Raw genomic sequence first — 72,089 nt, 5'->3', positions numbered from 1 at the left:
ATCTGTGACATTATACCCAGGCCAGAATAGCGGCAGTAACAATTTAGATACCGATCTTGACATTTTTTGGAGGGCCGACTCGCTTAAACAAGGGTCGGCGGGTTAGAGGCGGGTTAAGATTGCGACAAAAGCAATCTGTGACATTATAACCAGGCCAGAATAGCGGCAGTAACAATTTAGATACCGATCTTGACATTTTTTGAAGGGCCGACTCGCTTAAACAAGGGTCGGCGGGTTAGAGGCGGGTTAAGATTGCGACAAAAGCAATCTGTGACATTATACCCAGGCCAGAATAGCGGCAGTAACAATTTAGATACCGATCTTGACATTTTTTGGAGGGCCGACTCGCTTAAACAAGGGTCGGCGGGTTAGAGGCGGGTTAAGATTGCGACAAAAGCAATCTGTGACATTATACCCAGGCCAGAATAGCGGCAGTAACAATTTAGATACCGATCTTGACATTTTTTGGAGGGCCGACTCGCTTAAACAAGGGTCGGCGGGTTAGAGGCGGGTTAAGATTGCGACAAAAGCAATCTGTGACATTATACCCAGGCCAGAATAGCGGCAGTAACAATTTAGATACCGATCTTGACATTTTTTGGAGGGCCGACTCGCTTAAACAAGGGTCGGCGGGTTAGAGGCGGGTTAAGATTGCGACAAAAGCAATCTGTGACATTATACCCAGGCCAGAATAGCGGCAGTAACAATTTAGATACCGATCTTGACATTTTTTGGAGGGCCGACTCGCTTAAACAAGGGTCGGCGGGTTAGAGGCGGGTTAAGATTGCGACAAAAGCAATCTGTGACATTATACCCAGGCCAGAATAGCGGCAGTAACAATTTAGATACCGATCTTGACATTTTTTGGAGGGCCGACTCGCTTAAACAAGGGTCGGCGGGTTAGAGGCGGGTTAAGATTGCGACAAAAGCAATCTGTGACATTATACCCAGGCCAGAATAGCGGCAGTAACAATTTAGATACCGATCTTGACATTTTTTGGAGGGCCGACTCGCTTAAACAAGGGTCGGCGGGTTAGAGGCGGGTTAAGATTGCGACAAAAGCAATCTGTGACATTATACCCAGGCCAGAATAGCGGCAGTAACAATTTAGATACCGATCTTGACATTTCTTGGAGGGCCGACTCGCTTAAACAAGGGTCGGCGGGTTAGAGGCGGGTTAAGATTGCGACAAAAGCAATCTGTGACATTATACCCAGGCCAGAATAGCGGCAATGACAATTTAATCACCAAATTTGACACCGAATATGACATTTTTACAATTCGGACACCAAATTCGACACCGATTATGACATTTACACGATTTAGACAATTTAGACACAAAACTTGACATTTTTTGGAGGGCCGACTCGCTTAAACAAGGGTCGGCGGGTTAGAGGCGGGTTAAGATTGCGACAAAAGCAATCTGTGACATTATACCCAGGCCAGAATAGCGGCAATGACAATTTAAACACCGAATTTGACATTGAATATGACATTTTTACAATTCGGACACCGAATTCGACACCGATTATGACATTTACACGATTTAGACAATTTAGACACAAAACTTGACATTTTTTGGAGGGCCGACTCGCTTAAACAAGGGTCGGCGGGTTAGAGGCGGGTTAAGATTGCGACAAAAGCAATCTGTGACATTATACCCAGGCCAGAATAGCGGCAGTAACAATTTAGATACCGATCTTGACATTTTTTGGAGGGCCGACTCGCTTAAACAAGGGTCGGCGGGTTAGAGGCGGGTTAAGATTGCGACAAAAGCAATCTGTGACATTATACCCAGGCCAGAATAGCGGCAGTAACAATTTAGATACCGATCTTGACATTTTTTGGAGGGCCGACTCGCTTAAACAAGGGTCGGCGGGTTAGAGGCGGGTTAAGATTGCGACAAAAGCAATCTGTGACATTATACCCAGGCCAGAATAGCGGCAGTAACAATTTAGATACCGATCTTGACATTTCTTGGAGGGCCGACTCGCTTAAACAAGGGTCGGCGGGTTAGAAGCGGGTTAAGATTGCGACAAAAGCAATCTGTGACATAATACCCAGGCCAGAATAGCGGCAATGACAATTTAATCACCAAATTTGACACCGAATATGACATTTTTACAATTCGGACACCAAATTCGACACCGATTATGACATTTACACGATTTAGACAATTTAGACACAAATCTTGACATTTTTTGGAGGGCCGACTCGCTTAAACAAGGGTCGGCGGGTTAGAGGCGTGTTAAGATTGCGACAAAAGCAATCTGTGACATTATACCCAGACCAGAATAGCGGCAATGACAATTTAAACACCGAATTTGACATTGAATATGACATTTTTACAATTCGAACACCGAATTCGACACCGATTATGACATTTACACGATTTAGACAATTTAGACACAAAACTTGACATTTTTTGGAGGGCCGACTCGCTTAAACAAGAGTCGGCGGGTTAGAGGCGGGTTAAGATTGCGACAAAAGCAATCTGTGACATTATACCCAGGCCAGAATAGCGGCAGTAACAATTTAGATACCGATCTTGACATTTTTTGGAGGGCCGACTCGCTTAAACAAGGGTCGGCGGGTTAGAGGCGGGTTAAGATTGCGACAAAAGCAATCTGTGACATTATACCCAGGCCAGAATAGCGGCAATGACAATTTAGATACCGATCTTGACATTTTTTGGAGGGCCGACTCGCTTAAACAAGGGTCGGCGGGTTAGAGGCGGGTTAAGATTGCGACAAAAGCAATCTGTGACATTATACCCAGGCCAGAATAGCGGCAGTAACAATTTAGATACCGATCTTGACATTTCTTGGAGGGCCGACTCGCTTAAACAAGGGTCGGCGGGTTAGAGGCGGGTTAAGATTGCGACAAAAGCAATCTGTGACATTATACCCAGGCCAGAATAGCGGCAGTAACAATTTAGATACCGATCTTGACATTTTTTGGAGGGCCGACTCGCTTAAACAAGGGTCGGCGGGTTAGAGGCGGGTTAAGATTGCGACAAAAGCAATCTGTGACATTATACCCAGGCCAGAATAGCGGCAGTAACAATTTAGATACCGATCTTGACATTTTTTGGAGGGCCGACTCGCTTAAACAAGGGTCGGCGGGTTAGAGGCGGGTTAAGATTGCGACAAAAGCAATCTGTGACATTATACCCAGGCCAGAATAGCGGCAGTAACAATTTAGATACCGATCTTGACATTTTTTGGAGGGCCGACTCGCTTAAACAAGGGTCGGCGGGTTAGAGGCGGGTTAAGATTGCGACAAAAGCAATCTGTGACATTATACCCAGGCCAGAATAGCGGCAGTAACAATTTAGATACCGATCTTGACATTTTTTGGAGGGCCGACTCGCTTAAACAAGGGTCGGCGGGTTAGAGGCGGGTTAAGATTGCGACAAAAGCAATCTGTGACATTATACCCAGGCCAGAATAGCGGCAGTAACAATTTAGATACCGATCTTGACATTTTTTGGAGGGCCGACTCGCTTAAACAAGGGTCGGCGGGTTAGAGGCGGGTTAAGATTGCGACAAAAGCAATCTGTGACATTATACCCAGGCCAGAATAGCGGCAGTAACAATTTAGATACCGATCTTGACATTTTTTGGAGGGCCGACTCGCTTAAACAAGGGTCGGCGGGTTAGAGGCGGGTTAAGATTGCGACAAAAGCAATCTGTGACATTATACCCAGGCCAGAATAGCGGCAGTAACAATTTAGATACCGATCTTGACATTTCTTGGAGGGCCGACTCGCTTAAACAAGGGTCGGCGGGTTAGAAGCGGGTTAAGATTGCGACAAAAGCAATCTGTGACATAATACCCAGGCCAGAATAGCGGCAATGACAATTTAATCACCAAATTTGACACCGAATATGACATTTTTACAATTCGGACACCAAATTCGACACCGATTATGACATTTACACGATTTAGACAATTTAGACACAAAACTTGACATTTTTTGGAGGGCCGACTCGCTTAAACAAGGGTCGGCGGGTTAGAGGCGGGTTAAGATTGCGACAAAAGCAATCTGTGACATTATACCCAGGCCAGAATAGCGGCAGTAACAATTTAGATACCGATCTTGACATTTTTTGGAGGGCCGACTCGCTTAAACAAGGGTCGGCGGGTTAGAGGCGGGTTAAGATTGCGACAAAAGCAATCTGTGACATTATACCCAGGCCAGAATAGCGGCAGTAACAATTTAGATACCGATCTTGACATTTTTTGGAGGGCCGACTCGCTTAAACAAGGGTCGGCGGGTTAGAGGCGGGTTAAGATTGCGACAAAAGCAATCTGTGACATTATACCCAGGCCAGAATAGCGGCAGTAACAATTTAGATACCGATCTTGACATTTTTTGGAGGGCCGACTCGCTTAAACAAGGGTCGGCGGGTTAGAGGCGGGTTAAGATTGCGACAAAAGCAATCTGTGACATTATACCCAGGCCAGAATAGCGGCAGTAACAATTTAGATACCGATCTTGACAATTCTTGGAGGGCCGACTCGCTTAAACAAGGGTCGGCGGGTTAGAAGCGGGTTAAGATTGCGACAAAAGCAATCTGTGACATAATACCCAGGCCAGAATAGCGGCAATGACAATTTAATCACCAAATTTGACACCGAATATGACATTTTTACAATTCGGACACCAAATTCGACACCGATTATGACATTTACACGATTTAGACAATTTAGACACAAAACTTGACATTTTTTGGAGGGCCGACTCGCTTAAACAAGGGTCGGCGGGTTAGAGGCGGGTTAAGATTGCGACAAAAGCAATCTGTGACATTATACCCAGACCAGAATAGCGGCAATGACAATTTAAACACCGAATTTGACATTGAATATGACATTTTTACAATTCGAACACCGAATTCGACACCGATTATGACATTTACACGATTTAGACAATTTAGACACAAAACTTGACATTTTTTGGAGGGCCGACTCGCTTAAACAAAAGTCGGCGGGTTAGAGGCGGGTTAAGATTGCGACAAAAGCAATCTGTGACATTATACCCAGGCCAGAATAGCGGCAGTAACAATTTAGATACCGATCTTGACATTTTTTGGAGGGCCGACTCGCTTAAACAAGGGTCGGCGGGTTAGAGGCGGGTTAAGATTGCGACAAAAGCAATCTGTGACATTATACCCAGGCCAGAATAGCGGCAGTAACAATTTAGATACCGATCTTGACATTTTTTGGAGGGCCGACTCGCTTAAACAAGGGTCGGCGGGTTAGAGGCGGGTTAAGATTGCGACAAAAGCAATCTGTGACATTATACCCAGGCCAGAATAGCGGCAGTAACAATTTAGATACCGATCTTGACATTTTTTGGAGGGCCGACTCGCTTAAACAAGGGTCGGCGGGTTAGAGGCGGGTTAAGATTGCGACAAAAGCAATCTGTGACATTATACCCAGGCCAGAATAGCGGCAGTAACAATTTAGATACCGATCTTGACATTTTTTGGAGGGCCGACTCGCTTAAACAAGGGTCGGCGGGTTAGAGGCGGGTTAAGATTGCGACAAAAGCAATCTGTGACATTATACCCAGACCAGAATAGCGGCAATGACAATTTAAACACCGAATTTGACATTGAATATGACATTTTTACAATTCGAACACCGAATTCGACACCGATTATGACATTTACACGATTTAGACAATTTAGACACAAAACTTGACATTTTTTGGAGGGCCGACTCGCTTAAACAAGAGTCGGCGGGTTAGAGGCGGGTTAAGATTGCGACAAAAGCAATCTGTGACATTATACCCAGGCCAGAATAGCGGCAGTAACAATTTAGATACCGATCTTGACATTTTTTGGAGGGCCGACTCGCTTAAACAAGGGTCGGCGGGTTAGAGGCGGGTTAAGATTGCGACAAAAGCAATCTGTGACATTATACCCAGGCCAGAATAGCGGCAGTAACAATTTAGATACCGATCTTGACATTTTTTGGAGGGCCGACTCGCTTAAACAAGGGTCGGCGGGTTAGAGGCGGGTTAAGATTGCGACAAAAGCAATCTGTGACATTATACCCAGGCCAGAATAGCGGCAGTAACAATTTAGATACCGATCTTGACATTTTTTGGAGGGCCGACTCGCTTAAACAAGGGTCGGCGGGTTAGAGGCGGGTTAAGATTGCGACAAAAGCAATCTGTGACATTATACCCAGGCCAGAATAGCGGCAGTAACAATTTAGATACCGATCTTGACATTTTTTGGAGGGCCGACTCGCTTAAACAAGGGTCGGCGGGTTAGAGGCGGGTTAAGATTGCGACAAAAGCAATCTGTGACATTATACCCAGGCCAGAATAGCGGCAGTAACAATTTAGATACCGATCTTGACATTTCTTGGAGGGCCGACTCGCTTAAACAAGGGTCGGCGGGTTAGAGGCGGGTTAAGATTGCGACAAAAGCAATCTGTGACATAATACCCAGGCCAGAATAGCGGCAATGACAATTTAATCACCAAATTTGACACCGAATATGACATTTTTACAATTCGGACACCAAATTCGACACCGATTATGACATTTACACGATTTAGACAATTTAGACACAAAACTTGACATTTTTTGGAGGGCCGACTCGCTTAAACAAGGGTCGGCGGGTTAGAGGCGGGTTAAGATTGCGACAAAAGCAATCTGTGACATTATACCCAGGCCAGAATAGCGGCAATGACAATTTAAACACCGAATTTGACATTGAATATGACATTTTTACAATTCGAACACCGAATTCGACACCGATTATGACATTTACACGATTTAGACAATTTAGACACAAAACTTGACATTTTTTGGAGGGCCGACTCGCTTAAACAAGGGTCGGCGGGTTAGAGGCGGGTTAAGATTGCGACAAAAGCAATCTGTGACATTATACCCAGGCCAGAATAGCGGCAGTAACAATTTAGATACCGATCTTGACATTTTTTGGAGGGCCGACTCGCTTAAACAAGGGTCGGCGGGTTAGAGGCGGGTTAAGATTGCGACAAAAGCAATCTGTGACATTATACCCAGGCCAGAATAGCGGCAGTAACAATTTAGATACCGATCTTGACATTTTTTGGAGGGCCGACTCGCTTAAACAAGGGTCGGCGGGTTAGAGGCGGGTTAAGATTGCGACAAAAGCAATCTGTGACATTATACCCAGGCCAGAATAGCGGCAGTAACAATTTAGATACCGATCTTGACATTTTTTGGAGGGCCGACTCGCTTAAACAAGGGTCGGCGGGTTAGAGGCGGGTTAAGATTGCGACAAAAGCAATCTGTGACATTATACCCAGGCCAGAATAGCGGCAGTAACAATTTAGATACCGATCTTGACATTTTTTGGAGGGCCGACTCGCTTAAACAAGGGTCGGCGGGTTAGAGGCGGGTTAAGATTGCGACAAAAGCAATCTGTGACATTATACCCAGGCCAGAATAGCGGCAGTAACAATTTAGATACCGATCTTGACATTTTTTGGAGGGCCGACTCGCTTAAACAAGGGTCGGCGGGTTAGAGGCGGGTTAAGATTGCGACAAAAGCAATCTGTGACATTATACCCAGGCCAGAATAGCGGCAGTGACAATTTAGATACCGATCTTGACATTTTTTGGAGGGCCGACTCGCTTAAACAAGGGTCGGCGGGTTAGAGGCGGGTTAAGATTGCGACAAAAGCAATCTGTGACATTATACCCAGGCCAGAATAGCGGCAGTAACAATTTAGATACCGATCTTGACATTTTTTGGAGGGCCGACTCGCTTAAACAAGGGTCGGCGGGTTAGAGGCGGGTTAAGATTGCGACAAAAGCAATCTGTGACATTATACCCAGGCCAGAATAGCGGCAGTAACAATTTAGATACCGATCTTGACATTTTTTGGAGGGCCGACTCGCTTAAACAAGGGTCGGCGGGTTAGAGGCGGGTTAAGATTGCGACAAAAGCAATCTGTGACATTATATCCAGGCCAGAATAGCGGCAGTAACAATTTAGATACCGATCTTGACATTTTTTGGAGGGCCGACTCGCTTAAACAAGGGTCGGCGGGTTAGAGGCGGGTTAAGATTGCGACAAAAGCAATCTGTGACATTATACCCAGGCCAGAATAGCGGCAGTAACAATTTAGATACCGATCTTGACATTTTTTGGAGGGCCGACTCGCTTAAACAAGGGTCGGCGGGTTAGAGGCGGGTTAAGATTGCGACAAAAGCAATCTGTGACATTATACCCAGGCCAGAATAGCGGCAGTAACAATTTAGATACCGATCTTGACAATTCTTGGAGGGCCGACTCGCTTAAACAAGGGTCGGCGGGTTAGAGGCGGGTTAAGATTGCGACAAAAGCAATCTGTGACATAATACCCAGGCCAGAATAGCGGCAATGACAATTTAATCACCAAATTTGACACCGAATATGACATTTTTACAATTCGGACACCAAATTCGACACCGATTATGACATTTACACGATTTAGACAATTTAGACACAAAACTTGACATTTTTTGGAGGGCCGACTCGCTTAAACAAGGGTCGGCGGGTTAGAGGCGTGTTAAGATTGCGACAAAAGCAATCTGTGACATTATACCCAGACCAGAATAGCGGCAATGACAATTTAAACACCGAATTTGACATTGAATATGACATTTTTACAATTCGAACACCGAATTCGACACCGATTATGACATTTACACGATTTAGACAATTTAGACACAAAACTTGACATTTTTTGGAGGGCCGACTCGCTTAAACAAGGGTCGGCGGGTTAGAGGCGGGTTAAGATTGCGACAAAAGCAATCTGTGACATTATACCCAGGCCAGAATAGCGGCAGTAACAATTTAGATACCGATCTTGACATTTTTTGGAGGGCCGACTCGCTTAAACAAGGGTCGGCGGGTTAGAGGCGGGTTAAGATTGCGACAAAAGCAATCTGTGACATTATACCCAGGCCAGAATAGCGGCAGTAACAATTTAGATACCGATCTTGACATTTTTTGGAGGGCCGACTCGCTTAAACAAGGGTCGGCGGGTTAGAGGCGGGTTAAGATTGCGACAAAAGCAATCTGTGACATTATACCCAGGCCAGAATAGCGGCAGTAACAATTTAGATACCGATCTTGACATTTTTTGGAGGGCCGACTCGCTTAAACAAGGGTCGGCGGGTTAGAGGCGGGTTAAGATTGCGACAAAAGCAATCTGTGACATTATACCCAGGCCAGAATAGCGGCAGTAACAATTTAGATACCGATCTTGACATTTTTTGGAGGGCCGACTCGCTTAAACAAGGGTCGGCGGGTTAGAGGCGGGTTAAGATTGCGACAAAAGCAATCTGTGACATTATACCCAGGCCAGAATAGCGGCAGTAACAATTTAGATACCGATCTTGACATTTCTTGGAGGGCCGACTCGCTTAAACAAGGGTCGGCGGGTTAGAGGCGGGTTAAGATTGCGACAAAAGCAATCTGTGACATTATACCCAGGCCAGAATAGCGGCAGTAACAATTTAGATACCGATCTTGACATTTCTTGGAGGGCCGACTCGCTTAAACAAGGGTCGGCGGGTTAGAGGCGGGTTAAGATTGCGACAAAAGCAATCTGTGACATAATACCCAGGCCAGAATAGCGGCAATGACAATTTAATCACCAAATTTGACACCGAATATGACATTTTTACAATTCGGACACCAAATTCGACACCGATTATGACATTTACACGATTTAGACAATTTAGACACAAAACTTGACATTTTTTGGAGGGCCGACTCGCTTAAACAAGGGTCGGCGGGTTAGAGGCGGGTTAAGATTGCGACAAAAGCAATCTGTGACATTATACCCAGACCAGAATAGCGGCAATGACAATTTAAACACCGAATTTGACATTGAATATGACATTTTTACAATTCGAACACCGAATTCGACACCGATTATGACATTTACACGATTTAGACAATTTAGACACAAAACTTGACATTTTTTGGAGGGCCGACTCGCTTAAACAAGGGTCGGCGGGTTAGAGGCGGGTTAAGATTGCGACAAAAGCAATCTGTGACATTATACCCAGGCCAGAATAGCGGCAGTAACAATTTAGATACCGATCTTGACATTTTTTGGAGGGCCGACTCGCTTAAACAAGGGTCGGCGGGTTAGAGGCGGGTTAAGATTGCGACAAAAGCAATCTGTGACATTATACCCAGGCCAGAATAGCGGCAGTAACAATTTAGATACCGATCTTGACATTTTTTGGAGGGCCGACTCGCTTAAACAAGGGTCGGCGGGTTAGAGGCGGGTTAAGATTGCGACAAAAGCAATCTGTGACATTATACCCAGGCCAGAATAGCGGCAGTAACAATTTAGATACCGATCTTGACATTTTTTGGAGGGCCGACTCGCTTAAACAAGGGTCGGCGGGTTAGAGGCGGGTTAAGATTGCGACAAAAGCAATCTGTGACATTATACCCAGGCCAGAATAGCGGCAGTAACAATTTAGATACCGATCTTGACATTTTTTGGAGGGCCGACTCGCTTAAACAAGGGTCGGCGGGTTAGAGGCGGGTTAAGATTGCGACAAAAGCAATCTGTGACATTATACCCAGGCCAGAATAGCGGCAGTAACAATTTAGATACCGATCTTGACATTTTTTGGAGGGCCGACTCGCTTAAACAAGGGTCGGCGGGTTAGAGGCGGGTTAAGATTGCGACAAAAGCAATCTGTGACATTATACCCAGGCCAGAATAGCGGCAGTAACAATTTAGATACCGATCTTGACATTTTTTGGAGGGCCGACTCGCTTAAACAAGGGTCGGCGGGTTAGAGGCGGGTTAAGATTGCGACAAAAGCAATCTGTGACATTATACCCAGGCCAGAATAGCGGCAGTAACAATTTAGATACCGATCTTGACATTTTTTGGAGGGCCGACTCGCTTAAACAAGGGTCGGCGGGTTAGAGGCGGGTTAAGATTGCGACAAAAGCAATCTGTGACATTATACCCAGGCCAGAATAGCGGCAGTAACAATTTAGATACCGATCTTGACATTTTTTGGAGGGCCGACTCGCTTAAACAAGGGTCGGCGGGTTAGAGGCGGGTTAAGATTGCGACAAAAGCAATCTGTGACATTATACCCAGGCCAGAATAGCGGCAGTAACAATTTAGATACCGATCTTGACATTTTTTGGAGGGCCGACTCGCTTAAACAAGGGTCGGCGGGTTAGAGGCGGGTTAAGATTGCGACAAAAGCAATCTGTGACATTATACCCAGGCCAGAATAGCGGCAGTAACAATTTAGATACCGATCTTGACATTTTTTGGAGGGCCGACTCGCTTAAACAAGGGTCGGCGGGTTAGAGGCGGGTTAAGATTGCGACAAAAGCAATCTGTGACATTATACCCAGGCCAGAATAGCGGCAGTAACAATTTAGATACCGATCTTGACATTTTTTGGAGGGCCGACTCGCTTAAACAAGGGTCGGCGGGTTAGAGGCGGGTTAAGATTGCGACAAAAGCAATCTGTGACATTATACCCAGGCCAGAATAGCGGCAGTAACAATTTAGATACCGATCTTGACATTTTTTGGAGGGCCGACTCGCTTAAACAAGGGTCGGCGGGTTAGAGGCGGGTTAAGATTGCGACAAAAGCAATCTGTGACATTATACCCAGGCCAGAATAGCGGCAGTAACAATTTAGATACCGATCTTGACATTTTTTGGAGGGCCGACTCGCTTAAACAAGGGTCGGCGGGTTAGAGGCGGGTTAAGATTGCGACAAAAGCAATCTGTGACATTATACCCAGGCCAGAATAGCGGCAGTAACAATTTAGATACCGATCTTGACATTTTTTGGAGGGCCGACTCGCTTAAACAAGGGTCGGCGGGTTAGAGGCGGGTTAAGATTGCGACAAAAGCAATCTGTGACATTATACCCAGGCCAGAATAGCGGCAGTAACAATTTAGATACCGATCTTGACATTTTTTGGAGGGCCGACTCGCTTAAACAAGGGTCGGCGGGTTAGAGGCGGGTTAAGATTGCGACAAAAGCAATCTGTGACATTATACCCAGGCCAGAATAGCGGCAGTAACAATTTAGATACCGATCTTGACATTTTTTGGAGGGCCGACTCGCTTAAACAAGGGTCGGCGGGTTAGAGGCGGGTTAAGATTGCGACAAAAGCAATCTGTGACATTATACCCAGGCCAGAATAGCGGCAGTAACAATTTAGATACCGATCTTGACATTTTTTGGAGGGCCGACTCGCTTAAACAAGGGTCGGCGGGTTAGAGGCGGGTTAAGATTGCGACAAAAGCAATCTGTGACATTATACCCAGGCCAGAATAGCGGCAGTAACAATTTAGATACCGATCTTGACATTTTTTGGAGGGCCGACTCGCTTAAACAAGGGTCGGCGGGTTAGAGGCGGGTTAAGATTGCGACAAAAGCAATCTGTGACATTATACCCAGGCCAGAATAGCGGCAGTAACAATTTAGATACCGATCTTGACATTTCTTGGAGGGCCGACTCGCTTAAACAAGGGTCGGCGGGTTAGAGGCGGGTTAAGATTGCGACAAAAGCAATCTGTGACATTATACCCAGGCCAGAATAGCGGCAGTAACAATTTAGATACCGATCTTGACATTTTTTGGAGGGCCGACTCGCTTAAACAAGGGTCGGCGGGTTAGAGGCGGGTTAAGATTGCGACAAAAGCAATCTGTGACATTATACCCAGGCCAGAATAGCGGCAGTAACAATTTAGATACCGATCTTGACATTTTTTGGAGGGCCGACTCGCTTAAACAAGGGTCGGCGGGTTAGAGGCGGGTTAAGATTGCGACAAAAGCAATCTGTGACATTATACCCAGGCCAGAATAGCGGCAGTAACAATTTAGATACCGATCTTGACATTTTTTGGAGGGCCGACTCGCTTAAACAAGGGTCGGCGGGTTAGAGGCGGGTTAAGATTGCGACAAAAGCAATCTGTGACATTATACCCAGGCCAGAATAGCGGCAGTAACAATTTAGATACCGATCTTGACATTTTTTGGAGGGCCGACTCGCTTAAACAAGGGTCGGCGGGTTAGAGGCGGGTTAAGATTGCGACAAAAGCAATCTGTGACATTATACCCAGGCCAGAATAGCGGCAGTAACAATTTAGATACCGATCTTGACATTTTTTGGAGGGCCGACTCGCTTAAACAAGGGTCGGCGGGTTAGAGGCGGGTTAAGATTGCGACAAAAGCAATCTGTGACATTATACCCAGGCCAGAATAGCGGCAGTAACAATTTAGATACCGATCTTGACATTTTTTGGAGGGCCGACTCGCTTAAACAAGGGTCGGCGGGTTAGAGGCGGGTTAAGATTGCGACAAAAGCAATCTGTGACATTATACCCAGGCCAGAATAGCGGCAGTAACAATTTAGATACCGATCTTGACATTTTTTGGAGGGCCGACTCGCTTAAACAAGGGTCGGCGGGTTAGAGGCGGGTTAAGATTGCGACAAAAGCAATCTGTGACATTATACCCAGGCCAGAATAGCGGCAGTAACAATTTAGATACCGATCTTGACATTTTTTGGAGGGCCGACTCGCTTAAACAAGGGTCGGCGGGTTAGAGGCGGGTTAAGATTGCGACAAAAGCAATCTGTGACATTATACCCAGGCCAGAATAGCGGCAGTAACAATTTAGATACCGATCTTGACATTTTTTGGAGGGCCGACTCGCTTAAACAAGGGTCGGCGGGTTAGAGGCGGGTTAAGATTGCGACAAAAGCAATCTGTGACATTATACCCAGGCCAGAATAGCGGCAGTAACAATTTAGATACCGATCTTGACATTTTTTGGAGGGCCGACTCGCTTAAACAAGGGTCGGCGGGTTAGAGGCGGGTTAAGATTGCGACAAAAGCAATCTGTGACATTATACCCAGGCCAGAATAGCGGCAGTAACAATTTAGATACCGATCTTGACATTTTTTGGAGGGCCGACTCGCTTAAACAAGGGTCGGCGGGTTAGAGGCGGGTTAAGATTGCGACAAAAGCAATCTGTGACATTATACCCAGGCCAGAATAGCGGCAGTAACAATTTAGATACCGATCTTGACATTTTTTGGAGGGCCGACTCGCTTAAACAAGGGTCGGCGGGTTAGAGGCGGGTTAAGATTGCGACAAAAGCAATCTGTGACATTATACCCAGGCCAGAATAGCGGCAGTAACAATTTAGATACCGATCTTGACATTTTTTGGAGGGCCGACTCGCTTAAACAAGGGTCGGCGGGTTAGAGGCGGGTTAAGATTGCGACAAAAGCAATCTGTGACATTATACCCAGGCCAGAATAGCGGCAGTAACAATTTAGATACCGATCTTGACATTTTTTGGAGGGCCGACTCGCTTAAACAAGGGTCGGCGGGTTAGAGGCGGGTTAAGATTGCGACAAAAGCAATCTGTGACATTATACCCAGGCCAGAATAGCGGCAGTAACAATTTAGATACCGATCTTGACATTTCTTGGAGGGCCGACTCGCTTAAACAAGGGTCGGCGGGTTAGAGGCGGGTTAAGATTGCGACAAAAGCAATCTGTGACATTATACCCAGGCCAGAATAGCGGCAGTAACAATTTAGATACCGATCTTGACATTTCTTGGAGGGCCGACTCGCTTAAACAAGGGTCGGCGGGTTAGAGGCGGGTTAAGATTGCGACAAAAGCAATCTGTGACATTATACCCAGGCCAGAATAGCGGCAGTAACAATTTAGATACCGATCTTGACATTTTTTGGAGGGCCGACTCGCTTAAACAAGGGTCGGCGGGTTAGAGGCGGGTTAAGATTGCGACAAAAGCAATCTGTGACATTATACCCAGGCCAGAATAGCGGCAGTAACAATTTAGATACCGATCTTGACATTTTTTGGAGGGCCGACTCGCTTAAACAAGGGTCGGCGGGTTAGAGGCGGGTTAAGATTGCGACAAAAGCAATCTGTGACATTATACCCAGGCCAGAATAGCGGCAGTAACAATTTAGATACCGATCTTGACATTTTTTGGAGGGCCGACTCGCTTAAACAAGGGTCGGCGGGTTAGAGGCGGGTTAAGATTGCGACAAAAGCAATCTGTGACATTATACCCAGGCCAGAATAGCGGCAATGACAATTTAATCACCGAATTTGACACCGAATATGACATTTTCACAATTCGGACACCGAAATTCGACACTGATTATGACATTTACACGATTTAGACAATTTAGACACAAAACTTGACATTTTTTGGAGGGCCGACTCGCTTAAACAAGGGTCGGCGGGTTAGAGGCGGGTTAAGATTGCGACAAAAGCAATCTGTGACATTATACCCAGGCCAGAATAGCGGCAGTAACAATTTAGATACCGATCTTGACATTTTTTGGAGGGCCGACTCGCTTAAACAAGGGTCGGCGGGTTAGAGGCGGGTTAAGATTGCGACAAAAGCAATCTGTGACATTATACCCAGGCCAGAATAGCGGCAGTAACAATTTAGATACCGATCTTGACATTTTTTGGAGGGCCGACTCGCTTAAACAAGGGTCGGCGGGTTAGAGGCGGGTTAAGATTGCGACAAAAGCAATCTGTGACATTATACCCAGGCCAGAATAGCGGCAGTAACAATTTAGATATCGATCTTGACATTTTTTGGAGGGCCGACTCGCTTAAACAAGGGTCGGCGGGTTAGAGGCGGGTTAAGATTGCGACAAAAGCAATCTGTGACATTATACCCAGGCCAGAATAGCGGCAGTAACAATTTAGATACCGATCTTGACATTTTTTGGAGGGCCGACTCGCTTAAACAAGGGTCGGCGGGTTAGAGGCGGGTTAAGATTGCGACAAAAGCAATCTGTGACATTATACCCAGGCCAGAATAGCGGCAGTAACAATTTAGATACCGATCTTGACATTTTTCGGAGGGCCGACTTGCTTAAACAAGGGTCGGCGGGTTAGAGGCGGGTTAAGATTGCGACAAAAGCAATCTGTGACACTTACCTTAAATGGAGCAGTCCATTTTTCTGACAGTTCGTCAGGAGGTTGGTACTCCAACTTTATTTACGACCTTGCTTCGCATCTTGCTTTGCAAGGGTTTAAATACATACATGCGGACGTAGCCGCTATATTATTATCCCGACATTGTTATCTAATTTATAATTTATATGTATTTGGATAATGTTGATGAGTTCGAAAGTTCACTTATGTCAGAATGTTTGTTAAGTTTTTGAGTAGTGACAGTTTGTCTTTTTCTTGTCTAAGCTTCTATGAACTTCTTTAACATTTTGTGCACAATACTCATTTCGGTATTAAGAGGATTCTTATGTCTTATTGTGTTGTTCTATGGTATTTGTGTGTATTTTTTTTTTTTGTTGTGTTTTATCGCTGTTTTTCTGTCCTTTGTTTCGTTGTATTCTATCCTTTCTGATCGTGCTATTCTGTCGTTCGCATTGACATATTCTGTCGCATGTTCCCGATAGTTACTTTGGTGAGGATAGGGGTTTCCCGTCTTTATCGTTGTGTGCTATTATAGTATTCTGTGATTATTCCTCCTAGTTGTTGTGTTATATTTTTTTGCTGACGTTGTATTCTATCATGGAGTTTTATTGGTATTTTCCCTTCGTTGTTAATCTTGTAAATGTGTTTGCAGTTAGTGTTTCATATGAAACCATTTCTTGTTTCAGCGCGTTTTCTCAGAACGCACTGGTTCAGTTCTTACATGTTTTCCATTATATTTCAATCATGTATTCCAATCTGTGACACTATACCTAGGCCGTAGTAGCGGCAGTAACAATTTAGATACCGATCTTGACACTTTTTGGAGGGCCGACTCGCTTAAACAAGGGTCGGCGGGTTAGAGGCGGGTTAAGATTGCGACAAAAGCAATCTGTGACACTAAACACAGGCCAGAATAGCGGCAATGACAATTTAAACATTGAATTTGACACCGAATATGACATTTTTACAATTCAGACACCGAATTTGACATTATTTCGACGGCCGACTCGGTTAAACTCTTAACGAAATGAATTCGTTGTTGTTGTATTTATTGTTTGAATAAAATTATTCACTACGAAAATATCACGAGTATTTGTTCATTTGAATTAATCTGATATGAATCACAGATCAAAAGTGGATTGTTTATGAAACTCATTAGAAGAGATTAATAACATATCTGTAAACTTATAATTTGCAATTTGAATTTATGGTAAAGTTTCAGAAATTTGTTTTTTTTCTCATTTTAAGCTTTTTTCATGATCATCAAGTATAAACTGTATTAATGCTTTACTGTTGTCTTTAGTTTTAAGTTGTTTTTTGAATTTTCAAGAATATAAAATTTGAATTTCAACAACGAACAAATTATTTCAGGTAGCAATATTTAGATGCGATTCTGGACGTGTACTAAATACATTTTTAAATTTTTTTTAGGGATATTAACATTAATAAATTATATTATACGCAAATTTAAAAATGAATTATTTAGGAGATTTGTTTTTGATGAATCAATTAGAATAGCTGACAATTCCTTGAACCGGTATTGGCGATATTCAGTTTCCGTTTTTAATTTCCGTTGAGTTTACGTCATTTTTATTTGGATAATATATAATTATCAGTTGAAAAAAATCTACCAAATACCGATATCTCAAAAATTAATCTCAATTGTATTTTTAGATTTAAAAATTTTTTCTAATACTTTTTGCTTTATTTTGTATTATGAATTATTAAAGTATCAAGCGGGAGATTTTGTCATTCTTTAACTTATATGAATTTTATTACTGAAAGATCATTTGAAAAATTTAAATATATAGTCTAGTCTACCATCTTAAGTTTTAAATAACGAATAATTAGTAATTTTCTTGTTTTTTCTTATATTGTTACAGAATACATTGTTATTGTCCTTCGATTTTTTTAATGTTGAATTATTTCAGCCCTGTGGACACTAAGGAGTTGTTTTTCCGGGTCTTTCGAGGGTTATGCCCACAATGGAGCAGCCGAGTAGTGAGGGATGGGGCCCGACATATCCGAGACAGATTGTCTATGGAAATTTTTGGGGTTCTTTGCCCGCCCGGATTCGCGAGAGAAGTAAGCTGACGCATCTGGCCGATCTTCGTTATTCGATTCTTATAAATTGATAAAAAGAAATTAGATCTTGGATCGATCCGTTACCGACCTGCTTCTATTCTTACCTCGTATATTAACGCTAACTCGAACTCGACCTTCTGGAAGCGATAGGTGTGCGATTAGTCGATCGATGCGATTTAGATACACGATGTATCTAAAGCCTATTTAGAAAACATTTTCATCTTACTATTGTATTAGAGAAATCATTTTTAACTATAAATCGGATTACGACAAAATATAAAAATATTCTAATAAATTATACGAAATATATTAATACGAGCTGTTACCCGCGACTTCGCCCGCTTGGATTTTGCAAGCAAATACCATTTATATTAAGAATTTCAACAACAATAGTATTTGTTATATAACATCTATCGCTGAGAATGATGAGAATTGCTGAGAATCAAACGAACTGTTTTCAATTTTATCAATTTTCTGGAACGTTTACAATCGTTCTATAATCGAACCAATGTGCAATAACAAATTCGAATTTAAAACGGTTCGAACATTTGGTTAAAAAATCGAAATATATAAAAATATTTATAACAACGTCTGAAATGTTATCAATTTAATAAACCTAAGTACTCAGTGAAGACTAAACGTAATTAAAAACAAAAAATCGCCTCTAAAATAGCACAGTAGAAGCCGTTCTTCAGGTTAAGATGATGAATCAATCAGTCAGGACAAGTAATTTTATATATTTAGATATATGCGTCTAACTTCACTCAGACTCTATTAAATCATAAGACAAAAAACACCTTGATGCTGAGAACGTTTAAATTTAATCAAAAACAAACGTTTTCGGCCCACTCCATGAGCCATCGTCAGGCTAACTACATTCGAATACAATTTCGAACAAGCAATTTCAAATTGAAATAAACTACAAAAAAAGAACTCACGCGCTACGCTGGATAACGTAAACTAAAACTAATATAAACAACATAGAAAATAATAAAATAAAATATGTCAATGTTACATGTGTACATTGTAAAAATCTATAGTCTATAGTTCTCTAGGCAATCCTTTTGCCGTATCTAATGTATTCCTGTGACTTTTTTAATTAAAAACTTCCAAGCTGATGGTAAAATCGCCGCATCCTTGTAATTTAAGCATTTTTTGGTTAAGCCGGACTTATAAATTTCACATTTTTCGGTTGTAGCCGCAAGTGTCGGCGAATGTATCGGTGTTAAGATCCTGGCTTCATCCCATTTCACCACGGACCCCTCAGTCTGCGCCATTTTTGCTAACGTTGTTGTGCATTTACCCTTCGCCACGTCATATCTGTGTTCCTTAATCCTTTTACTTAGGCTTCTCGTCGTGACCCCGATGTATTCTTTATCAATCTTTAACTGGTCGTTGCTGTACGGTATCGAGTACACACCTGGTTGTTCACTCGGTCTAATTGCATCTTTGTCGTTCCTTAGTAGCCTATATATCGAGGGAGCTCTTTTGTATACAATAGTGCTGTTCATGCGGCCCGCAATACCTTCCATGACCGATGATAGACGTTTATTATACGTGAATTTCGTGATACCGTTTGTCAGATCCCGTTTTTTCTTGTTTACTTTAGGATTCCTGTAAGCGGCAATCAAACGTTCAACAGTTCTTGGACCAAATCCCAACACCTTAGCCACTTGCCTGATTCTATCCAGCTCTCGCATCGTATCGAGTATGTTAGAGCAATACTGAAACGCTCTTCTAATTAAAGCTCTAAACGCTGAGAGCTTATAAGTAATAGGATCATTCGATGTTGACGGTATATACAGCGGGTCGTGTGTAGGTTTGATATACACCTTCGTATCTATTGACCCGTTCCTAAATGCAATACTAATGTCCAAAAAATGTAATTCGTCGCTACTAACTTGCTCCAAGCTCAGCTTTAGGCCATGATCGTTGGAATTCATGGCACTTAAGAATTGTTGTATTCTTGCGTGGTTCCTCCATATAACCAGCACATCGTCCACGTACCTTTTATACATGATTATGTCCTCCTTGAAGTTGTTAAGTGTGATGCGCTCCATTTTTCTTACAACTAACTCGCACAGCAAACCAGACATTGGGCTGCCCATCGGGACACCTTTCAGCTGTTTATAGACTTTACCCTCGAAAACGAAAAACGATTGAACACATACCAGATTTGCCATCATCTCAAGGTCCTTACGGTATTCTACAGCCGTTGGATGTAAGCTATATAACACTTCCATTAGCGCATCAAAACATGAGGATGGTTTGATCGATGGATACATGCTCTCAAAGTCCATTACTGACCCAACCTCATTATCCATTAAGGCCAACCCTTGCAGCTCCTTTACCACATTCATCGGGTTCTTTGTAACAAACTGGTGATCGCCAATCAAGTCCGATAAATACGAGTGCATACGCTTTTCCAGTTTATACGTGGGGCCTTTACATTTCTCGACCACGGGTCTAATTTCCTTGTTGGTTTTATGCGTCTTTGCGAAACCAAACAACCTGGGTACACCCGGGTTCGTGACGTGCGCTCCTTTCAGGAAAGGGAAGATTGATGCCAAGGGAGATTTCTCCAACCTTTTTACCTTTCCGTCTATTTTTCTTACTATGTCATGTTCAACCCTTTCGCATTCAGTTTTTCTTATGTAATCTTCTAGGGCCTCAACATAACGTTGGTTTTTCATTACTACCAAATGCTTGCTTTTATCAGCCCTGGTGATTATTAAACCATTGTCTGTCAACCATTTCTTCGCTCTTTTAATATCGGTCCACTCCTTACGCTTCCCTGCATATTTCTCACTTCGGAATGCCGCTTTCCATCTAAAATATTCTTTTTCTATCTCATCCATACCCAGGAGCCCCCTTTCAATCTCAGCTATCATGCCTCGCCAGTTTCCATTACTGTCAAGAGCATAATTCGGTCCTTTATCAAGGAGGCGTTCGACATTTCGGGGGATGTGGACCTGGTCCCATAATATGTACGGGGTTGGTTTCACCTTATTCGATTTTTTGAGTGAACAACCAGGTGTGTACTCGATACCGTACAGCAACGACCAGTTAAAGATTGATAAAGAATACATCGGGGTCACGACAAGAAGCCTAAGTAAAAGGATTAAGGAACACAGATATGACGTGGCGAAGGGTAAATGCACAACAACGTTAGCAAAAATGGCGCAGGCTGAGGGTCCGTGGTGAAATGGGATGAAGCCAGGATCTTAACACCGATACATTCGCCGACACTTGCGGCTACAACCGAAAAATGTGAAATTTATAAGTCCGGCTTAACCAAAAAATGCTTAAATTACAAGGATGCGGCGATTTTACCATCAGCTTGGAAGTTTTTAATTAAAAAAGTCACAGGAATACATTAGATACGGCAAAAGGATTGCCTAGAGAACTATAGACTATAGATTTTTACAATGTACACATGTAACATTGACATATTTTATTTTATTATTTTCTATGTTGTTTATATTAGTTTTAGTTTACGTTATCCAGCGTAGCGCGTGAGTTCCTTTTTTTGTAGTTTATTTCAATTTGAAATTGCTTGTTCGAAATTGTATTCGAATGTAGTTAGCCTGACGATGGCTCATGGAGTGGGCCGAAAACGTTTGTTTTTGATTAAATTTAAACGTTCTCAGCATCAAGGTGTTTTTTGTCTTATGATTTAGATAATCATTAATATTTCAGAGTGATATGACATGAATATATCCAGGCCTCATATCATTACAGATCTAGTCGGATCTACATGTAACATTGGAGGATGCAGAAATACTCAAAGAGGATTAAGTTAAAATTTTAAAATATTTGAGTAATAATAAGTAGAGAAAAGAGGGCATCATGGGCCACTTTGCATATTTCTTGGTATGCCCATAAAAACCAGTCTGCGTATTATCCGCCATATTGCGTGGACACTTGGTGTTGTATAGTCAAAATGGGGTTTGTATTGATGAATTCAGCAGTGGCGGCCTTAATGATTGCGAGGCTCCGGGCAGCAGATCTTTGCGAGGCCCCGGGCGGCAGATCTTTGTGAGGCCTTTGTCCTTTTTGCAAAGTATGTGAATTGAAAATAGATATTTTCTGATGATTGACGAGAAATGCAAAAGTTATAAATAAATAAATTTAGAGTGTTAAAATATTACATTAGAAGATTTATAAAAGTTAACAGTCATAAAGACAACAAATTAGTGATGATGATAAACTAAGGTACATACATAAATGCCTTTTTTTTTTAACTCTTTCCGCCCTGTGGGCACTAAGAGGGCCTTTTTTAGTAGGCCCATTATGGGTTCGGCCAGGCCCACAATGGGGCGACCGGGTGGTGAGGGACGGGGCCCGACATATCCGAACGGACCACCCCTCGAAAAATTCCTGGGGATTATTCGACCCGTTCGGATTCGATCCCGGGTCCCCCAGAGCGGTAGGCTGCCACCTTAACCGCTCGGGTCTCCGGCCGTTTACATAAATGCCTTAAAAGATATACGCAGGGATTTAAAAATGATGTTTGCGGCTTATAACTAATAGCTAAGGATAAAATAAAAAGTTTTAAATATCAACTTTTTTTTACTCGAGTTGTTGCGCGAGGCCCCTGCAAGAGCGAGGCCCCGGGCGATTGCCCTGCTCGCCACCCCCTAAGACCGCCACTGGAATTCAGAGTAGCTCTTCGACTATATTTTGTCACGACTGGAGTAACTTTATCGAGGCAATTGATGCGTATGCTGCTTGTCGATCATTAGTAAAAAAGTTGCCAAAATACGTAATTGTATTACCTTATCAAGTGCCTTTATGAAGGTAAGTAAATATCATGATAAACAGCTAGTGTTTTCATGGCAGGAATTTTGTAGAAAGACGGCTTTGGAGTTACTATGAACCACTATGAAACAGATTCGATGGGTCAGTGTCCTATGCCGCCCCATATAAAGAAGTCGTACCTGAGTATAATTTTTATTTCCTCTATCCTCCAGAGGGAAAAATCTTTTAGAACTGTTTCAGGATGAATCAGATAAATTTATCGTAATGTCTCTGAGCGATTGTCAAAAACATCTTTCTTCACAGAAGATGATGAATAATGATTTCATAATGATGACTCGCCAGCTGAGGATGATTATGTTGTTATTATACATTTAACCAAAAAATATATTCTTCGTTATTTTGGGCTAATCCATGGTATAAATAAGGACGGGTACGAGTAACCTTCTTGCATAATATGCAAGAAATGGAAAATTCCTGCAGAAGACTTAATTCTCTTGCTCACGTCATTGCTCCTACAGATATGATTCTGAAACATCCCAAACCAAGCAGCAAGAGTGAAACTACATTAATATCATAACAGCTGCAAGTTTGATAGTAACTTAAATTAGTGTGTACAGGCACGATGAAGTGACGTTTATTTTTTCAACACTAGGCTAGTTGAATCTTTATTTAGTTAGAACGTGTTTTTCTACATCGACGTTTCGGGCTTCAGCCCCTCATCAGCTAACTAACATGTAGAAAATATATTTTCTACATGATAAATAAAAATCGATGTAGAAAAACACGTTCTAACTAAATAAAGATTCAACTAGCCTAGTGTTGAAAAAATAAACGTCACTTCATCGTGCCTGTACACACTAATCAAACACAACACGGTTTCGACAAAATCAGTAACTTAAATATTTATATGAACCCAAATAAGTGTCGCGTGCTTACAAATTTTAAAAAGAATATATATTAATAAAATAGTGTTATGTAGTGTTAAAACCACTATTAGTAGCTACAAATGACATAGTCATACAAATAACATCCACAGATTTCTACAGGCGATAGATAGTCCTTCATTTGTCTTTTTTTTTTTTTTTTTTTTTTTTTGTAAGAAAAGAAATAACATTAAATGGCATAAATTTTTCTTTTACAAGAACAGCAGTAATGGCATGTTAACATATTAGATTTTTCAATATAGTATATGTTTGTATCATTTTTGGAAAAAAAAAAAAAATGAAACGTAAAAACAGGCCCATGGCACTCAACTCTTCCGTATTTTTTATTAATGTGTGCATGACGATTGCATTGCGGACGGACATATAAACTGTATTTGACATCGTAAATATTTTTAAAAACAATGTTTTAAAGTTCGAATAAATAAATTTTAATTTTTTTTTCTTTGCGTTAATTAATGGAGAGGATTTAAATTCTCCGTAGCTCTCCATGGATCTGCCGATTACCATTTCTATATAAAAGTAATTTCTATAATTATTTTACATTTGCTGAAAAATGGGGTTAACTTTTTCCGCCCTGTGGACACTAAGAAGGTCTCTTTTAGCAAGCTCATTATGGGTTCGGCCAGGGCCACAATGGGGCGACCGGGTGATGAGAGACGGGGCCCTGACACATCCGGACGCACCACCCCCGAAAAATTCCTGGGATTTTTCGACCAGTTCGGATTCGATCCTGGGACCCTCCAGAGCGATAGGCCGCCACCTTGATCCGGCCGTCCAAATGGGGGTTAGCTGCAAAAGATACATAACACCAAACAAATTTGTTATAAATCTTTATATGAATAAATTATTATTAATTTCTAATTTACATATAATTTTTCCTCTAATATAAATATTAATATTATATTTGATTATTTAAAGCCAAATAAATAAATAAATAATAAAATAATAATAAAAATATAAAAATTTCGCTACAGCGCCACTAATTAGTTGCGGACATAAAGAAAAGTACGAAACGGAATTTTAAGTCGTGGTTTTTAGGATGTAATGACCTTACATGGTTTGAAGTATCGAGAATATCAACACATTAAATTTGAGATTATTTTAATATTTTAAAGTACATAATGTTTAGCACCTTTGTGTCGAAAATTGTGCCTTGCTTCCGCACGTATAATTAATAACACATGTTAACAAAATGAAATTTGGTGAAATCAGTTAAGTTTGATACAGATTCAGTGTTGTTAATATCAACTCATATCATATTCAGTGATATAAAGGGTAGGTTGGTTCAAAAGAATATTTTTTAAACTTAAATATATCTTTGTCTATGATATATATTTACATATATTTAGTGTAAGATACAGTACATCAGATGCTAGGTCAAAGTATATGTTTCTGTTCAGTTGCCACATGTTTACTTTTTTGTTAAGTAAACCTAGTTTTTATATACCTTACAAAAAAAAAATAAAATAAATTTAACATTTCTGAATTATTACTTAAGTGTTTACAAATATTTCTGATACAAATATTGAAATAAAAACTTGTGAGCTGTAAAAAGTTAGATCCACAAATTCAGAAGCTGTGTTATCATGATTAATAATAGATTTTTTTTCCCCTTCCTCTTTCCTCTGTTTTAGGTGATGAGGTGTTTATCAATTAAAAACACATATATGTTTTTAATTTATTACTTCTGCAGCTATTCTTTGGTAAAACTTTCTTCTTAATTGGATTTAAAATTTTTCTAATTACCTTTATTTTTTGTGTTAAATAGAAAAATTTATGTATAAAAATAATAACGCTTGCTGTCTGAAATTAGGAATGTATTGTAAGAATTTATGGAACTTTTAAACCGAGAAGAGTATGAAATAAATATGTAATAATTAAAAATGCCATTAAAATGCTAACTTCCTGTATAAAAATGATTGTTATGTCTATAATTAGAATTGATATGATCGCATAAAATACTTCAGCAATGGATAAATGTTTTTTATTTTATGAAAAGATAAATTTTTAAATTTAATAGTAGTATTTAAGAATTATCAATTTTATTTAATATTGAAGTCATTTAAATATTACTATATGTTCTTTTAATATAAAATATATTTCAGCCAAATCATTACTTTTGTAATGTTTAATACAGCTCAATATATTAACTGTGTGTGTGTATATATATAATTTAATTTTTTTCTAGTGTTTTTAAAATGCTTTATTTCGTCCTTTAAAAGAAAAATGATTTAATTCATCTTAATAATTGAAGTCAAGGATTTTTCATTAGATAAATTTATTTCAATTTAATTAATGTACATTTTGTTTATTTTTTATATTTTGTTTATATTATATATATATTTCCTGTTTATTTACCATCAGTGTTTTTAAATGAAGTAACATTGCCAAACAAATATATCATATTCTATAATCAGATATTCTTGCAGATTGTGTTTAAGAGAATTTAAAAGTGAAAATGAGTTATACAATATGGTAGGTTATATATTGATTTTAAATTGCAGTTGCAAACTTTTAATGACTTTAGACGTGGTTAGATTAGTGTCTTTAAAAAGTGTAAAAAATTCTATATGTTACAGAATTATTCATCTGTCATTGTAATTTTTTCCAAAACCACCAAAGATCTGTATGCATACCTTGCCATTAGTTCTCTTCTAATCATTTTATGTACATTCAATCTATGCTTTTTGATATTATTATTATCTCCTACTTTAACTTGTATCTTGAAAATTTATAGTAATTATCCATATCTGTATAATGACATTGTTTCATAGAACTTTGTCAGTTTAGATACATTATGTGATAATTCCTAAAGCTATAAATTCATTACTTTTTTCATCATTATAAAGTGAATTTTGATAACTAAAAATAATTACTTACATTTAAAGCAGTAGCCATAGAATTGATTTTGTATTACTTTTGTCTATTTTTCCTAGAAAATCAAGATGATGTACTAGTCACTATTAGTAGTGTAGTTGAATTACTTAATTCATCTTATCAGTAGAATTTTTAAAAGAGCTAAAATGTGTTCAACCTGGTTAATGGGCCCTTCTAAGGCATGGACAATTGAAAGATGAGTGAGTACTTGTCATTTACCTGTCTTCACCTGGTTGTCTTGAGGATAACCCATTAACTGGATTGGAAATGTTAGAACACTTTAAAAATCCCACTATTAAGGTGCATTAAGTAATTCTTACAAAATCAAAGCTGAAGATGATGATACTATAGTTTTGATTTATTTGCTTCAGTTTTTAACCCTAGTGTAGAAATCTATTTTATATTAATTATATATATAATTTTATTACAGTTTATTATGATATTGACTTATTAACTACATATATTAATGACACTTGTATGAGATTTAAATTATTATATAATTTTCATGTTTAGAAGAAGGTAGTAAAATAAATCTTCATGTAACATTTTCTAAATGTTAATTTGATGAACAAAACAATTTTAGCATTCTATTGAATGGTCTGATCATTATAATCCATCAAGTCTTTATCATATAAGAAAGTACATTTTTATGAGCAAGTTGTCTACTGACAAACAAAATTTTATCACATTGCTTCATTACTGTTACTTCAAACAATATTAATTAAATATATAGTAAGAAATGCTAAAATAAATTTGAAAAAATTAAATAGAAAATAATTTTAAGCTTAGTTTATGTAGAGCAAATTGCTGGTAAAAGTGGAAAGAGAAATGAATATTGAATTGTTATTCATCACTGCCAAAGCAATATTTGTTCTTCCTGGTGAGTTTCCTATTTTGCAAATCATGATTGCATTTTAACATGTTGAACTTTAAGACTAGCAAAAAAAATATTCATTACTAATCAAATTGATGAAATTCTGCAGTTAAGAGACAAATTTAACACAACAGGATGAAGAATATACTCTTTAATTATATTTTTATAATTGTTGTAAATAATTTTGAAATGTTATTCAATAAATAAATATAACAAATAAGCCATTACATCAAACAAATAAGTATAACAAATAAGTATTTAAAAAAAAACAGTTGGCTGTTATCAGGCATCATCTTATTTTAACATCATCTTCTGTTATTTGCATATATTTTTGTGTTGAAAACTAGCAGAGAAAATCAAATTTGCTATGTGAAAATAAAATGTTTTTTCACATTCTGCTTTTGCTAGCAAATGTCTTTCTCAAACTATGACTCTAGATCAAATCTGGCTCATATACATATTTGATACATTACTTATAAATGATAGAAATAGGCTTACTTTTTTGTATCTGTATATCAAATATATTGTGGCCTATATAAAATGTTTGTGACCTGCCTACTGATGACTTATGTGCAATTTGGTCTGTCAATTGAAAAGTTTATGCACCACTAGTCTATCTGTACTAAGCTTAATTTTCCATGGCAAATATGAGCTGAACACTTGACTCTCCACTTTGTTTCATGGATTTTATGGATATTAAGATTATTTTCTAAGTTTATTTTAACATTTATTATTATTTTATTAATAGTATTTGATAAATAAAGCAGAAATGAAGAATTGTGATAAAGTTTTGTGTATATTTTTAATTTTCCACACACAGTTTAGGAGATTCTTTCTCAATATTTTGCCTTTTTGTTTCACTTATTTTATAATTACATTTACATTGAAGTGTAATAGAAAAATGTTTTAATGTTTGAGATAGTATCTTCTAAACTGTATATAACAACAAGTGTTGAGCTTTTACTAGGCCTGAATATATGGTATGTGAATTACACAAAGGTTTTATTTCCATTCTAGCAATTTTTTCTGGATGTATGTTGTCATGAATTATACATTGTCTTAGGTCTGCTGTACAAAATTATAGTACCTTTATGATAATTAAAATAATTAAAATTAATATGCATACTTAGAAAAATAGAACTTTACTCTTTGAAAATAGTAATAATATATGCAAATACCAGTTTTGATCAGTATTATTTAACCAATATCTTAATAAGAATCATAAAGCTTTTAAATGAGAAACTATTTGACTATTAAATTAATTTTTTTTAATTACTTAAATAGTTATTACAGTTTTTTATTTTGACATTAGTGATGTATCTAGCAATGTTAATTGTGTAAGCAGTTGTAAATACATACGGTATATATTTTATAATCAAATTGTGTCACTAGTGTAAAAAGTTTGCATATTACTAATTTTTAGTTGGATTAATGGATTTCACCTATTTATTTTTAATAATTTATCTAATCAAATAAATCCATGAATACAAAATAAAGACTATCAAAATGGCGGTGTCCTTATGTACTATAATAAAAGACAAAATAAAAAACTAATTAACAAAAATACAATTTTTATGATTTTGGATTTTAGAGCATATTTGTCTTGAACAGATTAATAGCTGTTTAGACAAATATTAAAATTTCATTTATTTAGTTTACAAATATAATTTTAAGTAACAAATATTTTAATTAGGAATAAAAAAAATAAAGATCTAGTGCCAGGAATAAGTAAATATTTAACTGTTGTTCAATATTTGACTTATTTAGCTGTTAAGAATTAACAAGAAAATAACTGTCTATTGGTGTTAGTTTGATTTTATTTCTACTAATAAAGTCAAGCTAATGCCAACTGATAGTTATTTTTGCATTAATTTTTTAATAATTTTTTAATGTAAAGTGTGTAACTGTTTTGAATTAGCCATTAAGTAATTTTGTTTTTATTTATGGCCACAGATTTTTTTTTATTCATATATTAATTACTATCTTGTAGGATTGATCACATTATTTTGATGATATTTTCAGAATTAGATGAATAAGTTAGGCTTATGTAAATTGTTTAGCAAATCTAGACTGTAGGTTGTTTAATTGCAATATTAAAAATATTTAACTAAATTCTTAATTTTTATTTTAAGATTTGATGATTGTTTCTTAATTTACATATTTTTTATATGGACTAATTGAAGTTTTAATCTTTTCAATTAGTAAATTAGTCATATAAAAATCCCATGGAAAAATGTTACAATATAATTCATTATTTGAGATATTTGTACAACAGATTTACTCCTCTACTTCTATAATTATCAATATATGATTTAATATCTTTGAAACTGTTATGATAATTTGGTGAAATATTATTTAATTTAATTAAAAAATGACTCTACAGTTGCTCAGAGACATTTTAACATTTTTGCATATTATCTATTAGTCTTTGTCTTTGTTTTTCAAGTAAAAATGTTCAGTCAATCTTTTCCCGGAAAGCTATCTTCAGATACTTTTTGAACCTTGATACTTTCCCACACATTTCTTTTTTAACTGATTTGATTTCCTAGATAATTTCTTCTATTGATCTTAAACAGAATCTGCTTAAAACAACTTATTTCATTGTATGATGATCAGTTTTCTTTTGGAAGATATACAAAATGTTTTTACTTATTTTATTATAATATTTTTAAAATTGTATAGTTGTTTATGAATTTGTGTATGTTGAAATTAAGCTTTTATAAATATATTCTGAGTAAGGAAACAAACCTTTATTTTATAGAAAATGCATTCTTATTTTAAATTTAAAACATATGCTATAGGCTTTATATTGTAAGCTGCTAACTATATACACTTCATAAAAAATCCAGCAATGAGTTCCATAACTTCCCAGCTATTATGAGATCTTATTTAGAAAATAACTTTTGTAATTTTAATTACAATGTAATAAATTGTGTATGGCACTATCTGTTATGAGATTTTGTTATAAAAATTTTGTATATTTTTAATTTATAATTATAGAATGGCAAAATGCTTAATTTTAAGGGTAGTGATCAGTTTCATAGAAACTTAAAAATACTAATAAAATATAAGTCTGACCCCACTCAAGATATGACACATGATCCACTCTATCTCCCCACCCTGTCAACTTTTTATCACCAAAATTTTGTAGTATCAATACCTCTTAAACACAAGTTGCCATGCAAAATTTGATTTCTTTATCTTCACTTTATCCTGAGATATTAAATGAAATAGACACCCCCTCACACACATACACACTGAATTTTTTTTGCCACTTTTTATTTTTTGGGTTTGGCAGGTCATAAAATGTGGAGTTTGCAAAAACTCTGAGAATCAAATTTGACATGATTCCAATACTTTCCTTGTTATGTATACATAATAGGTGGGAATGTAAAATTGGATTAAACCAAACTGTCTTTTTGACTTAACAAATTTTTTCATATTTATTCAAGGAATTTATATGTGAGGCGTGCTTTTTAAGTACCGTTTAAAAATAGGACCGTTGCAGTGCTACAGTTAGTGTTCCATGAATGTGTGCTGAGTACGTACATCTGTTGGCTAGCTACAGACGCAATTATGGAAGCATTCATTCGTTTTATGTTTGTTTGTGTGTGTTTAAAATGCCTCAGAAATTGAAAATGCCGTTGATTGTGAAGTACGTGTGGTGATTTGTTTTTTTTAATGCAAAAGACATGAAAGCGGTTGATTGACATTCATCAGCAGATTAGTGAGGTGTATGGAAAAAACATTGTGAGTGATGGAATAGTAAGAAAATGGATTAGAGCATTTAAAAATTGCTGTACCAATGTCCATGACGAGTGTAGTGAGCGACCTTCTCTCATTATTGAAGACTTGGTGCAGAAAGTTGTTGCAAAAGTTCAAGAAAACAGACACTTTACACTGAGCTTGCCATGCTTTTCGTCATCCAAAACAATAAGTGTGGCAAGCTCAGTAAGGAAATTGTTTTGCTTCATGACAATGCCCGTCCACACGTGGCTCGACAAACCTGGCGGCAGGTTTCTATGAGGATGGAATTCAGAAGCCGGTTGTACGATATGAAAAGTGCCTTTATATTGGAGGAAATTATGTTGAAAAGTAGATTAAGATACTTTCATATAAGAATAAAATTATTCATTTGCTTATTATGTTTATTTTCCTGATAAAAAGCATTTTTTGGTTGAAGTTTTCTAGTCACTGAAAGATAAATATTGGGCTTAAGATATTTTCTATATAGAGGTAGTATAGTTTAGTTTAGTTTAGAAAAGTATAGTTTTTTTAAAGTTTTCTTTCTTTCCCATGGACACCTCAATACTACTGTTATCAAATTTAAACTATAAGATTAAATCTTTAATAATGCAATTATGACTTAATAAATATATTGTTGTATTACATGGTCATAGAATTAACATATCAGCTTACTCCAATTTTCTTTTATATAATCGATTTTTTGAAAATGTTAAGAATCATTTGTTTGTATCAGGTGAATTTACTGAATATTTAAAGGATATTTTTTTGACAACTGACTTTAATATGACTTGTCTATATGAGCTAAGTTCTGTAACATTATATAAAATTTATAAATTTTTTTGTTATTTACTAAAAATGTTAATGTAGTCTTACTAATTTAAGTTATACAGTCAAACCTGTTTTTATGCGGGGGATAGGGACCGCATTAAAAAAAAACGCATTAAAAAAAATCTCGCGAAACTTCACGAATGGCTGTAAATAATAGTTTTCGCGACACAATTAAAAAATATTTTTTTATGCGGTCAACAGGGACCGCATAAAAAAAGTCTCACATAGAAAATAACTCAAAACCGTACGAAATAGAATTTATTGACAACAGATGTCAGCACTTGACTGCATCGTCTGGTCTATCGTCTGTTTTACATATTTTTGTCCAGGTGGTGTTTTGTTGACTTAAAAAGTAAATTATTTTCATTTTTCGCATATTCATGCAATAATATTACTATAATAAGTGCATTTATGCTATAATAAGTTTATTTAGCTATAATAAGTCAACGTAAGACATGACGAATCGCACGAGACTAGTCACCAACTATACCGCACAAATTAAAAATTCGCATTAAAAAAATCGCACAAATAAAAATCGCAGATAAAAAGAGCGCATAAAAACAGGTTTGACTGTATATAATTGTAATTAGATAATAAATAATACAATAATGCTTGTATTTTAACAATGTTGCTTCAAGTTGTACCTCCTTTGTAAAGGCAGAAGCCAAAGCAAATAAATGATTGATATATATATATGATATGAAATAAATTATCATTAATAAATCATCAATTATCATAATATATATATATAACATTATTAATAAATAGGAAGCATGCCATATACATCACGTCTGAAGAAGCTTTTGGACTTTCATAATTCACCTACCTCTATACTAGAACAAGAAATTGTTTTTATATCCTGAAAATTATTAAGAATATAGTAGATTATCAAAAACTTGATATGAGAGGGACAGAAATTTTCAAGTTATGGAAACTATCATTATTTTAATGAGATTACTTATATCATAATATAAACAGTCTAGTTAGATTTAAGCATTTGGTTGTTGGCTATGAAATATTCATTTCTCAATGATTTTACTTTGCATATGCATAATGGAACCAGCTACATTGACAAGTGAGACAGTGTGTGTTGCATTTTTCTACCTGGTGTATGATTATTTCATTTTATGATTCAGTCCACTATGAGTTTTGATAAAATATACATCAGGCATTTGATGCTTTTTGAGTTTCATAAAGTTATGTATATGTACAAAATAACAAAACATAAATAACATTCAATTTGAAGGTGGATGTCATGCAGATCTTAGGTTAACAACATAAATAACATTGACACTATTAGTGAAAAAAGTCTGTTATATAAATTTTTTTATATTTGATCATTAATGATTCACTGCTTCTTGCTCAACAATGTTTTTGATGTGGTTGACTGTGTAGTGCTACAGCACTAATGGTCTTGTAAATTAATGCGTATCTTGAGTGTTCTGTTTTTCTTTTTGTTTTGTATCGGGTTGTATACCCAATTCAATATAAGTTCCGTTTTGTGCCGGGACATCATGTTTTAATGTGGTGTATATTATGTACAGTACTTGCCGATTGGGCGAGGATCATACCACGTATTGATGATGTACTTTCTAATGGCGGGGAGTATAAATTCAGAAGTTCACTGAGAGAAAGGATCTTTCCTTGTTGGGTCAGCGGCCGAAAACATCTGCTATTAGTAGAAGAAAGAGTGCTGAGAAGAAAAATTACAAGACCATTTTTGTTTCTTATAACCAACCGTGGTATTGTAACCACACGTAGAGCTGTTCGCATAATTGTATCGGGTATTGGAGGATGGGGTAGTATGACCACGAGGTTTGTTGTATGTATATCAGTTATAATTATTTGTGTATATATGCGTTTTTGATTGTATGGTAAATTATTGACCAGGTACTTAGGCTCTCTGGTATTAAGGAAACCTGGATTTGTTAATTACACAGAATAAAATTTTATTTTTTCACATGCAAAACAATGCGTGTGAAGTCCTTAATTTTCCAGTTTGCCTTACCCAACCCCTAATACCTAGTATACCACGGTATATGAGGGTATAACAACTGTTTCAAAGCATCTTTTTATGAAGGATATAGTTTCTAGAAAGCTCTTTAAAAGTTTGAGCATTTCTCTGGCTTTCCTACATGTAGGAAACCAGGATATTTGTCCTTGATAGGATTTATTTCTTCCACATCTTCATTGTTTGCTTCTTATGATTGGTTCTTTATTTCAGCAATGATGTCATCTTTAGATAAGTGTCTGCAGACAGCTAGGTCATTGTAAACATTCTCATTTCTGTAATAATAATGGCTCAGTCATCTTCAATATAGCAGATAGATTCAGATGAAAATTCTGATTTTATTTGAAGTGTCAACAAATTGTTGACAGAAAAATGTTTTTTTAAAGTAATTTGCAATGATATTTTATATACTTTTTGAAACTTTATTGCAAGGTTTGTTAATTATTTGCAATGCATGTATCAAGTCCATTTCAAACCTATGTGATCCATCTTCAATGATATGCAACATCTTTTGTATGATAAACTTTCTGTAATGTAATTTAAACTTTTGAATGATTCTTTGATCTAGAGAGGTTGTAATCTAAAAGTTGTATTTGGTGATAAAAATGGAACTGTTCAGTTATAGCTTTAAGTGGGAATCATTAAATTTGCATTGCAATTGTCAATAAAAAGAATAATTTTTCTGTTTTTGGAAAACATCAGGAGTCTAACTTGTTGTATATACAACAAATATTCAAACAACTATATTCTTAGGCAGATAAAGTGTGTACTTAACATAATAATAATTTTAGACTCCCAAACTAAAATATAAAAAGACCTATGAAAAGGGGACATATGCAGAGCTCCAGGAGTTTATAAAGTACCAGATAAGAGAATAGATGCAATAGATACCTCCTATAGCTCTCCTATTTTTCTCATTTGACAGGTTTCCATTCTGAAAAAGTTTTTGTCAGCATAGACAATTGCTCTGTTTCAAAGACTTTTTCCATTTAGGCATTCTGTTTTGATAGGTTTTACTGTGTTTTAGAAATGGCAAAATTAATGGAAAATCTTTGTACTGAAAAGAGAATTCCCTTAGTATAAATTTATATCTGGGACTAGAAAATTGCTTATATACTGTTAAATTTCATTGAGACAGTATAGTGTTTGTGCACATATTTTGTTATAAAGACGTTTATTATAACTTTATGCATAATGTACCAGTATAAGTATAAGAATAGTTTTATGTTAAAAGTTTATTTTATAAAAGTGCAGAATCAATCATATTTGGTCCTTTATTGATAACACTTCATTGTCATCGTTATTTAGGTTCACATAAGAATGCGCTTGGTGTTTGTCGGCCATATTATTTTTGCTTCAGTATATATGTTTGCAATTTTGCTTTTAGTTATTGTCTGTTAATTATTAAATTATTAATGGAACAGTATAATCTTCAATATCTTTAGGAGAAAACAAAGCAAAAGCTTCAATGGCATCCATGTTTGTTATATTTTTACAACGTAACAGGCTTGGATGTGCAAATGCCATCTAATGTTATGTAATTATGATGTCTAGTAAATATAACATAAAATATGTAATGTACTGTACAGTACAAACTAATATATTACATATTATTTATGAATTAGATTATATTGTCATCTTTTGAATTCTGTTAAAATTTAAAATAAATTTTTAATTATAAATAGCAATTTGTTTATTATAATTATTTATTGTTATTTTTATTTTTAGTGTTATAAATCATAGTTTATATTACCATGCCTCCACCACCACCTCCTCCTCCTCCACCCCCTGCACCACCACTACCAGCAACTTCTGTTGATACAAGTAGGCCAGAGAAAACAGGAGCAGATAGAAGTGCACTCCTACAAGAAATCAGATTAGGCACTCGATTAAAGAAAGCAGTTACTAATGACAAGAGTGGCCCTATTATTGGTATTTTAAATATTTCTCTTAATTTAATAAATTGTAAATTCTTAATTGGATATTACATAAATTAGTTTTTTAAAAAACAAGTAATGATTTTTTAATTTGAATAAATATTAAAAGGAAAACCTGCTTTAATAGAAAAAACAGTTTTTTTTTAAATTGAATTGGGGAGGAAATCAATTGTCTAGTGACACTTCTTATTGTGTTTGAAAAAAAAATTAATAAATTATTCTTTTTAGTTTATTCTATTAGAAAGTTATGTTAAAAGCATTAAAAAAAAATGTTTTAGCTAATTAATTACATGGACATCTTCAGCATATGTTGACATCCTGAAGCCTGATGTATTGATACTAATCCAAACTCTCACTGTAATTAATTGGGCTAGTTCTTTTCTTCCAGAATGTTTGAAATTATTTAATAAATTATTATTATTATTAATTTAGATAAGAGATGGCACCTAATAGCTACCTCTATATCAAATTACTTAGTTTCTAATTATTAATTATAGCATAATATTAGGCCAATTAATTACAGTGAGAGTTTGGATTTGGACATCTGGTTTCTAAACAAAAATTTTAATTTTAAATTTTTTGTTTAGAAATGTCAGCAGTTATCCAAAAATAGTTTTTTTTCATTGAAATGTCAATATTGGATTGAATTGGAAAGTTGTTCAATTCTATTATTTATTTTATTGTTGCTAAAATCATGATGAATGATGCCATCTATGTGTGTGTAATTTAATTACAATTTAGTATTTACATTGCGGATAAATAGTACTGATAACTTTTTATAAAATAAAAATAATTATTTATTGAAATTATTATTGGAACACATACGTATGGTATGTCTAAAATCCATAGGTGCAAGATTGGAGGAATATGGCAGGTAATCCAAAACAGTCACACTATTCTAAGCAAGAATTGTTGCACAAGGATTGCACAGTTTGCTGGCACATTGTTGTGCAGCAAATCCCACTTTTCACTCTTATGGAACTTTAGCCATATGTACTGGATGTATTGCAACAAATGTTTCAGAACTTCCATATTGTGCCATTAATCCATTTCTCTTTGACACCACCTCTCACACAGACTGTGCTTGGATGACTGTGTCAGAAGCCAACTTGCAGTCCTACATATTTCGTGCCTAGGCATTGATGTGACTCAGGCACAATAAAGTTCTTGTGGAATGTCGGTTCATGCTTCCTGAAGAACTGTCTTCAGCTGATCTTTCATTTAGGTTTGTGTTTATAGTTTAGGTATAGTATAGGTTTGTGTTTAGGTTTTGCACCTCTTTTTTGAGGACACCAGATTCTTGATTAAGTTCAGATCAGGCAAATTTAGAGTCCAGTCCAGAACTTGGACTCAAATTTGGCAAAGCCAAGCACTAGTGAAGCCTGCAGTATGTGGCTTGGCAAGATCTTACTGGAAGTCAATTAATGCTGTTGCAAAATTGCCTGGTAGCATTGCATATTGACTGTCCCATAATATTGAACAAAATCACCAATACCAGAATATCGAAAACACCACCTCCTGTATTTGAACAGTACAGTGGAACCTCGGTATATGACCTTAATCAGTTCCTGATGTTTGGACTTATACTGAATAGGACGTATATGAAACCAACCTTTCCTATAAGAAGTAATGAAAAAATGATTAATCCGTTCTTTTGTAAAAAAAAAAAAAACTCTTGATATGGTATATTAATGGAGTTGTAAAATACAGGTATACCTCAAGTTACGTTGTTCTCGATTCTACGTCGTTTGTCAAAAAAGTATATGGAAAAATAAAAATCAAGTTAAGTCATTTTATTCGACTTTACGTCTGTTCGCCACAAATATTGAAGTCATAATATCATTAGAAAAGCGTTAAAAGCACATAAAATCATATTAAAATATGTACATTTACACCAAGTGTTAATATAATCATCATAAATCCTAGAGAATGAAACATGAAAACATCTGTGTTTGTGTTGTTGTCTTATTTAGCGGTCTTTAAGTGCTCATTATTGGCATTTTCTATTGTAGTTATGATGTAAGTTGTAACTACACAAGTAAATTTGATTTAACTTGATTAAGTCAAATTTACTTGTGTACTTGATGTCGCCTCTCCTGGAACCAATTACCGACGTAAGGCGAGGTATACCTGTAATTGAAACGCTGAGCACATTAATAAAAAATAAATTTTATTATAGATTTTTAAAGTTATTACAGTAATAATCACAAATAATTGCTTCTGATACACTGTTGCCAGCACACTGTTTTTCAGTTATCTAAAGCAAAAGCAATTTCTCAACATGATCTAATGTCTCCAATCTCTGTTTAGAAATCGATTTAACCCCTTTCGCAACATTAGCAGATTTAATAATGTCTTTATTTTTCACGATTGTCGATATCGTCGTCCTTGGAATATAGTATGGAACAGTTAAATCTCGAACAAGCATGCCACCTTCATATTTCTCAACAATCTGTTTTTTCAGTTCCATTGTGGTTCTAGTCATTTTTTTAGTTTTCTGTTGCCTTTCATTTGCCTTTTTGCAATTCATGATTAATAAAAAGTTTTACTTACAAATTAAAATCAAAAGAAATTTAACAAAGTTATAGACCATGGCACCGCAAACATCTAGTCTGGTCTAGTACACTGATAGTGCTACTTGTTCATAGATGGCGCGTATAATTGAATTAATTCGTATACCAAACGAAAGTCGTATACTGAGCAAAATTTGTTTTGTCCAAACAGGACGTATTCTAAAGCAGACATATACCGAGGTACCACAGTACTTGAAAAAAATAAAAAGACAGTCATTCTAAAATTCTTAGGCAATCACCATTTTATTTTCTACATGTTCTAGAACAGACTTTAGACTACCAGACCCTCTTTTGTAGGCTACTTAGCCATAAAAATTGTAATAATTCGTCACCAGGGGAAGTTGAGTCATAATCTACATTTGCCAGCGCTATTTCTAAGTGGATATAAAGGATCTGAAACTCATGAATGGAAAAGGACGAGAACTCTAAGATGTCGTAAGATTCACCGTTCCAATTTTTAAAAATTTTTAATTTTAATTGGATAATTTTTATGTTTTTAAGGAGCGTTTTAACTGGACAGCTAAGTAGCCTACAAAGGAAGGTCTGGTCATCTAAAGCTGCTCTCTGATTTTGCTCTTGTATATATCTATTTTTTCCACATTCATAGCAATGGTTGAAGAATGTACCTTTTTAGTAATGTTTGCTTCATTCTACTTTATAACAGTCTTCAATCTGTGACATTTCCACTAAAATTGTATTACTGTGGCCTTTTTCTACACTCTGGAAAAGGTTTTTCCTGTATGTCTACATGGTACTTTGCAGTGTATGGAAAAATCACTCCTTTCAAAGCTAATTAAAAATAAACATAAATGTCTGGCCGAAGTGGACCTCAGATTATATCTCGCCCACCTATGATTTTCAAAAGCATGCTACCCGACCTCTCTCTATGACCAGTTTGGGAAACTGCAAAGTATTGTATCAGTTTTTGCTCAAAAGTTAAAATCTAAATTAAACAAGAAATTTCAATGGTTCCTTGAGGCTACATGCAAGCAACGTAGTCAGCCAAATGGAACCACAGCTTTAATAAAAGGTCATACTAGATTTTAAACAAGTGTAGTCTAATATTTTTGTCAAGGAATTTTGCTGATCTAAAATTTTCGTCTCACACTTGCAAATGATTTAAGTTTTTTTCTAATGTTAAAAAACATTAAAATCTATTGTGTGAATCTTTTTTCTGTTAAATAAATATTGAATTTTGAGGAAAAAAATAAAAGGAAATTTGTAAAACATGAAAATAGTTATATGCAATTAAAACTACAAAATCTAATACTTTTGCCAGGGGTTGTAGTAAGTAACAAATCTACTTGTCTTCAGATTAAGCAGTTACTTCAATTTATTTAAAATTTTTATTACATTGAAATATTTTTATATATATATTTACTTACCTAATGTTTTAATAATTAATTTTAGGAAATCAGTCATCAGGAGGAGGAGTTTCTGCTAAAGGAAGCAGACAACCAACAATGCAGTTAGGTAATCTTTTTTCAGAGGGAGTGCCAAAACTACGCCATGTTGGCCACAAATTTGGTAATTAGTTTACTGTATTTCATATTAATAGTGAAATTTCCATGTTATTACAAGTCATTTTATTTAAGCAATATAATATATTAAAAAATCAAATAAGTATAATAACTATTTCTAAATACAAGGTATGTTCAATAGAAAACTGGAAAAGTTTCATTAAAAGTCAAGAGGGCAGCAGCATAGTAATTTTGACACACGACACTACCTAGCCAGAGGCAACAGTAGCTGCAACTGGCAATACTGTTGATGTGCAAGAATATAAGACAATGGATTGTAAAATGACTGTCCCTCTCCAGCAGTGCATGAAGCAACTGTGTGGTGTAGTATTGTCTTATTTTTTGACAAAAACCAATCAACATCCATTGGCATATGCACAACTATATGAGTTGCATACAGGTATACAAGTAGATGTAAGTTTCCAAAAACTGCCACAGTTCTGTGGAAGATTCTCCATGTCATTCTCTCAGTCCCAGCCATAGAGAATCATCCACATTTTGGAACCTCTGAACTCTACTCATATACCTGTGTGAAACTCATGAAGTAATTTCCTTTCTGATGTGCCAATGGATATTGATTGGTTTTAGTCAAAAATTACAACACTATACTGCTCTTGCACTGCTGGAGTGGCATCAGCAGTGTTGCCTCTGATTGGAAGTGTCTTGTATCAAAATTACTATGCTGTTTTTCATCCTCCAACTTTTAATGACACTTTTCTAGTTTCTATTGAATGTGCTTTGGTTGTAACTAATATAGCAGTTTTATAGCAATATAACTAAATTTTTCATAAAAAATTGTGGTTATACTGTAGATAAAAAGTTGGATTAAAAACCTTAAATATTGTTTAATTTCTTTTGGATTATTACATTCTATAATGTAATTAATTTAATTTACAATTTGGCTTAGTTGATGTTTCTGTCTTATAACTATATTGTACAAGCTGCTTTGTAAGTTGACTTTTTAAGCCTAAAAAAAATCTAGAAACTGGGCTTATGGAAACATCTTTACCTAACTTACTATATGCTGGTATTATCTTATTCAGTGAGTTTAGAATATCAGAATTTTGAACTGAAAATCTTTGATCAGTTTATGGGCTAGCATATATGCTAGTATGAATTAGTGAGACCACTTACTTCTATAATAGTATTTGTATTTAATCTGCCAATACTTTAGTGCATCAGGTCTCCGATATACAACTCACAAGCCAAATCTAACTTCTGAATATTTATCTAGTTGGCAAAGCTTTTCATCATCATGTTTTATCATCATTTGTACTAGTTTGAAACAAACTTTTCAAAAGTCGATTAGATGACATTGTTGCAAAATTATTTTTTATAAAAACCTAGTGTATTTATAAAAGAAAGTTTGTTAAATTATTACAACTTTGTCAGAAGAGAATTTAAGTCTTAAGAAGTTTGCACAGTGGCATATTTTTGTTTTTGTCTCTATACACCTTTTCAAAACAATTTTTTTTAAAATGAAATATATAAAATCAAAATATTGAATGTTATTGTCTACTGAATATCTAAAGATTTTAATATTGGGTGACATGAAATTTATTTTCAATTTTGATGACATTTAAAAAAGTAGCTGCAATTTAACATTGATTTATGTCAATTGTTTATGTAGAAATAAAAATTTTAATCTTTGACTATATCTTTTGTTTCTGGCCCAACTCATCTTTTATAGGATCTTACATTGTCTTTCTCAGAAAAAGGTGCCTCTTTAGTTGTGTACTGTATTTTTCTATGATGAGCAAAATACAGTCAAACCTGTTTTTATGCGGGGGATAGGGACCGCATTAAAAAAAATGCATAAAAAAAAATCTCACGAAACTTCACGAATGGCTGTAAATAATAGTTTTCGCGACACAATTAAAAAATATTTTTTTTATGCGGTCAACAGGGACCGCATAAAAAAAGTCTCACATAGAAAATAACTCAAAACCGTATGAAATAGAATTTATTGACAACAGATGTCAGCACTTGACTGCATCGTCTGGTCTATCGTCTGTTTTACATATTTTTGTCCAGGTGGTGTTTTGTTGACTTAAAAAGTAAATTATTTCATTTTTCGCATATTCATGCAATAATATTACTATAATAAGTGCATTTATGCTATAATAAGTTTATTTAGCTATAATAAGTCAACGTAAGACATGACGAATCGCACAAGACTAGTCGCCAACTATACCGCACAAATTAAAAAATTCGCATTAAAAAAATCGCACAAATAAAAATCGCACATAAAAAGAGTGCATAAAAACAGGTTTGACTGTAATATGTGAAAACAAATGTTTAAATGGAAATGTTAAAAATGCATATTATCATAGTAATACTATGAAGTAGTAGTTGTGCAAAGTGATTACTTGACATAATTTTTCTATACATGTATGGTCAGTTCAATATTAAGATTTAATATCTGATGAAATTTATTTATTATTTTTTTATGCAAACAAAGACATTTTTTTAATGATTATAAAAATAAATATAAGTACAGAATTGTTCTAAGAAAGATATTTTTAAAACATGCTATAAAATACAAAAGTACTTTCATTAATGTAAAAGTTTTTATTTAAAATAACAAATATACAGTACAGTTTATTTCAAAATTGTTAAATATCATAATTTTCTAATATAATTTGATCAAGTTGCTATAGAAATTCTATGAAAATGAAAAAAACAAAAAATCTGATATTTTGCTTACTTCCTCATCTGAACAGTCAAATGAATAGTGACTGCTTTAAACTGAGTTAAAATTTATCTTGATGATACTAAATCTTGAATATTCATTAGCTGATCTTAGCATATACTGAATTATGTAACTTCAGAAAAAGTTCTGTCAAGTAATCTATAATATAGTAGACATTTTGGTTTATTAAATTATTATTTTATATATAAATAAAAAACATCTCTAAGCCCGATGAGTATATAATGAATTACCAACGATCGCCTTAAATATTGGGCTATAATCTGGCTAATTAAATGATTGATATAAAGCAATTTGTTACTAGGGGTAGATGTTAGGCACCATCTCATAACTGAATTAATAATTATAATTTAAATAAATTATTAAATAAATTTAGAACCTTCTGGAATAAAAGGACTGAACCGGGGCAGGGCAAAATTTTGTCAGGCAAATCTGAAAATTTTTATATGATTACAATAATATATATATAAAATAGTAGTTTGTTGACAAGTGATAATTTTTTATTTTTTAAAAAATAACATTATTAATTTTTCTAGGTGCAAATACAGAGACAGGATCTTCCAGTGATGCAGAGCCTGATAAAATCCATTTTACTTGTGCAAATTCTTATGTTTCAGTCCAGTTAGTGCTCATAAAAGCACTAGGGATGCTGCATCTAGTGCTGTTACAAAGTCAACTAATTATGCACCAAGAATAACAAAAAGATCACCTTTTCCAAATGATGTAATCACCAAAGGTCCTGCTCCACCACCACCACCTTCAGCAAATTATAAACCTATTTTTGAAACAAATTTATCTGTCAATAAATTGGGACCACCTTTGCCAAATAAACCACCTGGAATTACTCGTTCAAGTTCTCATTGTCATGCTGCTGGAAGAGGTTCAAGAATTTCAAGATCACCTCCAAGTGTGAAACCACCACCTCCACCTAAGAGTCCAATATTGGCTCTTAATGAACCTCCAGCTTTACCTTCTAAACCACCAAGTTTAGTTCGAAGACTTAGTTATGGTGCTCATGATAATAGAAATGGAGGATTTTTACATAATAATTCTGATTCAAGGTTGAACTCCTATAAAAACTTTTGTATATCATCTCATCAAACTAATGTTCAAGTATCTCCTACTCGTGTTCAATCATTTTCTGCTAATAAACCAAATTCATCTCCTGCACCTCCATCTAGAACAGGATGTGTGTCATCAAAACCTCCAAATGTAAAACCACCACCACCTCCTCCTCCTCCACCACCACCAAATAGAACTGGCGTAGGTCCTTCTCCTCCAACATCTGCACCACCTCCACCTCCACATCATTATCGTATTAATTTTTCCCAAAATAAACCTTCTTTAATATATCCAAATAGCAGTGTGAGTCATGTGCTACCTCCTCCACCGCCACCTTCTCCTCCACCACCTACACGTACATCATCTGTGAAATCTACTCATGCTCCTGCAAGACCAATAATAGGTTTGTTTTAAATCTATGATTAGACTAAATTATATACTTTTTATTTTTGACTGACATTTGCTCATATATAGCATAACTGTTGAATAAACTTTACATATTTTTAATTCTTTGTAAGAAAAAGTCCATCAGAATTAGATATAACATAAAATGTTTTAATGAAGCAGATAGCTTACAAAAAAGATTTAAGCACTTTCAAGTAAGCAGCTATCCTTCTATATTAAAGCATTTTTATTCTGTATTTGAGAATGTCAATCTTGTATTCAGGGTTCCTATGCACCCGGAGTCATGGAAAATTGGAAAATCAGAGATTTTCATTAGTGTTCTGAAAAAGTCATGGAATGTCAGGGAATTTGGTTGCCTTGTTGATTTTTTGCTGACAATATGCTTGACTAAGTGTAGCCATCTGCAGGCAGCAAGAATTAATATGGTGCAATACAACGTATGAAAAAGGGTGCAGAATATTTTCAGGACCCAAAATTTTCCCAAAAATTTACAAAGTACACAAAATGAGAAATAATCTAAATGGTGTTATTTATCATTTTTCATTTTAATAATTTTGATTGCATAACAAAACAATTTCAGATTTTTTTTCAGTTTATTAATATTTTATAAAGTTCAGGAAATTTATTAAGAGATAAATTTAATAAAGATGTACTTTTGTACATGGATTATATAGAATTTGTCAATGACTAATAAAAAATAATTGTTTTTTTTTCAAAGCCTTATAGAGTTATGGTTGTGGATTAATAACAGAATTTTAATAAAATATTTTATTTTTAATTTTAATAATTTGGCAATTATAAAAAAATATATAACTGTTAATTAGAAAAAATAACTAATTAAAACATTGGAGAAGCAAAACATATGCACAGGAAGTTAAATGCTGTTTTATTTTGTCAATGTGCCACACTCTAAGGGACATGAGAGTCAAAATTTGTACAAAGTTGGTCAGGGAAAGTAATGAAAATTAAAACAAAAATTTGAGTAGGTACCCTGTATTTTAGATATACCGTATTTTACAGACTATAAGAGACACTTTTTTCTTCAAAAAATTACCTCCAAAATTTAGGTGCGTCTTATAGTCCGTAGCGTCTTATAGGCATTTAAAAAGAAATTGCTTAAAAATTAAGGTGCATCTTATAGTCTGTAACGTCTTATAGTCCGTAAAATACGGTAGTATGCTTTATCATATTTTTATGAGCTTATGGTTTTTTTAGTTATGCATAATGTTTGTGTTTAGTGAATTTAATATACAGTGGGCCTTTTTTATTTGGGACTAATATGTGCAGATTTGTGTTTTTGTAAATTGTTAGAATAAAGGTCAACAAATACTGCTTCTTCGAATTCTGACATTCCGAACACAGAAAACTACTGAATGTTCTGACTCTACTGTATTTATTTGTTACAAATTTGTTACTGTATTTTCATGTTTATACTCTGCAGAAAATTGCTAGAACAAGGAAACCTTAACATATTTTGCTTCACATTACACTATGCCTCCAGAGCAACCATTGGTGCTTATTAGTATGCACTTCAGAAAGTACCATATTAAATATTAAAATGCTATTTTTCTATTACACTTTTTATTGTAGATGTACAGTGGAGTGTCATTTATCCGAATCATTTGGGGACTGGGGTTGTTCGGATAACAGATTTTTTCCGGATAACCGATTATGTACGAAAAAATATATTAACCTATCCGATGTTGAAATTTTTCTCCGTTGCGTGTTGCTTTGTGTTGAATTTTTGTTGATTTTAAGCCTAACAAAAATTTTTATAATAATAATCGAGGCTATTGTATTGTTAAAAATTATTTCTTTATTTTGTACAAATGAAATGAATATATTGAAAAATATAAAAACAAAAAAATTATACTTTAGAAGTTAATCTAGTATAAAAAACGTTTGATTCAGCATGACACAGTCTAACTGGAAAGCTTTTGGTTAACCAACGTTTCGGTTAACTGGCTTTTGGATAAACGACGCTCTACTGTAATTATGAAATAAGTGAAACAAAGATTAAAGAAATATGTAGAACGAATCCTGAATTTTATGTCCTAAGATATAATTATTGAATGACAAATTTTTTATCATATCACTTCATACTGTATTATTTATTGAATAATAATAATAATATAATAATATATTTATAATAATAAATATTAAAATAAACCTAGAAAAACATTAAATAGAAAATAATTTTAATGCCCATATCATCTAATGACGGAGTGGAGATGTAATTTACTGTTTAGTCTAGCTGGAAGTAAACCCAGCGAATGGTGTTAAATAAATGGATTTGAACAATAGCCATGCCTGGATTTAAGATGTGGGCAAGAAGAAATGACCAGTTTTCTTGTCTGAAAAAAGAAAATCAGAAAATAACAATTCTTTAAAAAAAAAAAAAAGCACAAGTAAAAGTATTTATTACATGAAAATGACTATTTACAAATACTGGATACAGTCATAAGACAATGCTAGTTAACATGGAACTAAGTTAGTCATTTAATAAAATCACAAAGCCACTAAGTAAAAAACAGAACTAAGAACTATAATTAGTCCAAATCAAAACTAGTATTTACAAAACTTTCCTGACAACTGGCAAACTTAAATCTAACCCTTAAATCTCCACAAAAACTGAATCACTTAATTGAATTGAATCACTCACTAAACTCTTAGAACCTAAACCAGCTGTCACACCAGGAATGCCAAAAGGATCCAATCAGTTTACTTACTAGACCTCACACTCAAAAGTATTACCTTCACTTGCCCTTGTAGCTTTACCTTATCTATCTTCAGCTTTACCATTACTTTATACATCCTGAGTGTGACATCACATTAACATGTGCCACTTTACCTATTTTCATACATACGTACTTGCTAACAATTACTTGCTATTTGACAGAAGTTAGTCCAATGTTTCCATAAATTTATTTGCCAATTTTTAAAAATCAATAGCAATAGGATTAAGAGATTACTCTTTAACTCCCTTTTGGAGATCTCTTAACCTGAGATACTGCTTTAGATTGGTGATGACGTTTCTCACAAGTGAGTCATGCATGTAACATTTTGTCTTTTTGAATTTAGAACTGGAAGTTGAAGTTTTTGTTTTTTAATCAAAATAAAATGTTGCCAGACTAAATAATAACTATAATTGAAACAAAAAATAACATTTGGACTTGACTCTTACAAATAACTAATTACAATGGAACCTCACTTAATGAGCATAATTCTTTCCAGAATCTTACTCATAACACGAAACACTCATTAAACGAAACAATTTTTCTCATATAAATTAATGTAAAATACAATAATGTGTTCCATGCCAAAAAAAAAAAAATACTCAAATATTTTGTGTGTAATGTTTATTATTAAATGTTACACATAATGTTAAAATTATACAAGGTACGTTGTTAAGGAGCATGAATCATCATCTTTTTTTCTAGTGCAGAATGAACCAACCTGGAATGCGAATTCGATTTGCAGAAAATCAAAAAAATATCTCATAAACAGCCAAACAATATGCCAAATTTTTGGGCTATGTAAAGCCTATAATTAAATATTAGAAATTAATTAATTTGACTAGAGGTAGGCAGTTATGCTTCCATCTCATATTAAATTTAATAATTATAAATAATTAATTTTTAATTTAGACATTTCTAAAATATAATTTGGAATTGGTCATTAAATTTACAAGATGGCAGCATAACTGCCTACCTCTAGTCAAATTAATCAATTTCTAATATTTAATTATAGCCTTTACATAGTCCAAGAATTTGGCATACTGTTTGGTGTGTTTATTCAATAACGGGCTATGGTTGTTGATGTTTATAAGTAATATGTGTGAACACAAGTTTGGAAAAATGTGTGATAACAAGTGACACTAAGATGTTAGTGGAACAAGTGGTAAACACAGACTGATGTAGCATGCATACAATCCAGGACTTCCCCTCTCCTCGTCACTCGTTATGTGAAACGTTGCTCATTAAGTGAGTCATTTTTTTGCAATTTGTTTTGATCGTTATGAGAGGTGCTCGTTAAGCAAGGTTCCACTGTATGTCCATTGATATAGACTTGAAATAAAATCTGTTCTCTTATCTTCAGAAACTTGTTGCTTTGAATAGTTTTATTTGCCACTGGAAAAGCTTATGTGAAAATTCTATCACAAATTCACAAAGTAGAAAAATTTAGTAAAAAGGATTATTATTATTACATTTGATAAATAAATAAAACAGGAAAAATGAAGTGATGTGATATTAAAAAAAATTGTTCTCCTTAGCAGCAAACTTGTTCAAACAAAAAATAAGCTTCCTTATATGATAAAAATTGACAGACTATAATAGCCAGACCATTCAATAGATTGCTGAAATTCTGTTTCATTCATCTAATTACTGTCCAGAAAACATTATGCAAAAATTTATTTTACTATTATGTTTTAACTTGAAAGTTATTTAATAATAATGTTTTCCAGTTTCAGTGAACACTGCATTTCTACATTTAAATAATTTAAATATTTTATCATCAAATGAAATTATCCAAACCCAATAGTTATATATTAAAACCAAACAATTGTCGAATTAATGGGGCTGTATTACATCATCATCATAAACATTCCTTTTAATGCCTTACCTTTATTAACTATTGCTTTTATATCTATCCATTATTAATTAGCACTTTTAAATTTGTTTAACATGTTTTATCATCATATTTTATTTAAAAGATCTTATTGTTACTTTTATTTTAATTTTAAGTGTAAATACTGTTTTTGTGTTATTTATCAGTTTATAATTTAAGTAGTAATGCTCAGTTGCCCAGTTTGTAATGACTATTTTATTTTTATATACATATATATATAAGATGATATTTGCTAAGGTAGGCCAAAAATATTTCTTTGTACACTAATAAACTTTCACTTTCAGAAAAAGCAATTTCATTTCTTTTATTAGTTGACAATATTATGCCAGTATTAATCAAATTTGAAGATATTTAATAATAATAATCTAACTTTTATTTAAATATCACTTTAATTAATGCAGGGCACATCAGAAACACCTGATGTTTTTTAAATAAAAAGAATGTTTCAGAGAAAAGCATAAATATATTTTATTTCATACAGATTAATTCCAGCCAGGTTAAGCAAGTATGTTAATTACAACTTAATATTTGTTCTTTGTTGTGATTAATACACTTGCTTAACTGGGCTGGAAAAGATAACATCCATATTTCCATATAGATAGGCTAAAATTTTCACTATATTCTGCAAAGTACCTAAAAACAATTGCCATAAATTATATGGCTTGAAACTGAAGGTGACAACTAAATAGATCACACTAATCTTATGACTTCAACAAACAAAGTTGAGAAACATTAACATTTTCAGCTTTTTTGAGGCTATCTTCAGGCAACATTTCAAATAAGATGCATAAATTTTGATTTTTGAGCATCCATTTTTCCAGTAGAATAAAAACTATTTGCAAAATTAAAGATGTTCAAAACAAAAAAGCGAGAAATTGTTGCAGAGTTCAAATTTTCAAATAACTTCATTCACTGTTTTAAAGATGTCAATCAGTGTACAAAAAACAGATGATGGGAATAAAGAATGAAAATATAAAGGTACCAAAATAAATGAGCAAACACCACACAACCATAAAAGATCTAGTAAAAATAAAACAAAATAATATAAGAAAAAACAGAGTCCTAATGTGAACTATTGCTCAAAAACAGACTTTCATGCTACAGAGATGATGATTTTATTTTTAAAGATAATACATCTGCCTATTCTATGAGAAAAATAAATTTCTAGCTGCTCTAAAGGCTTTTAAAAGCCACTATCTAGTGGGACATATTACGGATGCTTCATTTCATAGTACTTCCAGTCTTCAGTATATAGCATAAGTAGAGCTTATTGCTACTAGTATCATTTTTGTGCTCTGCTATCCTTTATGTCAATGATTAATTTGTTTAGCCTGTTTGTAAGCCTTCTATCAAACCTGCAGTATGCAAGAAAATCAGGTATAATAACAAAATGGGATGAAACCAAAATGATAAAACACAAATACAATAACTGCAAATTTAGAACTTTGGAGGCATTGGACATATTTGTCAAAACCCTTGAGAATTGCATTTACAGCAAAGATACCAACTCCATAATGATAGCATGGCAGTTGCTACTGGATAATCCTTAAAACAATGAGGTTATCTATCCATTTCTGTTTACCTCTATTTATTTGGGACCATTATTAAATATATACTTGCTTTGTTATTTTATTCTATTTATTTGTTTTATTTTAACCATGAATACAAAACTTTTTATTCAATTGCAATGTTAAATCCTGTACATCAGTTAAGGTTTATAAGAAATATACAGTAAAACCTTGTTATTTTGAAACTCAAGGGACTAAAAAACACTGAATTATTTGAACTTTTTTCAAATCAAAGTTATTTTTGTAATTCTTAAATAAAATTATGACATTATATTATATAATTTCGCTTGTTTGTTTACAAGTGCATTGATGTTACGAGTTATTACTTAGTAATTTAAGCTATTTAAAAAAACTGTCAATTGGCATATACTTAATGAAAACGTAACCAAATTGCATTCAAAGCAAGCCCTGAAACTAATACATGAAAGAAGCTTAAGTGCTTCAAAAAAAATTACCACAAATTTAGTCTAGAGGATCAATGGCTAGTTCTATGACAAATTCCCTGTCTTGAGTTTGAGATTGCGAAAATCATGTGATCTGATGAAAACAAGCTCTATTAATTGTTAAAGCTATAAGTATGCATTCTATAGTGAATACACACATGTTTAATGGACTTTGGGATTTTTGAAAAAATAGATTCTTGCAAAAATGTCCAAAATAATTAAATGCCAAACAGATTTCTTTCATAAAAATAAAAAAAGTTCTGTCTTAATTGGCAACATGTACAATGTCCGAATGATCTTGAACTGATGTCCAATAAATCAACAGTGGTGAAATTGAAACTACCATTTGGGTGTGGAAACTTTCTTATAAACACTTAATATGATAGAAGATTTGAATTAAACGATATTTTTTGGGTCGCCAGACCAGATAATGACTTCAAATTTCATTGTATGTGTGTTTTGAATTATCCGAACTAAAATATATGCAAAATCCTATTCTCTTAGCTAGGGACTAGATTTGACTTTGAATTATCTAATATTGAAATAACAAGGTTTTACTGTACGTTGAAAATAATGATGTCAAAAGAATGTTGGCAATGTTCCAAATTTTGTATTCTATTGAGATATTCTATTTCTGAATGCTAAAATCTGAAGCAGTTCACGTTAATTTCATTAATTGTATTAAACAGTTTCTGCTGAAAATAGTGTGAAAGGTGTAACTTAATATTATTGATTATGAGGAAGACATTTGATGGGAAACGTGGGGTCCAGTTTGGGGATGGCCACTTTCTAACTGATCTAATGTTTGCCGACGACAGTGCCGTCTTCGCTGACAACGATGCAGTGGCCACAGACACGCTTTATGATATAGCTACTACCGCTCAGTCATATGGCCTTAAAATAAATGTGGACAAAACCAAAGTGCTTACAACGGATGGATCGCGGGCAACTGTTTACCTTTATGGAGTCCAAATCGGGCAGGTACAAGAGTTCAAATACCTTGGGTCACTGATCCAGGAGAAGAAAGTGGCATTGTCAAAAGAAACTCATGCCCGTATTGGACAGGCAGCCCATGCATTTGCCTCACTTAAATGGTGTGTATGGAAAAAGAATAACATCTCTTTGATGACCAAGATCCGCCTGTTCCGTACACTAGTCATACCGATCCTTCTCTATGGGTCAGAAACTTGGACCCTGCTTAAGACAGACTTGGACAAACTTGAGACCTTTCAACTGAAATGCTTGAGACAGATTCTTGGTATCTCCCTTTGGGATCGTATCACCAACAATGCCGTACGGGCCAGATGCCAACAACAGCCATCTGTTAAGACACAAATTCAACAGCGACAGCTGAGATGGTTTGGCCATGTGTGCCAAATGGATATTAACCGAATTCCCCACCAATTGCTCTTCCGTCAGCGACCTACTCTGTGGAAAATCCAACACTCCGCACCTAAGAAAACGTGGACCAAACACGTTGAGGAGGACCTCAAGAACCAACGGCTTGATTTGAACCAGGCAAAAGCAGCGCCCATGGATCGGGGGCATTAGAGGGGCATTGTGGAGAAAGCTCGACTTCCTGCGGCACCCACAGCAGCATACTGGTTGCGCGGACACCCGCAACCAAATGCCAGGTAGGGATAAAAGAAGAAGAAAGAACTTAATATTTTGCATAAAGATCTTCATTATGATCCATACAGTATCCAAGTGTGCCAGGAGCTTAAACAGGACAAAAGACAGTGACTTCAGTTGTGTAATGATTAACTCCAAAAGGTACTGAGAGTTGTTAAAAACATTATGAATGTTGTGACATGGGGAAGCACCATTTCATCTGGCTCATAATTTTTGAGGATGAAAAGCATTGTGCTGAGCACTATGAGTTTCCAACATGAAGTGCTCAGTTAGAAACATATAGAAACAGTTACATTGGAAACATTTAAGATTAATCCTTGTCATATATGATTTCAGCAGGACGGAGTAACTGCTGCTATCTCATGTTTCCGTGAAGGATCATTTTTTTACTTTGAAAACAACAACTGGTCTGGCTGTTTGCAAAACCTGACTGTACCATATTATTTTTTGTGGGATTATGTGAAACAAAGTGCTAAATATTGTGTGATTAATTCATCTCAATGAAGTAAAAGATTGAATTCACAAGTGCATTTGAAAGATCAAGATGTATTGCAGCAAGTTAATATATTCTTGTGCATATAAGAGCTCACTCTTATATGAGCTGTTCACAGGCCAAATTGATTAACTCCACTTGTAAATCCTTAAGGTAATCGTTGTTATTTTTACATTTTTTGCATAACTAATTTTATATATTGTTACATTAAAACTATGCTTTAATATAATGGTATATAAAAATACATTCTACAATGTTTATTTAAATTTAAAGTTTAAAAGAAATTTTAAAAAATAATTTATATTATTAATTTTTATACTTTTTGTTTTATGGAGTTAATTGATTTGGCAAGTGAGTGGCTCATATGTGAAAATAACTTCTTTTTATATTTATGAAACATGTTTTACTTTGCTTATAAGAGCATACCTTCTGTATAAGAGCAGGCTCTTATATGTGCCAGCTTGTTTCACATTGCACTGCTATGTCAATGATCAGGTTACATGATTTTTTCATTTATACAGTAAGGAAAATCACTTTGCATTTATCTGCATAGTAGTGACACAGTTGCAAATTTAGAGTATTTTACTCTAAATCAATGGATTTTTATTGCTTTCAGAATTTGCTTTTTTATATTAAAATTTAGGGTATATTTTATTTTTAAGTGTTAAAAATGCATGCTCACAATCTGGAGTATGGTTCCTCTTAATCGTTTTTCATCTAAGTTGATATAATGGTTCAGTGATAGTTGCATAATTTGGAATAAATCAGTTATTCAACTACACATTCTGAGGAATGTACTGAGTTCTTTAGAATTCCATGGTTTGAGGAATTCTTAAATGGCCTGGATCTTGGTATGTTCAGTTGCTAGTCCCTCATGGTTAACCCTGTATCCAAGAAATTTAACTTTGTCTCAACAAAAGTGGCTATTTGTTAATTTCGCTGTTAGTCCTGTCTCCGCTAGTCTTTAGAATACTTCCTCTAAGTATGAGAGATGATCTGAAAATATGATGATGACATCAAGATAGACTTCACAAAATGAATCTTTAATTCTATGTAGAACTTTGTTCATAAGTCTTTGGAAGATCACAGTTGCATTCTTCAAGCCAAACGGCATTATCAAAAGTTAGTTATGAAACTAGTCTTAGGTCAGTCATCTTTATTGTCACTTGCCAGTACCCAGATAACAAATCCAAGTTAGTTATATATTTTGAGTCATTCAAAGCATTCAACAAGTCTAAAATAATTGATATTGGAAATTTGTCAGATATGGTAACATTGTGTGTCAACTATAGAAAGGTAAAGAGTCTCCAATTTCTGGTCTTTTTCTTGACCATTACTACAGGAGAGGCCCAAGGAGACATACTTGGGCATGCAATACTGTCTGCAATCATCTTAGCAATTTGCTGTTGCATTTCCTTTTGTTTTACTGGAGAGTCTATATGGTCAACTTGATACAAGTGGGACTTCCTCCATTTTTATTTTATGTTCAATTAAGTTAGTCAATCCAGGTTTGTCACTGAAGATATGAGAATATAAAAGTAAAAATTCTTTTAATTATTCAAGTATCTCATTTTATATAGGAGTTCTTCTAAGTTTGTCTTGGTAGGTGTTATGTTCAGGTATATTCAGTTCAAACTCTGAATTCTGGAAGTCAAGTTTCACATTATACAGGGTGGGGCAGAATCTACTCTTTACATAACTTTCCTATGTTCTTTCAATCTGTGCATAAACCTCTTGCACATACTTCCAATATACCATCTGCAGAGCTCACAACCTATGATTTTGTAAAGAGCTGTCATTATTGCAAAATAAAAAAGCTGACAGCCAAAATTTCAATTGAAATATAATGGTTTTGACAATTTTAATAGAATTCTCTAGTTCAAGGTGTACAAAAATGTTAAAATAAATTGTTAAACATGAAATAAGATTATTTTATCACATCTGTTTTGTACTTTTGACCATCTTACACTCATTATACTAATACAGTGTAGTGTAGAACAGTGATTCCCTAAATATAGGGTTGGGTTTCCTAATGGGGTCACCAATTCTTTTTGTGTGTCTGCATAAACACTTTTTCATAAACATTATTCCTCTGCCTAAGAAATGTTCAAGTATTGTGTATATTTTTTATTTTGCTTTCTTTCAACAAGAAAAAAAAAAGGATTAGTGGATTTGTATATATGAAAAAACTATCCAAAAAGCAATAAACAGAAATTGGAGTCATCACCGAAAAAAATGGACATGTGGACAGAATCCTTGTAAAGTGGACTATGGATGGCATAATTTTTCAAAGTATGAAGTTCTATCTAAATCAGAAATTATATTTTCAAGAAATAGGAACTTGTAGAGATAATTTTAAAACACTAAAATTTCTTTAAGAGTAAACTTCCTCTTTCTGATTAAGTCTGCAAGATAGTCTTGAAAACAGGAATATTTTTAAAATTGAAAGAAGCAAAACTATGAGAAAAATTTCACAAGTTTAAATCATTTTTCAAGGCTGTTTAAAAGAGTATCTTTTAGTTTGAATGTTTTTGGGACTTTCTTCAAATCTGAATAACACGTAATGACATTGTTATATTTAATTGGAAGCTTTATATTGTAAATATGTAATAGTTTAGTATTTATAAGAAGCTCGAAGTTAAATTAAGTAATAATCTTTCAGTAGTAAATTTAACTTTATTTATTTCATTATACTTTTCTAACACTCTCTGTGCTTTCATTTTGATATAAAATTTAGCAGTGAGAATTTAATTCTTATTTTCATTATTTTTAATAAATATGTGTTAAAAATTTTACAGGAAACTTTGAGTCAAAATTTAAGGATAGATTTCATGCCTTTCAAGAATTAACACCACCTGATATCTTCACTAGTCGACCCAAATTATATCCTAGTAAAGGTAAGGTTAATTTATCTAAAATGTTAATCTTATAAGTTACATAGAAGAAAAATACTATTATACAGGGGTTATAAAGTTGCCCTACTCAGACTTGTCTAGAGCTCGTTCTCATGGATGTATTTTGATGAAATTTGTTATATATGTTATATGGACTATCGAGAAAAGGAAAATGCAAAAAAAATATTTAGTTCAAATTTTTACCACTAGGTGAAAAAATGGTACACAAAGAACAAGAAACAAAAAATGGAAACACGCAAAAGGTTTTTATTCACAACATTTGTTCAATGTGCAATCCATTTGCATCAATTACATGATCAAAATGCCTTACAATTCCCCATGGTCCATATAACATATATACCAAGTTTCATCAAAATATGTCCATGAGAACGGGTTCTAGACACTTCTGAGTAGGGCAAATTTATAACCACCCTGTACGTTTCAAATAAGTTCTCATCTAATGAAAGCAAACTGCTGATTGAGTGATTTTGGTATCACACTGTTAAAGCAGTCTGATTGGGTCTCTTTAATCTGCCTTCATTATGTTAAACAAAACTATGTTTTTGAGTTTAATTAGACATCAAAAATAATAATTTAAAATTTTTAGACAATGCTAATTTATGAAATATTGAAAAGAGGCATCTCTAAATCTTGGAAAAAGTTCAAAATAATTGTAAAATAAAATTTGACAAATGCTAAAAATTTATATCACAGATGATTACTGGCTGCCTGGGTCAAAGACATTGTTGTAAAAATTATAAAATTATACATAATAACTTTTACTGGTGTTTAATCATTAACAATAGATAAAAATTTGAGAAACAAAGCTTCAAAAAGTGTTATCCAGTTTTTGTACAATAGTATAACAATCTTTGTTGCTTTCTATACTTTTATTCATTTAATCAGAAAATTTTTTCTTTTGTGGCTATCTGTAACCACTGTTTGATATGCTGTTTTTTTAAGAAAATAAATGTTATTTCAATGATGATTACATTTTATTGTTTACTTGAAATTAGTGACTTTTATTTATAAAAAAATATCCTGGATGAAAGAACATGTTTTTTATAGTTGATGAAAAAAATAGTTAAATTTGTGTCAGGTTGTCATACTAAATTCTAAATAAAATTTATGACTTTTTAGGCAAATAAAATTTATTTATTTAACAAATATTCCTTTATCCTGTACTTTGGAACAGAATTATTTGGATCTGTGTTTTGCAGAGAATCAATTGCACTTTAGCTGACATTTAAATTAGACAATCAAAAAGCAAAGTGACAAGTGCTTTTGTTTACATTAGGTGCCAACTTATTTGAAACAAATTATATGTATGTACTCTCTGTATTGAATATTACATAATTTAAAATATTATCTATATGGCAATCTATCAGAACATATTGAATTTAATTGTAGAATATTAACTATTTTTCCATCTAATAAAAGTTTAAAACAGGGAAAAAATTCAACTTTTAGACACACGTGTTTAGATTCTTCTAAAAATTATAATTGTTTTGTTGTCTTGTGTACAGAGTGATTGTAATTGAAGAGTAGGTATTCAGAGTTCTATGTAGAAATAACTGTCGGGAAGTCTTAACCAAATTTGATATATATATATTATCTTGAGTAGGTAGTTTTGAATTTCATTAAAAAAATTTATTTCAAAATTTAGCTACTATGGAAAAATTTGGAACTGATGTATAATGGAAATTGAAATGGAAAGATGAACGGATGCTGTTTCTAGTGGCATTTTTGTTTTATTGATAGAAAGGTTGTATGATCAAGGAAGTGAACAACATGACTGTTTACCTGTCAGGAAATTGTAAAGATCATTTTATGACTGTTCTCAAAATTTGTTAGAAAGCATACAAAATATGCATATTAAGAGGACAGCAGTACCAAATTTCATCCTAATGGCTAAATTTTAAAAAGTTCTTCAAAAATCATAATCACATATTTAGAACAATATATAAACTAAATTTGTTTGAGATGTGTCCAATAGTTCTTTATACAAAGAATGCTGAACACTGACTTTTTAATTATAAATATCCTGAATACATAGCATTATTTTATGTATACATGATAATATATACATAAAGTAATGCCAAACCTTAGTTAATTCACTACTCTATGAAGATCAAATTATAGAAAAATATCAGTAATAAAGAACTGTAAAGAATAAAATTGATTTGTGACTTTTATTAGGATTTTAGCAAATATAAAAACAATAACATTTACTTTAATTTTTAGAAGCTCAGAGTCATAGAAGGCAGCCAGCACCACCACCCCCAGGAATGCCAAATGGAACTGCTTCTCAACCAAAAATTCATATTCAGCTTGATTCAAGACTATTTGCAAATAACATTGCAGAATGTTAATGACTACAGTGATAAGTTTTGGTCAGCTTTGAGAAGTGAAAAAATAAAATAAAAAATCAATTTCATTGCTTATTATATTTCAGATAAAATTGAACGTATGAATTTATAGGAAGAAATATATGATTTCTACTGTAAATAAATTGAAAACACATCTAAAGGAATTCTATATTTTGGTGTCTTGCTGCAAGTCATTATGAAGTTAAAATGGTGAAAGGTATTTGATACTGTTGTAAATTTAAAAATTTAATATTTTCTATTTGAACAGTCATTTACATGAAAATTGGAATTATTTTAAATGTGTTTTCTTGATGTATGAAATTGTATGTAAAATTCTTTATTCAAGGACTTTTAATTTGATAAATAAAAAGCTTACATTTAAATATTTGTATATAAAAATGAATTACACTAATTGAGGATTTATGTATAAAAACTTTAAGCATTGATAGATATTTCTTGTTATATAAATTTAAGAACTTCAAACTTAAAACATCTTAATTATAAAAGCACTTGTTATATGATTATTTACATATTACATGAATTTTTTGAATTAAAATAACCTATTAAAATATTAGACATTTAACAAAAGATTGAGATTTCTTTTAAAAAGTACTTACCCATCATACAAAGTTTGCCAATAATAATATCTATTAATTCATTTGTCATTTTCTGTATAAACTAAAATAATTACAGTTTAAAAATCATGTTCACATACATTAAATTATTCCATTTAAAATTCATATTTTATTTAAAAATTGAAAGCATTTCATATAATTAAATTTTTAGTGATTGAAATTTATATTAAAATGGTTATATGGAATATTAATTAATTTAGTAAAATTTTATTATTTTCAATGTAATGTAAACATGGTTTTTTAATTTAAATATTCCTTAAATTATTTTGTATGGAGTTAAAATTAATTAATTATAATCAATAACTTATATTTAGGTTTCAATCAGTCCTGCATTTAATGTAACCAGTCAAGTCTTCCCCTACAAATGCTTGGCATAAATAAATTGTGAAAAGTATTGACAGTAAAATGTGCTTGCACTTATTAAGTTAATTTATTATTTTATAGAATTTGACTAAATAATAATTTACATTATTTTTTTTTATTTATTTATTTCAATAGAATGTTAGCTTTCTATTTTCCATCATTTATTTATTTATTTTGGATGCATTCATTTGCATTTAAAAAGTGTAAATCTATAGCCTTTTTTTTTTAGTAATCTAGTCAAATTAATTAAGTTATCATCTGATATAATTAATATCATATTGTACCAATAAAGTTTTTAAAAAAGTTATAATTTCATAGAACTTATTTGACAATTTTTGATTAAATTAGCAATAATGAATAAATTAACGACTAAAACGTAATTTATAATAATATTTTTTTATATATCTTTAGCAGATGGAATTTTAAAATTTCAAATAAAAATTAGAAATTACTAAAAATTCAGTTGTAACTAGATCTTTAGCATATTTAGCATATTTACTTTCTACTTAGCACTTAAATCATTCAAACTTCAAGAATATTACATAGCTAGAATATTGCACAATACACAAATATCTTCAGTAAAAAAGTTATAAAGTTAGGATGTCAAAGAAAGTAATTATAAAATTAATTTTAAATAATTGTGAAGCTTTATCAAATGCTGCTGCTAACTTTTTCTTTTCAATCAAAATCTGTAAGGGCAAAACAATATGAAATTTCTTAAACTTTCTTTAAAAAAAGTTATTTATAAGAAACAAAATTGATAGCATGTCTTCCTCTAACTCAATTATAGTTCTGTTTAATTTAATGTACTTTGATATATTGAAAATGTTAACAGAAAATTAAGTTCTGTTTCATTATTTTGGTAAATTATATAAATTTTTTTGAACTTGTAATTATCAGTTTTTTAAATTTAATTTTGTTTTGCAACATTTTTCTAAGAAACAATTGAATCTAACAGTCAACTGTTAGTTTTGTAAGTTATATTAATTAGTTTTTTGGATCACATTAAAAAATTGTTGAAACTATGTGAATGCTTTTTGCTATACATATAAAATATTTTGAGTATTTTTACATTTAATATTAAAATTTTAAAAATTGACAGTTCTTAATTAATATCTCTTTTAAAAATTTATACTATTTTAAATTAATTTCTTAGCGTTCTTCTAATTGTGAACATTGTAAATGAAATCTGAAAATTTTCAGGAAAGTACAAATTGATTTTGAAACTTAAGTTATTGTTTTATATAAGTTCAAATAACCAAAAAATTTTACTGGTATCATATTTTGATAAATATAATTTAAAAATTAACAATCATAAACTGTATTTTAAGCTTTATTTCATAATTTTCAATATTTTATTTGTTGTTTCTGTTAGGCATTTCCTATAAACTTAATTTAAATTGTTTTTTTTTCCTTTCTTTTCTTTTTTTTTTAAAAAAAGGATGTTTCATTTAGATATATTTTAAAATATAACATTTAAATTCATATATATTTATTTATGGAAAAGTTTTTGTGTATTAAATAAACTTCCTAATTTATTTTGAAATTATTTCAAAATGTTTACTTACAGATATCTTTCAAAGCAGTTTTTACATATATTCTGTTAATTATTCATTTAAAACTTTCTTTTCATTTGTTAGTTTCATTAGATTTTTAGAAATGATTATTTCATAATTTTGTATTTAATAAAAAAATCTGTACATTCTAAATAGATTTTTCTTTTGTTAAATTTATTTCACTAATAATCATAGTCATCAAAATAATGCAAATAAAAAATTATTAAATTGAAATTAATCACAATAAATTTATGTTTAGAATGACTTGTTTGACAAAACTTTAATGTTAATGTTAGAATATGAAAATTTCATTTTATCAACCAAATTTGAATTAATAAATTTGTTCTTTGTACACAAGATATACTTGAATGAATTGGCTATTGGTTAGTATGAGCATTTACAGAGACAAATTTTTAAGCGGTTAACCTGTTGTTAACCACTTCCAGTATTCAACTACGTAGGCCAAAATCCATGTGTAATTAGTCCATCAGAGCAGGTTTAGGTAAGCTGTCTTCACAGGAAGCATCATAAGACAACTCCATTCTCTCAATGACATGTAAGAATAACAGGTTGCCTCACTCACAGTAATGGAAAAAATTAGTGCATAATACCCCTTCTTGTAGTTGACCACTTAGTGGGGGATTTTCAGGTTTTTAGAAGATAATCAGGACTCCATGTTTCAGGTACATATTTGCTACAAAAAGTCTATTATTGAGTTTGCTTATCCTTTCATAGTTGCCACATTTGTGTGGCTCTCAATGAAGGAAAACCCAGTTGTTGACCACCATAAATGAGTGTGTAACTACTAGGTAACTGCTCATGATTAAATAATTTTTCATCATGCTCCATTTTTTTTTATTGTTGTGAAGTGCTTACGTCAGGCCTTTTGTCTGACATGAAATTTGACAGACAGACATTGTCTGTCTGTCAGATTCCATGTGCATGTGCAATGACTTCACTTTTGTTACCTAAGTGTTATGTTCTGTTCAATTTGTTTATTGTGCATGTCCATGTGCATATGCAACAACTACTTGATTCCAATAATTTATAAAATTTATTTTAACCAAAATTAATATTTGATTCACTTTTGTGGAGTGTGCTATCAGATTGGCTTGACCAAGCTTGTTCTCATAATGGTTAAAACCTCTATTAATGCTCTGGAAATTATATGCATACTTAATTAGAAATTGAAATATTTATTTTATTTTAGAATTTTTGATTTTTTTAAGAATATAAATTGATACCACTTTAGTTCAGTTTCTTTAACTAATTTTAACATGTTTGCTACCACTTGATGCACTTCTGTATTGTGGGAAATCACATGATGTAAAATTGCATCAACTGGCAGTAAACATGTTAATTATTAATATATCAATGTACTATTAAATTTTACCTTAAGTATGAATTGAAAATGCTATTTTGTTAGAGAACCTTTCTACATCTCTGAGTTTGTACTTGAGACATTGTTAAAGATTTAATTTCTATGTTTGAATGTCAAAAATTGCATGATTAACTATGAATGTAGTTAGAAATCCTGTATATTTATATAAGTCTGAATATTTACTTTTGATATACTTTATAAATAAATATGACATACTAAACTAATAAGTTTTTAACATATTGTAATATTAATTTAAAATTTTGTTTTTAAATGACCTATATCTGGTTAATTAAATATACTCTGGTGGACCTTATGATGGAAAATGTCAAATGTATCCAAAACTAATAAAAATTAATGTCAAAAATTGTTTTTTGACATTAATTTTTATTAGTTTTGGATCCACTTTAAAAGAATTTGTTCATTTGTTATCATTTAATAATAATAATAAATAAATGATAATTAATTTTAAAATTTTTTAGTCAATTATTATTTATTGCAATGACCAAAATAATTAATTTGTTATGCTGTAATAATACCATATTGAATATCATTTAATTGAAAACATTTCTCTTATGATTCCTAAAACAATTACAAAATAATGCCTTATTTAAATATCCATTTAAAAATTGCCATTTTCAATATTTAATTCTTAGTTTCAAAATCAAATAATTCATTTCCTGAAAATTCAAATTTCATTTACATTTGAACTGAAAATACAATATAAAAGTCTTGAGAATATTTTTGGAATAAATTTAACAAATAAAGGAAAACGCTGTTATGTTTTTTTTTTTTTTTTTAATAAAGTGTATCTTCTGCTCTATCTGACAAGCTGTCTTTTTGTTTTGATTGGTATAAATTTTCTGTTGTGATTATATTACATGCTGTACTTTTTCCCTCTGTGATATTGTATAATTAAAAACTGTTTTCAAGATCTCAATTTATGACACTGAACTTATGGAAAATAGAATGGCTCATTTAATGAAGTTTCCAATAACCAATTAGATTACAGAAGTAAAGATCTGCTGTAATATATTATTATAAATAAATTTTTTTACATTATTTAAAAAAAAAAGTATCTAGAAAGTATGTATATATATGGAATAAAACTATATAATTTTTTTATTTAAAATAGCACTTTATGACTTATTTCAATTTAATTTAATTAAAATAATTTGGATCAGTTTAGAACTATAAAATGTTAAAAATAAATACAAAATTGTATATTCTATCAATGTTGAGTAAATTTTATATAAGGATCTTGATTGGTTGAATGTGATTAAATGGATGATACTATTTTAATAAGTAAAATATAAATTTACTGATAATTGGAAAAATTAATGTAATGACATATCTAATTAGATATTTCTATTTAGCAGAAAATATTAATAAGCTGCTAATGGTAAAAATTTAATATCATTATCAATTATAAGTTGTTATACTATAGGACTATATTTCCTATTTTTTATAATCCTTTATTAGAATGAATTATTATACATTTTGAGATTATTTTGCAGTTCAAGAAGTTTTAGTTCCTAAAATTTAAACAATGTAAATCTTTTTATGCAAAAAACATATGTAATAATTTATAACAGTGCCATATTTAATAATACATTTGTCACTGTTATAGATTAATACATTAGTATTATAATTTACTATGTTAAATTATATATGGCTTGATCAAATGAAATCTGTCCAAATAGCATGAGCAACAAATGGGATGATTTATGGATTAATGGTTATGCATGTGTGAAATTGTAGACTTTGCTGTTACCTTAAACATTTAAGAGAAGTTTTAAGGATAAGCATTACCTTTTTTGCTGAGACCTGCAAATTAAAGTTTTTGGGGAATGGCAAACTTGGATGTTTTCACTTGCTTTCAAACTTGGTTTGTTGACTTGTAATGATGACACCATGTTTCATTCCTCACAATACACTTCTAAACATACTGTCTTCAGCATGATATTGCAGATGATAGCATGCATGCCATGCACTGTTCTTTTTAATGTTGATTAACAATAGTAGTATTTATTGCAAACAAATCTTTTGATAGCCAAGCCCTTGCCAAATAGCAATTTTGCATTGGTTCAATGCTGATGTTAGACCCAGTAACAAGTGAATGTGTAGTTCTCCAATGGTCTAACTGAATGGCTTCATTTATGGCAGTGACAACCTCATTGGTAATAACATTTGTCTGGCTGGGATGTAGCAAATTACTTGTGCTTACAGAACATTGAAACCCAAACTTTCGCTGTTATTTTTGTAACACATTTCACATACTGCGTACATTCTGTGGTGAATCTTGACTGGCTGTCAGCCTTTAGTACTTAAAAATTGAATCACCACTCATTAAACATTTAAAAGCTCTTCATTGGATGGGTTTGTTTGATTTGATTTGTCATATGTAAGCAGAATGCTTAGAACCAGAATGTTTTCCCCAAGGTGATGTCTTACTGCTTGCTAGCACCATCTTACAGCACAATGCATCTTATATATTCCAGACAGGTTTCATTTGATCAAGCCTAATATATAATAATTTTGTGACCTTACTTTACCATAATGTATTCATGTGATTAACCTTTTTTATACTATAATCTTGCAATTTTATTCTTATTAAATATAAGTTTAGCAATGAATATTTTTACAAATTTAAACCCATGACATCTTGCAATATTTAATAGAATATCTTAATTTTTGCTTATATTATAATTTTGTTTAAATTAATAACAGTTGGGCCATATATTTCTCTTTGTACAAATTTTACTTATTAAACATTAACCTAATTAAAAAAATAATAAAAATAAATAAGTTTTAAATATGGGAATAGCATTTTAAGTTTCCATTAGTTGACTGTTTTTATATTATTTTACGGTGAACATATTGAAAAATCATATTTATTTTAGTTATGTTCGGTTTACTGAACTTTTTAAGAAACATCAATATATTATATATAATAGCTTATATTAATTATATATGTAATAAGATATGTAGATTTAAATCAGTATTAATAAACTGAAAAATAATGTCAAATTTTAACATTGAGCAGTTTACATTAGAGAAAAGATAGAATAAAATGTTATTCTGTTAACATTTCAATTATTCTATTAAAAACTTTTTCTAAAAAAATTAGCTAAGATATTTTTTTTTAGGATTTTGCCATTAGGAAGATTTAAATAAAATATTTAATTACATTTTGTAATAAAATTAATTTATTAGGAGATGTAATTAAATTTTAGAGCTTAAAAATGCAAAGTTCCTTTATTTTTAAATTTTTTTTTTAACTCTATAATAGATATAGCTATTCTACACGAGTAAATATATTTATATCTATTAATTATAAAATAAACAAAGTATACACAGTATGGAGTTATCAAATTAATGAATCTTGATCAATTTATTAAAAAATTAAGCTAAAAATCACTATTTCACTCTTTGCACGGATATTTAATTGAACAAGTTTATCGAAAATCGCATAAATAACAGGACTGAAATTTGGATGTTTCAAAAATTAGTCATTTGGTTAAATGAATTCAGAAACTTTTTCTGATATTAATTTTAAAGGAAATGTTGATAAACCTTGTGTCTAGTGTACAATATACTATTTTAATCAGTTCTAAATCAATTTACATGTAAAATTCAGTCATATTTTGATTCAAAGTTTGTGTTTTCTATCTCTCATATGCATTAAGTTAAATCAATCTCTTATAATTTTTATTTTACAAACAAAGCAGAAAATGATAAATGATGAATTTTATAACATATAAGAAAAACATTAGAGTTATTTTATTTGAAAAATATCAATAAATTTTCGAAGTGTTGATTTACGTATATAATTAAAGATAATTTGTGTTAAATGCAATATATAATTAAATGCTGCATTTAACACAGAAATTTTACAATGCGTAAATTAAGCAATACAAATTTACAATGAAATTTTTGATCATGTAACATTTGAAAACTGAAAATAATTGTAAAAAAATTATGTTTATAAAACATATCATAAAAAAGAATATTTTTTATTTATATTTTTGCATTTAATAATATATCATTAAAAAGTAATTAATATCAAAAATATAATTGAAAAGATATTTCAATTTTCAATTATATACTAAACTAAAATGGTTTATTATAATTAAATAATAGATACTTAAATTAAGTATTTACAATAATTTTAAAATTAAACAGTTGTCTAAATGCAAATAAATTCTTTTAGCAAAATTTACTGTCAAATAAAAACTTTTCTGTCGTCATTGTTATATTATTTTTTGTAATAAAATAATAAATTATTATTACATAAATGATTTTACTCTTAGTTAAAAATAAATTGTGATTCTGATAATTAATGTACATAAAATCTATATTCGGAATAGTTTTTATATGAAAATATAGTTTGGTAATATAAGAAAAAATTTATATCCAAAATATTTTGTTTTAATTGTAATAATGATTATTTTTTTAAATAATTGAGATTATGAATCAATTTTAATTAAATTTTAACAAATGTAAGATTAATCTATATTGAAACTTGTTAATAATTTATATGTACTAATTATAAAAATTATTTTATTTGCCGTTTAGCAACTCACAATATCTTAATATTTTTTTTTCTTTAACATTTTGATAAATTAATTGTTATAATTAATAACTTATTCATGTGAAAATGCCATTGTTAACAGATTTGTAACATTTAAATATTAATGTATAAGATGTATATAGTGAACTTAAAGAAAAATTACTAGAAATTTTTACTATTCATTTGTAATTTATGATACATATTGCTTATGATATAATAAATATTGTATATATACATATATATATATATATACACACAACGTATTGATATATAATAATTAAAAATACAACAAATTAATTTATATCATGTATATTATAAAATTAAATATTAAAGAATATAATTATATATTCTCTTATATTTAATTTTATTATATGCAATACTAGCCATAAAAGACATCAGATAGGCCTGAAATTTGCAGGTTAGTTATAACATTGGAGAACATGCAAATTATTAAAAATGCATCATATATACAAATCATGTGTCAGTAATGGAAATGGTTTAAAAGGAGATTGCAAAGAGCTGATGTAATGCATTGAAATTGTTTGCAGTTCTTGCTTATAGAAAAGATAAAGTTTGACCAGTTGAAGAGTATGGAAATCCTACACAATGTCTCAAACTTTGATCAAAGGTGAATTGTATAATACAAGAAGGCAAATTATCTTTGAGAGATTGGTGTTTATGTTGGATATAGTTAAAGTGATGAAAATGTATGTCAGTTAACAGAGGTGCAATGAACTCACTGATGTGAGGAATCTCAACATCCCTGTCACACTAACAAATGAGAGGATAGACATGTTTCTTGGCACTAAATGATCATATAACCATTTCAAACCCCTTAGCTCAATAGTTAGCGAGTTTGCACATCAACCAGTATCTATGCATACCATTAGACATTTTATGCAGGGCTAGCCTTTCTAGGTGCTCATCGCTTCAGTTGCCATTGACTCTACAACACGAGCATTTACAATTGCAGTGGTGCCAGAAATGTTGCATGTGGATGAACAAATGTAATAGCATTATTTTTCAAACAAATTCCATTTCAATGTACAAAACCATGATGTGCTAATTCATGTCTTGTCCCTCCATACTATAACATCAAGTGTCTTACCAGTCTGGCTTTGATGTTACAGTATGGAGTGCCATTGGAATTTGTTCTTATTTGCATTTTATATACCTTACCAATCAGTGCTTTGACCAGCATCAATGATGTATTGGAGTCTGTATTAGTACCTAGCCTCTCTTGTGCCATTTACAAACATAACAATGCATGACCATATATGTCACACACCATGTTCCACTTCAGCCCTTGTTTTTAGTGGATTTGTTCCTCACAGAACACTTCTGACCATCAGCTGCTAATACAGAAGAACCTTTGGCAACATGTCAAATCTTGCACAGGCTGACATTTTCTAATGTAAAAATACTTATTTATGCTGAGTTTACTGCCATTTTGAGCATTCAGGATGAGTCAGTCTAGACATTTGTTGTTCAAGTGAATGAACTCAAAAATTGGTTAACTTGTGATGATGCTGATATTTGTTCAGCACATTGCATCATTTGCCGAACCTCATTTAGCGTTAAATATGATGCAATTAAAGCATTTATAAAGCATGGAAAAAATGTTCAAATCTTCTCATTTATCTCCTTCCCCAGCCATAGTGTCGGCCAATGAAGCAGTTTCCAAGGATGGTGACCTAAGTGACATGATGGAATAGTTCTTTGAGTAAAAGAGAATTAGCTATGTATATATATTTCTTTGTGGGGTAGTGTTGCAACATTAACTATATCTGAAATAAACTTACAAATTTATTTCGTCATACACTATAAAAGCATGCATAGCCACATAAATGGAAATTTCTGGTTTCTTTTGAAAGATTGATTCTGGATTTCCCAATAATTTTCCATTCTTAAACTTGATGTTTATTAATTGAATGTACAGTGCCATGCTCATAATGTAAATCGTTAATTTTTCTAAACTAAAATAAAATTTAGAAAGCATTCAAAAGAATCAGAATTTGAGTTTTCAGCAGAATTGAAATCAGAATTGGGGGAAATTTTACGATCATCCCATCACTAGTATAACAGGTTTAACTGTATTGAATTACATTTTTGTATATTGAGGCAAAGAAGAGCCACAAAATAAAGGTTGACTCCACCATGTAACATTATTGTTCTTGTGCTGTTAGAAAATTGTAAAGATCTTTTACATATGAATTTTAAATGAATTTATCTGTGTTTATTGTTAATAAAATGAAAATATCAACTATCACTGTCCAATGAATATCTAAAAGATTGGGCGCCACAAAATTTATTCCCAATTTTGATGACATTCTTTCGAAAAAGCACCTGCAAACTTCACATTGACCTATATTTGTTGTTATTTAGAAATAAAGGGAATCTTAATCTTTGGCTATATCTTTTGTTTCTAACTCCCAGACTTGTCTTTTACAGCTCACGTGATCTTTTTCAGAGAAAGGTTAGAGACCTCTGTAATAGACAATAAAAACTATTAGATTTTATAATCATAGCAAATATCTGCATAACATTAAAATGTCAATTAAGTTATGAAAAAAAATTATTTTTTCTACATATTATTATATACTTGCAAGTATAGTTGATGCTAGAGCTAAAATAACCAAACTTTTAATGTGGTTTTAATTTTAGTGTTTGTCCTTATTATTTTTGCCTTGTTATGCTGGGTATCTTGGTATCTCTCTAGTCATTTCATAAAAATGAACTGGAAAAGGAAATGTAAAGAGTTGATGTGTTGTTTATGCTGGGAAATAACAGGAGAAAAAAAATAATGTTGGTATATCCTAAAAGTACAAAAAAAGCTAATCCATCATTAGAAATGTCAAACAGGTTCAAAACTCACAGATAATTTTGTTGGTTGATCACCAATGCATATATATATGCATTGAATAATAATAATTGTTGCAGTGTCAACAAATTGTCATTAGTGGTTTTCTTTTGATCCTGTCTTGATGAAATCAATTTTGTTTTATTTATGTAATGTGCAAAAGTTTGTTAATGTGGCACCTAATGATCCAAAATGTTTGATAATCTGGCACTGTAATTATTTTTTGCATTATTTTTATACAAAAGTAATGCTGTTAGTCATGAGATAACTACTACTGCATTAACAAAACTAAGACCCCTAAAAAACGATAATAAATTGAATATAAATAAAATAATTAAATTCAGTATTGTTAAAACCTACATAGTGATCTTTCAACACGATTTATATTAGTTAAAATCATAAAAGGCTTGGTGGAAGAAATTGCTTTAAAAGTACGATAGTAAAAGGAGAGAGTTGATCAGTTAAGACGAAAAGTAAGTAAACATAAGCGTGATGTATTTCGAGTTATTCGTGATAAGTGGTGTCTGGTAAAAGTAAAACATTAAGTTTTGTTTTTTTCTAAAATGTAATAGCGAGAAGTGGCACACCCAGGAGCCAATGGACCCTGGGCCTCTCAAAAGAAAAAGAAAAGCAGAAAATTTCCCAAAAATATTTTCCTAATTAAAATTCATTTTTTAATTTAAAGGCACCCCCTAAGACATTTCTGTCTTTCTCTTTGCTTGCTCTTTACCCTCTCCCATATGTTGTCAATCTCCTTGCCATTATTTAAGTTTATGGTTTTGTTTTTATTAACAATTGCGAAGTGTTCTTTGAATTTACGTAGATAACTGTCTATTTCTCTGTGGATTATTTTTACACTTTTTTCATTGATTGTGCATCCAAACCTGCTGCAGTGATTTGTCCATGGTGATTGGTTATATTTAAGGGTTAATTTTACCAATAATGGACAATGGTTGAACATTGTTAACAATCTCGTTTCCAAAATGTAAATAAGTCCTTGAGCAAATGCCAGCGGCGCCAAAAACACGGTGTTATACTAGCAGCCAAACTAAAAAATAACGAAATACTAAACGAAGCAGGAGTGCTATGTGAGATAAAATGTACATGTAAAAAACCAGCAATATACATTGGAGGAACAGAACCAAAATAAAAGAACATGAAGCAGCAATTAGACTTAAATAGACCATTTAACGGCTGCGCTCGAATACATTCGAACGAACTAAGACGGCCGAAATGCCCGGGCTCGAATATGGTCCGAAGTGAACCAGAGATGTCTTGACAGTCGAAGTGAACCAGAAATGTCTTGACAGTTATGTAACCCACCGCTTTCGGAAACAAAAAGAGGTTACATAATAATGGGGTAAGTACCAGGCCTGGACTTTATTTAAACCAATAATTTCCACAAACCACAACCAGTCCTGAACAATAAAAATAAACTTTAATTCTATTAACAACCAAAATAATAATGGGGTAATTGACCCGAACAAAAGTTATCTAATTGTAAAGTAATAACCAAATCAATAAGCAGAATCTTGTACGTCTTTCTAATAATACAGAAAACGTTTTATCTCTTACTCAAACTATAAATAGTGTATAGCCAAACGATACAATCTCCTCGAGCTTATCACCCACAACGTTTACCACCCTGGTCACCTGAAGCTCTCTCTCCTCTTGGTCCTGGATGTTCCGCTTTTAATTGTACCAGCGACGATATATTTTGCCCAATATTCTCTTTTATTTATGTTGTTGCAAAAAATGCAGTTTTGATGAAAAATAGGGTATGTAATTTTTGTAACTATAATAAATACAATTTTACAACTTTTTGTGCAGTTTTTAATTTTATATTTTTGTATGTTTTTAAACAAATTCTAAAACTATATTTTTTCATATGTATATATATTGTTATCTAATCAATAAATAATCACAAAATATTTATATATCTTTGTTTTTTTTGCGACCCAAAAAAATATAATCATAAATGAGGTCGTGAATAAGAAAGTTTAAGAAGCTCTGTATTATACTATTTTAGATGCGTTTTTTTTTGCGTTTTTGATTGCGTTTTAATAGGGTACGTCAAGAGTGTACACTAAGAATGGATTTTTCGAAATTCTCCCCCGCGGGGAAGTGTTATACATTTATAGTAGATACATTTTGAGCCACAGCAACGCGAGGCGGGTACTGCTAGTTCTACGTAAAAATAAACATTTCATTTTAAATAAATACTGTGAAACGAATAATATAACGTATCAAAATAGGCAACTAAATATGACCTTACATTGTCTGAGTGTGTGTTTATGATTTTTATCGTGTATACAATATTTCGTTTCATATCAGTTTTATGAAGATAAAACGAA

At 33.1% G+C, this 72,089-nt stretch overlaps 2 protein-coding genes across 2 annotated transcripts; one reads left to right on the top strand and one right to left on the bottom strand.

Annotated features, from left to right (window-relative positions):
• Positions 1-19,166: 19,166 nt before the first annotated feature.
• Positions 19,167-20,984, bottom strand: LOC136968406 (uncharacterized). The gene has a single exon (XM_067262422.1). The coding sequence runs from the start codon at positions 20,982-20,984 to the stop codon at positions 19,167-19,169; it is 1,818 nt and encodes a 605-aa protein (XP_067118523.1).
• A 3,809-nt stretch (positions 20,985-24,793) lies between these two features.
• LOC136968420 (WAS/WASL-interacting protein family member 2-like) lies at positions 24,794-60,318 on the top strand. The gene is given in 7 exon segments (XM_067262442.1): positions 24,794-25,073; positions 35,864-36,067; positions 40,056-40,172; positions 43,412-43,542; positions 43,545-44,340; positions 55,906-56,004; positions 58,246-60,318. Coding segments are annotated over 6 exon segments (1,449 nt in total). The 5' UTR covers positions 24,794-25,073; positions 35,864-35,889; the 3' UTR covers positions 58,374-60,318.
• The last annotated feature ends 11,771 nt before the right edge of the window (positions 60,319-72,089 follow it).

Source organism: Centruroides vittatus, unplaced genomic scaffold, assembly GCF_030686945.1.
Source record: "Centruroides vittatus isolate TY-2023 unplaced genomic scaffold, ASM3068694v2 contig_1476, whole genome shotgun sequence".
NCBI lineage: Eukaryota > Metazoa > Arthropoda > Arachnida > Scorpiones > Buthidae > Centruroides > Centruroides vittatus.
This window is presented reverse-complemented; position numbering and strand designations above follow the sequence as displayed.

What these genes read in the sequence shown, in the direction of transcription:
- LOC136968406 (XM_067262422.1), bottom strand. Translation starts at nt 20,984, where the DNA reads ATGATAGCTGAGATTGAAAGGGGGCTCCTGGGTATGGATGAGATAGAA.